General features: G+C 38.7%; 2 protein-coding genes and 1 long non-coding RNA gene across 6 annotated transcripts; 2 read left to right on the top strand and 1 right to left on the bottom strand.

Moving 5' to 3' along the window:
- Nucleotides 1-19,965: 19,965 nt before the first annotated feature.
- LOC135169952 (uncharacterized) lies at nt 19,966-32,052 on the top strand. Of its 2 annotated transcripts, none has more exons than XM_064135380.1 (3): nt 19,966-20,464; nt 20,541-20,804; nt 31,823-32,052. In XM_064135380.1, the coding sequence occupies exons 1-3, from the start codon at nt 20,261-20,263 to the stop codon at nt 31,943-31,945; spliced, it is 591 nt and encodes a 196-aa protein (XP_063991450.1). In that variant the 5' UTR covers nt 19,966-20,260; the 3' UTR covers nt 31,946-32,052. The 2 variants fall into 2 exon arrangements, with proteins under 2 accessions (XP_063991450.1, XP_063991451.1); XM_064135381.1 differs by lacking the exon at nt 31,823-32,052 and adding an exon at nt 20,943-21,093 and having other exon boundaries at nt 19,968-20,464.
- Nucleotides 32,053-32,059: 7 nt separating this feature from the next.
- Nucleotides 32,060-50,739, top strand: LOC135169951 (uncharacterized). Of its 3 annotated transcripts, none has more exons than XM_064135377.1 (4): nt 32,060-32,376; nt 32,826-33,029; nt 50,058-50,386; nt 50,479-50,735. In XM_064135377.1, exons 2-4 carry the CDS (start codon nt 32,842-32,844, stop codon nt 50,634-50,636), a joined length of 675 nt encoding a protein of 224 aa, XP_063991447.1. In that variant the 5' UTR covers nt 32,060-32,376; nt 32,826-32,841; the 3' UTR covers nt 50,637-50,735. The 3 variants fall into 3 exon arrangements, with proteins under 3 accessions (XP_063991447.1, XP_063991449.1, XP_063991448.1); XM_064135379.1 differs by having other exon boundaries at nt 32,181-32,320; nt 50,479-50,739; XM_064135378.1 differs by having other exon boundaries at nt 32,238-32,376; nt 32,815-33,029; nt 50,479-50,739.
- A 9,690-nt stretch (nt 50,740-60,429) lies between these two features.
- LOC135169887 (uncharacterized) lies at nt 60,430-61,942 on the bottom strand. Its single transcript, XR_010300264.1, has 3 exons — nt 61,077-61,942; nt 60,724-60,981; nt 60,430-60,564 (listed from the first exon to the last, which is right to left on the bottom strand). It is a non-coding gene; the product is annotated as an uncharacterized LOC135169887 (long non-coding RNA).
- Nucleotides 61,943-72,089: the final 10,147 nt, after the last annotated feature.

Raw genomic sequence — 72,089 nt, 5'->3', positions numbered from 1 at the left:
TCCTGGATCCGGCTCTGTACCTGTCGAGAATAGGCAAAGGGACTGACCTCCTATGCAATAGATACGGGTTGACAGAGAAGGACCCTCATCGCCTATGCACAAGATGCAGCGGACTCGATGAAGTCAGATGGGAGGTTTTCGGGTCCGCATGCACAGAGATACATGTCGACAGGGACGGTATCAAGGGCCTCTACGATTTTGCGCGTAGGGCACAGACACTCGAGACCATGGACGAGACAGCTGCCTAAGGAAGAGTGTAAACTGGCAGAAAGGCTGATTACACTTCTGGACTAATGAATACCGTCTAGCGGCAATAAAAGTCATAAAAAAGTCAATAATAAATAATTAAATGACAATAGTTAAAACAAATACTAAAATGAAATTTCAGAATAGCGTGCCTAATTGTAACCCTACACTGTAAAATCTTTGGGGAACAACTTTCCCATTTCTTTTATACACATTCGTAAAACTTAATTGTCATTGGAAACTCTTCAAACTCGAAAGTTGTAAAAGGCCCTCCGGAAAAAGGCCCTGGGGAGAATCATAAAAGGCGGTCCCTCACTCTCTCTCTCAGTTTTTGCACACATGTGCTACGCTTTGTCCCTGGCCCAAAGAGAGGGTTTGTATTGAAAGTTTCCAAGTAGGGATGAAAAGTCCAACCCCTTAACTAGAACGCTGTGGCTGATTGGTCCCCCAGTTTTTCTCTCTATGCTATGTAGGATCAAGATTATAAAAGACAGGATTTGTTTATTGTGTAAAGGTAACTAAGTTTTTTTCAAATAGTGTGCACTGAGGTTGATATTAATTTGGTAGAAGAAGAGTCTCCTCTCGCGCAACCGGTCAAGTCACAACTGACTTCGTACCGCTTTTCCAAACCCGAAAACGCACTGTTTCTCCTCCTTTGATCTTCTGGGCTTACTCAACCTTGCCTCCGGGGCTACGTAAATTTATCAAAGGGGCCTCACATGTGGATTTTAAAGAGAGAGAAGAAATAGTTGAGTTTCTCTCGGAGAAATTAGACTGTCTCCGAGAAAAGGTTTTATGACTTGAGCGGTTTGATGTGGGACTCAAATTACACATGGCAACTCTACTACAAAAAATTATACACAGACTGTTTTATTTGGGGGGTCTGAGCTACATCAATAAATTTTAAGATTTATTACTTGTATCCGCTCATAAGTTTCTGAAACTGACCATTTCAAAAGGCTGTGTTTTTTCATCTTCCAAAGTCTTCAAAAATATTACAAATGGTTTGAACCTTCTCCCAAAAGTTTAAATTATTAAATAAAATATTTGAATGCCAGAGGCTAAATTTAGTAATAATATTGGAGTCATAGGGACTCTGTATGGTAGGTAGCGGTCTACGTGACAGAACGTAACAATATAATACATGCAACGCGTCAGAATGATGGTAATCAGTCAATCGTTCAAAATTGGAGAGCAAATTTCGTGGATTTGTTCAACTTATAAAACAATATTAAATAATCTATAATTCGCCATAAAAAATAGAATATTATAACAAATGACACACGATATTATCACACATTATAAATAATCAAAAGTATTCTGCCGAATATGTATATGACCAATAAGCTTTACACGAAATTGTTGGAGATTTCGAAAATTTTATCGTTCGCAATTTCCTCCGTCTCGGTATGTTCATCTTTCGTTCCGTACATTTTACTGGATATAAACAGGTTCAGCATCTATTCGCGACACATGAATGTGGTGCAACATAAACCAGTAGCATTAAAATGAACTTTCACCGCCAGAAGGGCCTCCAACATACTCATTCCTATTTCGTTACAAACTCTAGTTTTAGCAAGAATTATTATCAAAAAGGTTCGTTCACATTACTTGTGGGAACCCATAACATCTGTAGGAGAGCCTCAAATAACTATTTAAAAGAGAACCTTCCATGACATTTGATTGGACTCAGTAGTTTATACTTTTTCAAGATTTTCATGCTAGTAGGCTTCATTAATTTTTAAGTGCAAGCAATTTGTGGTTATTGCTTTTTAACGAATAGTATGGAAGCAAAAGAATATATCCGTAACATACCTAAGAATCGTGATTTTTATTGGTAGACATATAGATGAAATGTTGTCTGAGGGAGTAGGATTGACCTTGAATTCTGTATATATGTGTAGGTCTGAAAAATGGCTGCGAAATTAACCCGACAAACTTTATAGCATCCACCTTGATTGTAATTGTCTGCATCATTATTGTCATTTTTCTCAAGCCGTCCTGTTAGAAAGAATACACTGAATAGAAATATGCACTCGTTTGTGAGGGAATGAATTATTCCATGCGGAGACTTTACAACCATTAGCTCTTCCTTCTCCCAATATGGGCTGAATTTGCGTTTTAATATTTTCTTTCAACACTTTTATTCACTTCCCTTGTCTCTCTCATTCGCTTGTCACGGTTGAAAGTATTCTCACGAGATCGACATATTTGGGGAATTTTTCATCAGAGTGACAGGGTGTAGTAGAGACAGTCACCACATTTGGGTTTTCCTATTTCGTTTCGTAGGCTCGACAAATTTCCGAAAAGACCGGCGACCTTCAACAAGGTAGTCCACATCATGGCGTTTCATGATATGGGCTGGAGTACTCGAGAAGCGGGTCGGAGTTACGACAGCATAAATGGCTTTGGGGCCATCATTGGTCATTTCGGTGAGCTGGTGCTGAATCATTCCACTTGCAAATGAAACCCAAAAAAAGCGACGCTTACGGCGATCATCTAGACCACGACTGTCCTCATAATTTTCATGGCTCCACGAAGGCAATGGAGCATCATGTGGGGAAAAAATTATTGTTGAGAGTGAGATTTTGACATCAGCGGGCATCCATTATTTACGTAGGCGCTTTGCGTATGTTCTCAGCCAGATTGTTGGTGACAGTCAAGCTCTGACACTAAGTATCCGCAGTATTCCTCAATATGGGTTTAATGATCACAACACATGTGGAACATGGTGGGTATCTCAACTATCCCGATGATTATGAACATCACACCGAATCTGGTGGGTTTAAAATCTTCTTCTACTCAGAGATCTGCAAAAAGTTTCCCATAAACTCACATATAATACTGGGAAATTCTCCAAAATAAATGCCACCATGGCCAGCACAGACCCCAAATTCCGATGCTTCAGTCTGAGTGTATCGGTAGACTACAGATTTGCATCTACTGTTGGACAGAAGAACCTTGGAGGAGCGTACACACAGGAAATAGCAACGAATATCTAGCTTTCACCTGGGAAATATCACCTTCGGCAAATAGCCAGGATAAATAAGTTACTCCTATGACTAAGAGCCCTTATAAATACAAAGAAGTTTAAAAGATACCATCATCAGAATAAGAAAGTTCGCAGGGCTTTGAGGCATGCGAGGGAGAATAATGAGTGTGCGATCTATCAGAGCAATCGCGGTCTATTAAGTCGGACTGATGTTACTGATGGGATAGAGAATCAAGAGGAGGCTTTTCTATTTAAATCAATTCTGGACAAGCAGTTGCTCCAAGTGCATCAGCAGTGACTGGTCTCATGAATTGCAATGGAACTCTACTCTTCCATGGAAAAAGTCGTGCCATCTGTATTGTGGAAAATTGCATTGGAGAATTTCTTGCAGTGCCTAACAAACTTACGAAAGAGGAGCGTATTGATAGCTCATGCTTTGAGTTTCGAATTTCGTGCACAGATTTTTAAACTTATGACAAATTCTAAATGTTTTTTTCTAAATTTTGTTATGAATTAGTGATGCGATCGCCTTGACAAAATAAAACAGTTGTGGGGCTCATGATTATCTATCTATGTGCGAAGTTTCATCATGTTGGAATTTTTTTTCAGGAATATCCATTAGCTTTTGTGAATTTTCCATTTTTCAACATTGTTATACATTTACAAAAAAATCTAAAACTAATAACGCACTTCCATACTACATTGAAGAAGCTTACGAAAAATCCTCATCAATGTTTTATATTTTCAATACACCCTAAAAATGCATGGGACATTGTTAACCTCTCATCATTAATCTCATCGTTAACCTCTTATGTCCTCATCGTTAACTCGATAGGACATAACACACGTTATGTCCTATTAACGATGAGGACATAAGACAGAAGACATAGGACATAATACACGTGTTATGTCCTATCGAGTCACTAGTAGGACAGTGGCGCCATTAACGAATATTTGCGCCAAGCGTTACAAACGTGGAATTCGTTAGCCGCTAAACCTCTAATGAGGACTCCATTGATGTCAACTCGTTGAAATGAAATAGTTGGATGCAGGTTTTGTAAATAAAATCAATCCAAACAGCAGTGTTTAGGAGAGCACGTAACACACACTTTATTCAATAACTTTTGAAGCTTAACTGGAGTCTTGAAACATTAATAGACATTCAGAAAAACTAATAACACAACTATACTGTGAAATTTGGAGATTAACTAATTGAAGAGAGAAGCGGCATAGACACAAGTTAAAATCGAACTGAACTAAACTTAAGTAATTTTCCGAGGGTTCGGTCCTACAACCCCACTACTCTCAATGTTGCGCCCGCAACTTGGTCAAGAAAAGGGAAGAGGGGTAGAATAAGGAAAGCGGTGAAAAGGAAAACGCGTGACATCGATACTTTCGATACAATGGACAAAGAAGACCTCACACCTGTTGAATCAAAACATGAGCAAAAACAGAACTGGTACTTTATGATTTAGACTGCATTGATTCGAAGATTTATGGTTTCCTTCTCAAGTTTCGGGTTTGGAGAAAATGTTTATCCAATGAATTTTACGGGTAAATAAATAGGAAAGTTAAACTCAAGCGGTTAAGATTTATGCGTAACGGTCTTTCCCACACTGGTGGTATTGTTTTTATTGTCCATTGTATCTACTTATTTTCTGCGTATTTCGACACTGATTGAAAATAAAAATTAAGACAGTCGCACTTGAGACGTTGACGCGTCAACAACTGTGTATAGTGGTCGCGAAATTAATTTAACCGGTCGAGTATACCACTCTAGTGTGTCCTTATGAAGAATAAAACGAAGAAGGGTAAAAAAAAACAAAACCCTACCGCCGGGGTATGTGAAAGCAGTCTTGAATCTCTTCCAAGAAAAAGAAGAAGAACGAGAAAAGATGACAGCCAACTTGCAAGTTCTGCATCCAGCATTGCTGACAGCATGGATACTGATACCTCTCCATCACGCGGATTCCCAGCTCTTCCAATCACCACCAACAACTCACTTTCGTTCACATCCAACAACACTCCAAACAGTTAAAAATCTATCAACTCCTCCAAACGTTCCCAAGAAATCATCCACAAAACATTCAACAACCTATACTACATTAGATCAAACATCACAAGTCGTATTGAATTCGCAAAACTCTGGAACTCAAACCGCAACAACAACAAGGATGTCATCATCCAAACGAGTCAAGGATTCCTACTCAAATCTAACACAAACAAGATCGATCTCATCAACACTCTCAATCTACTAAAAACCAAAGGTACACTGACCGATTTTAAGGAAACACACTTAAACACATCCCAGGCTAATCCTTCTCCCCCTGCTACCTACGCTATGGTAATTGCGACTGTCGAATTCGAAATCGATGATGACACAATGAAGAAACACCTGGTTGACAACAGTATCAATCACCGCTACTGCAAAAGGATTATCGCCAGAGCAACAAGCAAACCCACCTCACTCTTCAGAGTTATTACCGGGTGCGAAAAATCATTCCACAAATTAATGAATGAGGGAGTTTTCTTCTTCAACAAACACTATCCCGTATATCCCAGTTCCCCTCCCCCGCAGCCCCGTCGCCATGCAGCAAATGTGCCCAATTCACGCACACCACCTCTGAGTGCCAAATGTTCCAATAGACCAACAAAGCCTGTAGAAGGAGTTCCCAATGCACCCATTAAATCAATCAATAAAAAATCATCCGAGCTTGATAAAACCATCACCAAAAACAATCCAATTCACGACCCCATCACCACCCATGACTACATAATCAGCACCTACATCAACAAAATAAACAACCCCAAAAATAAAAACAGAAAAGAACTCATCGCCAAACTGAAAAAACGCTTCATCGACACCTTCAGGATCGACACAGCAGCAGTTTTCTCCGGTAACAAAATATACATCTTGATGTTCAACCTCGATGCACCAGAGGCCCCGTCACCCACCGAACCATCAACAAGCAAAAGTGTCATAATCGAAAATGGAAACAATTAATATATTATGTTCCAACATTAACAGTTACTCCAACAAGAAGCCCCTCATAAATCACTTTATGGAAAATCACAATATCAACTGCAGTCTATTCGTTGAAGCCAAGATCAACGAAAACACCAACATCAAATACAGAGACTGGTTCTCAATGGGCAAAATCGGAGTGACACTGAGAGGGAAAACAAGAGGAGGGGCACTAGTCCAAACACATCCGAACCTCCAACTCAAAAAACAAAATGCTCCGTCCATTAATCATCAACTGAATGAAATTCTCCACTTCTCTCTTGCCTTCAGAGATGAACCACTCCATATTTTTCTAATATATTCCCACCACTCGGCAAAACTAGAAAACTCTTTGTTCATCAAGGCATCACTCTGCAAATACGCCATCATAATAGGGGACTTCAATCCTAATAAACACAAAAATCATCAATTCAAAAACTTTCTTTCTACTGGCCAGTACACCCAACTACACACAGACCCAACATTCATCATGCCGCAAAACGATGACACTACACCTGATCTAATCTTCTGTACCAAGAACATTCAAAACAGAATACACGACATTGAACTCTTCCCAGACCTGGGTTCGGATCATCTACCAATCAAATTAAGCATCACCAAAGACCCCAGAATTTTCACCGAAGACCTGCACCCTCCTCTTTATAACTTCGCAAAAACAGATATCGTTAAAGTTAACGCCGAATTACAACAGTTTATCACCAACCACCCGGAAATAAACGAAAGAAATATTACGACATTCAATACATTTTTATCAAAAACCATACTAAATCACACGCCTAAAATCAAACATAATTTCTTCAATTATAAGCTACCACCGTTCATCATACATCTCATCAAAACTAAGAGGAAGAACTACAGGAAATACCAAGAGAACAAACTTCGGAGTCCTGCCGTTAACAAAAAAATCAAAGCAGAAATTAACGCCCTCAACAAAACCATTTTCAGTCTCTCTCAGGAGTTCAGGTCCTATCAATGGCTCAAGGCGTGCAGGGAAATTCAGTGCAAACAGGGTAAAGAATATTGGTCCACCATCAAGAAACTTTCCAGATACAGACCGGAAATGACAATCCCAGAAATAATATACAACACCCGCTCCCTTACTTCTGACACAGACAAAAGTGACGCTTTTGCAGAATACATTGAAAACGCATATAAATTAACGGAATCCGACACCTTTGACGACATAATGCATGACCTTGTAGATGACTGGTACGACGACTTCTCCCATTCTCCTGCACCCCCTCCCGAAAACCCTCCCACCATTGCCTCCAGAGAATATCGAAGATCCCTGACGAGCGGTAAAAATACAGCCCCCGGTCACGATAGCATACGCCGAATTACCTTCAAGAATCTTTCCCAACTTAATTCACCTCCACATCAGGACAATTTTCAATTTCTGCATGAAAAACTCCGACTTTCCACCCGAATGGAAAAAGGGGATTATCATTGTTATTCCTAAAACGAATAAAAATGTCCACCGCATTGACAGTTACAGACCAATACCCTCCTTCCCTCTTTGGGAAAAATGTTCGAAAAATTATAAAGAAGAGGCTGTACACAGCGACCCATGATGATATTCCTGTTTTTCAATTCGAATTCAGGGAACACAAATCCACCCTACATCCCCTTACCATTCTCACATCCAACGTGCAAACCGCTAAACACAACAACCTGAAAACTAACACCTTATTTCTGGACGTACAGAAGGCCTTTCATAGTGTCTGGCACAAAGAATTTCTCTACAAACTTAACAAACTCAACTGTCCCAAATACCTCATAAAGATTATCCAACAATTCCTACTGAACCGTCGCCTCTCTATTAAAATGAAAAATGGGTTCTCCCACGAATTCTCACCCCAGCAAGGTGTCGCTCAAGGCTCCCCCCTGACCCCTCTCCTATACAACCTATTGGGCCACGACATCCTCGATAACTCCTTCTCGATAAACAACCCCGAGAAATATCTTGTACAATTCGCTGATGACACTGCTCTCGTTGGGCACGGCAAAAACTGGGAATCGGCAACGAAAAACCTTCAAGACCTCGCGGATAAAGTGCAGAGATGGTTCAGCCAATGGCGCCTCGAACTCAATCCTTCCAAATCCCAATACATGCAATTTCTTCTCAACCCTCAAAAATCGTCGTCCACCATTACCCTACAGAATACCCCCATTTCTCCCTGTCCCCACACAAGATACCTCGGGGTTGAGGTTGACTACAACCTCAACTTCAGAGCCCACGCCAACATCTTCAAACAAAAGTGCATAGCTAGAGGAATAAAATTCCGAAGCCTCACCTACAAAGACAAGGGGCTCAACACACAACACATAGTTAAAATATATAAAGCCATATGCCGCCCGATCCTAGACTATGCCCATCCTCTCCTCCTCAATTCCAGACGTGGTACCAAAAAAATAATAGGCGTAGCCGAAAGAACCACTCTCCGTAAAATGACCAAAATTCGTCATCCCGACAACCCCCTTCGCAATCCATCCCATACTCTCCTATACGAACACACCAAAATAGAACCCATCATTGACAGACTCCTCAAACTAACATCGAGTTTTGCTATCAATAAATTGGACCATATTCGGGTAAACACCCTCATCATACCTTATTTGAAAATCTTGAATCTGTCAGAATTGAGAATCTGGGATCTGACTCCTAGCGAATTCTTGAATATCTCCAATAATGGACTTAAAAAGAAAAAAAAACAAAAACCCAATCACTTTTTTTTTTTTTTGCTTTTGGTTACAATAATTGTTAACAATAAAATGTAAATATTTGGAAATACTTGGCTGAAAGCCCTCGGGCGATGGCCAAATGCAAGTTCTTGCAAGAACTTGCAACAAATTTCATTAAAAATAAAAAAAATAAAATAATAAAAATTAAGATTAATTTAAATTTCGTGGACTAAGATTAATCATATATAGTGACATCTACTGGCTATGAAGCTCAGGATATGACACGTGCATTGACAGGGAATTTCTCGGAGTTAGTTCTCCTTTCTCCGATTCCACACTGAGAGAAATATTTAGTCAAATGTACTATACCTATTTGTTTGCGATTAAAAATGATTGTTTTTATTAAATTAGATTTAAAACACTCAAACATTTTTTTGAAGTAAACAATTATTTTATTAATTTGATATTTTGATAGATTAGCGTCAATTTACCATTTCTTAACAAATATGTAATAAAAACGAAAGAATTTACTCTTAATCACACAGTTATATAAAATTCAAACAGAAAAATGAATTATTCGATTCTACTACATTAATTTATTGTAAGAATTGAGCAGTTACAAAATATGTTTCTAATCTTAATGGATAAAAAATAATCATTAGTTGAATTTACTAAATATGTTTCTACATTGAATACGTTATCAGCATATTTTGACGAATACAAATTTCAAATTTATCTTCGAGTCATCTTCGGTGAACTCATCACTAGCAAATGTCATTGAAAAATGATATGATAAAATGATGTGCAAAAAAAACAAATAAAATATAGTATTTCTCATGAAACCATTTTTGAATCTAAAGTAATGAATTAATCGATTAGGAATATCCAGAATCAGTGCATTTGGCTGAGATTTTTCAGAGAAATGTCTCATGACGACAATTCAAATAAGTAACAATGAAAGAAGTCATTCTATCAAACCATTTCTTATTAAAATGAGGGCGAAGGCTATTTACGTGAGTGACAAAACAACTTAATCGTATAGCAAATCAAAAGATGGAAACCCCTCAAAAAAAATAACTCCGGAAAAATAAAAGAAAAGCGTCTGCATGAATTTAATAAATGAAGTTGTCAGCTAAAAGATTCAAAATACTAACGCATTGAAATGTTTTATGAATGACATTCAAAAACGACGAGTTTTTAAATTACGAGGACTACGGAATCGAGACTGAGATAGTTATTATATTAACCTCTTCTAGTTAAACTGAAAAAAAAACAAGTCGATTTCGTCAGTAAAATATGACAAGTCTCCAAAATATTTAGCACGTCAAATGACCCAAAAATTCGTAGTTTTTACTAAATATTTAGCAAAATGTGACTAATATTTCGTTCCATTGATTAAATTTGTGGTTGAATTGAATTAAAGTTTTCTGGAAACAATCGGGGATCGACTTTTTATGTTAAAAACTTGAAATTCAGAATCTTCTCTTATTACAAATGAAACACTCGTAAAATAATTTTTGGTTAGTTCAAAGCGAAGAGTAAAAATTTTACGGAAGAACAAACTGTATCAGTCCAGGGTTGATACACTGCAGCTACTAAATTCATATCACTCGAGATATTATGTTTATTTCAAAGTCTCTCCAGGTATTAGAACTCTGGAGAAGAAATTTAATGGTTAAAGGAAATTAAGGGGGGAGCCTGCTTTAGAGGCTTCAAAAAATCTATATTTTCAAGGATTTTTTTGGAAAGGAAAGAAATGTCTGATTGAAATGAAACTTTTAGGGTTTATTCTTATATATTTCAAGAGTTTTCTCAAATTTTTTTATTATTATACATTAGATATTTTTCATGTTTGAAGATATTTACGGAGGCGCCTCGAGTGTGCAATTTCTGTGGGTCGGGCAAGATGCAGGTCGCAATTTTCATGTGAAACAGAAAAACAAAAGAAATTTTTAATTTTCAATAGTGTAATTCCCAGGTTGACCACGAAAATTCAACAAAAAGTGAAAAATTCAACAATTTTTCGCAGATTGAAAAAAAATGCATTTAAAAAAAAAAAAATTTACTTTAAATCGTTTAAAAACCGAATTAATGTTAACTTTCTTAAGATATGTTAGGTTCACCTTGAAGAGAATTTAATTCCAAATTCAACGCATCTTGATTCGTTTAGATAGGACATTTACTTTTTTTCCTATCTTTCCCCGCAATTTGAAAAGATCATAAAAATGAAAATCCGAGAAATCGCGTGTCAAAGGTTTCGTGATGCTCGTATTCCTGCTCAACGCTTGCTCACTATTTCGTCTGTATCTCCGGAAATAATCCGAATTTTGTTCTGAAATTTTGGAGACATATTCTTGGATAGTTTAGGAAGTGATTTACGCAAAAAAAAAAATCGATTTTTTGAAGCCTCTAAAGCAGGCTCCCCCTTAATAATCACTTAACACGGACACTAGGTGTATGAAAACACTATTTGCTGTTTTTTATATACCCGATTTTGCGTACAATGTTACGAACAAGACGTATCACGTCACACTACCTTAAGTCTCAGAAACGCATTGAACTCCCTTCGTTTTTCCTCGTGCCAGAGACCAAGCAAGGGTAGGGAAAATGTCATACCACAATTATTTTTGGTTGGCTCTGATTGGGGGAATCTATTGATGGTGGAAGTAGAGAGGGTGCGAGTTGAAGAACGGCAGAAATTTGACATCTTTGAAGTTATAAATCTGTGGCCAGACTTTTCTCGAAGTGTGTCCAGCATATGGATGCTAGTAAAATTGGGGAGTTCCCCACTATAAATAACGAGTTCGGAGGTTATGGGTCTTCGCGCGATTTTATGGTTCAGAGACAAAAAAAGGTGAACAATTGATGGAGACGAAACACAAACTATGCGTCCTGTTCTTGTGCTAAATTACTTTTTCTTTATTCACGCAATCTGCTTAGGCAATCTTTACTTTTTTTCCGATATGAAGAAAAATAATACAATTATGTTTGATTTTCCTTACGTATTCTAATAGTACAAACGACACAATATCACACCCAAAACAATTTCAACTATTGCGTCAGCAACCTAACAGAATTACCGGCAGATCGGGACTAAGACGATTTCGTCGCAAGGGCTCTCATTAGGAATGGGTAAAATTTTCCCGGCGCATGCGTTCCGCAACTTTGCAAAAACTAACCTATTGTTTAGTGAGAGAACAAACTTATGTGGTTACGTTAAGAAACTATGTAGTAAATCCAGATAAATTTAGGGGTTCAATAGTAATTTTACTTGTCTGCATGAATTCAAATTTAGAATTCGTATTCGTTAAAATATGCCTGACAACGTATTCAATGTAGAAACATATTTAGTAAATTCAACTAATTATTATTTTTTATCCATTAAGATCAGAAACATATTTTGTAACTGCTCAATTCTTACAATAAATTAATGTAGTAGCATCGAATAATTCATTTTTCTGTTTGAATTTTATATAACTGTGTGATTAAGAGTATATTCCTTCGTTTTTACTACATATTTGTTAAGAAATGGTAAATTGACGCTAATCTATCAAAATGTCAAATTAATAAAAGAATTGTGTATTTCAAATAAATGTTTGAGTGTTTTAAATCTAATTCAATAAAAACAATCATTTTTAGTCGCAAGCAAATAGGTTTAGTGCATTTGACTAAATTTTTCTCTCAGTGTATTGAAACACTTGGAAACAAAGAAAATGAAGACAGTCCGGAAGACTTCACCCTGGAAAGACAAGATGCATTTTTCGGGTAGCAATTATTTGCCATGCAGAGTTTTTCAGTGATGAAAGCACTGAAAAATCATTTGGAGGGGAGAGAAGTTTTAAATCACTACAAGGCTGTACGAGTTCTTGATGCAAAATCGAGAAAAATCATCGTGGACGTTATCCTTAAATCAGCCATGAAAGTGTCCAAAAAGATGGCAAACCAATGTCTGAATATTCTGGCCAAAAAAATTGTGGATGTTTTCAAAAATGAACGTTCCGCGACATATTACCAGCCACCAATTCCAAAGAGTCAATCAAGAACGAAGAAGTCTATTCCATCAAAGGGTAAACTTCCCTCGAAGGACAGAAATATAATAAAAAAGTTGAAACGATACAAGGCTGGCAAGCCTACGAAAAAAAATGTTATTGTTACTGCGGACGCTGAGGCTTCTAAAGCTTGGCTTGAAATTCATGTTACCCCTTGGAATGAAGTGTTGCAACACTGGGAACTTTCAAGGCCGTTGCGGCAAAAGGATTTACAAACTGAAACCAGTGCTAATGTGGCGGATTTTGTTGAAAATTGGCCGATTTTGAAGCGACCAGATGGACACAAACTCATTGAAATTGACTTTCGAGTAATGAAAAATTTACCTAATTTTGAGCTAGAGCTCAGTACGTGGCAAAACTTTATGAAAGATTTGAGAGCTCTTCATTCTGGCAACGAACGCCGTCAGGACTTTAAAAAGTTGATGGAAATAATTGATAACAAAGACGTTGACGATGATTCGAAGACTTCTGCAGAGATTCATTTGTTTCCAATGTTGTTTCCTCCCAAAATAAAAGTGTCTTAACATTACCGACCCTCAGCCTTGGACTCACAAAACAGCATGATTCTTCATCTCGAGGTAATAATTTGAGCAATAACGATAAAATAATCACGAAATATTCATGAGAAGTATTTGCTGAGATTTAGAAATGTCTCATTATTTTTTTTTTTTAAATTAAATTATTTTTATTATTTTCAATGCTGACTTTTTTTTTAAAACAAATTTTTTGCGAAAACCGAAAAAATTGAAAGAAAAATTATGAATATAAGGGTAAATCTTTACTTATAGGTATTTGAATTTTGTTTAATTTTGACTGATGAGGTAAAAGAACGAGGTATAAAACGCAGAGCCAAAAAATTAAAGAAACGGTGTCAACCTCTCTAACCATTTGTAATTGTCATAGGAGAGTCCCTTATGAAAATCACCGCTTGCTACGCCTCGATCGACAAAATTTTCTGGAAGGTTCCGAGTGTACTTAAAGGATTGACAATTTGTTTTCAATGTTTTCACGCCCTTGATGCCAGGTATCCAGTGGAAAGTTATCATCTGTGGTGCGTAATTTAAGAGACCTTGATTCATTTGGCACCAGAGGCTGACTCAACAGCATCAGAAATAGTGAGTGAGTTAGAGGCACACATAAAATTAGGAAACGTTGATTGCCCTGACACACTCCAGGAATCCCATCTCATTGAAAATGAAATGACCATGGAAATTATTCCTTTTGGAATTGCCGAAGACGTATCATTCTTCAACGATCTCTCCAACATAGTGGATAAAGATTTCTTCGAAGAATCATAATTGTCCAGTCACAGTTCTTTTTGCACTTTTTCACATATTCTCTTATGTTATTTACATATAAAAAAGATTATGTTTTTTGTGGAATACAGTGAATATTACTCACGACGTATATAGTTCTACACAAAATTGATGTGATATTACTAAGTGTTATTGCGAAACAAAACCGCGTTTATAAAGTGTTATGTTGATATTTTTTTCAGATAATAATATAAAAAAAGTATAAAAATGTATTTATGCCCGTATTCTACACAGAAGTTAAACATGGTTGATAATTCAATTACTCATGTAAGTTTAATTCACAACGCGGTACGTAAAGCGTGCTTTTGTCCGGTACGGGATTGTGATCATTCCTTCAGTAATTTATATAATTATAAAAGTCATTTGAATCATTTTGCTCTTCAATAATTTATGTAAATAAAAGAAATTATGATTTACGTGATTGTAAAAATTTTGAAAATTTCAAACATTGCTTGCCTACAGAGATGCCAGACTAAGTGAGTTTGATTGATTCTGTAGAATGTCAAATCGCTGTGTACAAAACGGGTTCAATAATAGGTTTAAAACAGTTAGATAGCGAATTAGTTCTTTGTCAAGTTCATGTGATTGTTCAAACGCATAAGACTGTTTATTTTGTGATGAAGGAGTTATCCAAACGCAGTATTGATGAACATCTCCAAAGTTACGAGGTAATACGCAGCCAAAAATGGTATTTTGTTCATGATGTTAAGCAAATAAGCCATATGAAGTTGAATGTTTATTCTTTAAGTTCGTCGAGATGTGTAATTCCGATACGAAACCACTGTACGAGCTTCATTGATTTCTTCTAATAAATGAATAACGAAAGCCTAATAAGAATTTGAAAAAATTATTTATGGAACCAAAAATTACTTATATTCCTTATTCATAACTTAATAAACCAACCAAACAAAAACTCAAAACACAAAAAGATTATTCAAAATATAAATTATAAATATTATAATCTGAAAAAAGAATTATTCAAATTTGGAATTGTTTTTCCTTCGTTTTTTTTTTTTTTTTTTTTTATTAAGCATTGAAACCTATATGGCAGGTTTATTAGCTGAATTGTAAATACAATATAGAGTACTACCCGTATGGGCATTTATATTTTCAGATTACATTCTTTCAGAAATTTATCAATGGCATTAATAACTATGGGATTTAAATCATGTACAATATTCAACATTGTGCACGGAAGTTGACAGTATTTCACTATTTTGTTCATCATTTTCCTTCTCTGTTCTTCGGATCTCGGGCATTGCCACACAATGTGGTTGATGTCTGCTTCTGGGTAGCTGCATTCACATGTAGAGTCTTCGATAATTCCAATTCTAACCAACGATGCGTTCAAATTGTAATGATTTGCCCTGATGCGATTTACCCACACAATTGTGTGACGCTGTAGCTTAACAAATTTATGAAACCATGGCTTGGAACAGTCTTTGAAGTAATAGTCAAAATATCATTTGCCCGTATATAGGGCTTGTTCTTTCAAATGTTGGGACGTATTTTTTTTTGATAATTTTTTAAACTCCTCCTTAAAGTATGTAAAAGGGATATTCATGTGTTCCGGTCGATTCTCTCCTGTGGCTGTATCTCCTGTATTAAGAAATTTTTCATATTTTTGTTGCAGAAATTTTTCAAATTCATCCCAGTCCGTTTTGATGGTATACAACCTGAATGTTTTTTTCCTATAGTAGTTTTTTTCTACCTGTACATTAATATGCAAGGGGAAATGGTCAGATCCCATGAGCTCGTCTCCTATTTCGTAGTTTATTTTTCCTGATATTTCTAGATTGGAAATTATAAGATCAATGTTTGAGTGAGATAGAGTACGAATGTCTAGGTGCGAGTGAGTATCAGTATTGTGTATGTAAAGGTCTCGATTTTCAATAGCTTTGTAAAATCTAGCTCCATTGGTAGAAGTTTGCCGGCAGTTACAGATCGTGTGATGGGCATTAAAATCTCCCATCAGCAAAAAATTATTATAATTGTCCATGTTCGATATTAGCTCGTCCTAGCTGGATTGGGAGAGCGTGAAACCTGGAGGTCGATAGCATACAAATAGGGTAAGACTGGGTTGAATATTCGTCAGTTGTAAGGCACACATTTCTATTCTGCTATCTGGAATTTTTAAAGTTTGAATTTCCTTGAATGCTAGGTTTTGCCTGATGAAGATGGGAAGCCATCTTTCTATCTTTTCTTGAAGTTTCTATCTTTTCTGTACACGACAAATCCGGGATATTTACATTCGTGTGCTGCAACTGTCAAAGAATCCAGGCGAGTTTCGAGACAAATGAAAATGTCGATTTCTTCTAATAATTTAGGAATTTCTTCTTTAATTCGTCTTATAGACCTAGCATTCCAAAGAAGAATTCTGAGATCTTTCTCAACATTTTTGGTGTTAGTGTGATTGTTCATTGTGGTTTGTTTATTTTTCTTTTTATTTATTTTTTCTTTTTTTTTTGACCCCCCTTTTTGCGATTGATTATATAATTTAATTTTAATTTTCGTCCTCCATTAGAGTCTCCTCATTATTCTGTATATACCCATTTATCTTTTTAATGATACGCGTTCATCGATTCTTGGAGCCTGAGTTTGGAAGAGTTTGGTAGATATCATCCAACATTTCTTTCAGTCCTTCAACATTTTTAGTATAGTCAAGTACAGTTTCCATTACATCTGGTACTCCTTTAGTGGATTGAAATAAACCTTTAATAGCTTCTGCATCGAGTGGGTATTGTTTATTTGATTCAGCGATGAATTTTTCTGTCTGTTCCCAATTGATCGGTTGAGTAAGGGTATTGTTTTCCTCTTTGTCTACTTTTTTTTTTCTGTGCTGGTTTTTTGACTTTGCTAGATTTAGATGTTTGACTCCAATCGGAATCATAATCGGTGGAGTGATCGGTATTTATTATATTTGACCTGCTTTCTTGAATTGCCTGAGGTGCATTCATCGCGGTGGATTCGGAGGTAGAAGTTGAGAGGGCCCGTTTATTAGTTTGTTTACCAATGGGTGTTTGCGGTACAGAGAAAGGTTGGGCGCTTATTCCTGTTTCGGGACTGGCGTTTTCGTCGACGATAGTTGTTATCACAGGAGGAGGAACCGGGAAATTTTTGTCCAAATCTATTATTCCTTCATCGACCGTATCTTTACCTCAATTACTATCTGCTCCTGACAGTTTTTCGCAATGTGCCCCTCTCCATGGCAAAGGAAACATGAAATTTTCTTCGAGGAAAAATAAACGTAGTATTTAGATCCTTCGTATTCAATGGGCATGACATTCGGAACCTTTTCAACATCATCTGGTTCAATGAATACTTGTCTTCGGAAACTACTTATATGTGAAAAAATAGAATCTGAGGAGCTGGCTCTCAGTTCACTTATCATTGAAGTTAATCGTATTGATGCCTTAATTAAGGCCTCTTCTAAAACGTCATTAGGAATTTCGGGCCTAGCATTAGAGATAATAATTTTCCGACTTTGGGAGACTAGTGGTCTGATGCGAATAACTTTCTCTTTAATTTCGATTGTATCGCAAGTGTTGAGCAAATCTATGACTTGCTGTCTGCTTTGTAAATAGCAACACACTCGATTGTTGGAGATTCGCGAGAGGTAACGTATTTTCTTTTCGTCTTTTAATATTCCTTTTGAATAATCGTTGAATACCATCATACCCTTGGTGGTATAGTGGTTGTAATAAATTTTAGGGAATATTAATGAATAAAATAAGAACACAATATTTTATTTAAGCCTATCGGCATAAAAAACCCAAGTTTATTAACTAGTTTATAAAGATAACTGCGAATGACGCAACAAATCCGACAGTTTATGCGTCAACACACACACACACACACACACACACACACATACGCACACTAGTTTCTATTTCGGAATTAATTCGCGGTTATTTAGAATGATTTTGGTATTTGACTTGATCAGTTGTTCATGTTGATTGTTTGTGATGCACAATTGACTTTCACCGTTCGTGAAGTGTTTATGTGGCTAATCAAGAGGCTACGGACCACTGATCTCGAGATCGCGTTGTTTAAGTTGTGGATGTTAAATAGTTTAAATTATTCGTGATTTATCCGAAATGGCATTCGGGATCACTAGTTCAATCAAGTTTATTGTCTTTGCGGGACAGATCGTTAGTTAAAAGGTGGATATGAATCCTGATCGATATGATCACACAGTGTACACTTTCACAGAGATTTTCTAACTGACGGTTGGGCATTCAAAAAAAAGCTTTTCCGTCGCAAGCGTCTTTTGGGTCCCGCCCCGCAATCGGCGACAGCGACATGTCCACCGGTGCGACGAGGGGCCCACCGTAAGTGCTGCCACCGTAAGTGGCAGCAGTTAAAATGCCCCTATGTGTCGGTAAAGGCGAGTCTATTACCGTACACCTTTCAATGCCCACATGTAATCTTCTATCTGAGATTCCTGTACATAATCCATTACGATTGCGCCTTATTTTGTGGGTCTGGTTTTAGTAATACTAGAGTAAGTTTGACCTTTTCTGGAACTTTGGGAATTTTGGTATTTCGTTGGTGTGGCCATGATGCCCGCCGTAGAATTTTTGCCTCCAAAAATTCACGGATTACACCACTTCAACCCTCAAGAGGGTTTTGGATTGAGTTTTTTCTTTATCCAGATATGAACTGAGTTCACTTGCACCTTTGATAACTGCTCTATCTGAAGTAAAGACTCGTGGCTTAAGTGCCAATAAATCGGCATACTATTCTCCTAAACCTCTCTGTGTACAATCACGTCTGTTCACTTCGAAGGTTCAATCGAAACTCTATATTTTTTTCGTTGATCTTTAATAGTAATTTTAATCATCTAAGCATTTCATATGTTGCTTCTTATAATACATTTTGTTATTTTTAACCATTCATGTTCGTAGAGTATTGCAATATTGACCTGGATTAGTAACAACTGTGTCTGAATTTATCCTGTTTTTTGTTTTAAGTACAAAAATTATCTCAGGATACAAAAATGTCTATTAGTTGTTTCGAACAAATTTATTTAACTAAATATTTAGCAGTCGCAATCACATATGTGTTTGCAACTATTCATTAAATTCATTTGTTAGTTTCAAACTAATTTTTTTTTAAATATACTAAATTTTTCTCTCAGTGCAATAAATTGTTCAGAAGTTCGCTAAAGTTCTTCCGATTCTTTATTTAGAAATTTCTAAATTTTTTTTCATCATTTCTAAGCAATTCTTATACTCCCTTGTATCTATTTGAAAGTCCTCGAATTTTCTCGTAATTTGTGTAATATTTTCAGTGTATTGTTCGTCTCTAGAACTTTCCGGTGCCTGCCTGAAATGTCGAGGAATTTGTTGAATTTTGAAGACTTTTCACGCACGCTGAAAACCCTTAGGATTTTCTGAAGAACCAAAAGGTTAACTCGAATTTTCTATAAAACCTGAGGATGTCGTCACGCTTAGTAACTCTACTTAGTAACCGAAAATCTTTTAAACAATTCTGAATATCTCAAACTTATTCAGAACGTTGTAGAATTTCATTGAAAACTCTAGATTTCTTGCCCATTTTCTGTGCCACATGCCGACATATCCGTGCCTAGACTTCTGAAAAGCTAAAAGGCTAAAATTTAAATCCACTCAGTTCTTGCGTGGAGCGTAATTAAAACAACCCCAAAAGATTTATTATCTTCAGGATGATAAAGCATGGCGTCTAAATCCATAAGAGCAAAAACGAATTACTAAAATTGGATAAACAGAAAAATTACCGACTTCTATATTTGTTACTATGTTTAGGCAACGTTTTTCGGAACAAATGAAAATCAAAAAACGTGAATCATTCATTATATTTAGAAGAAAACTAACATTTAATACGTAACCATAATAAATTTTTGTAAGCCTCGAGAGTAAAATAAGAATGTTTGCCAAATTTATCACTTATGTCTTATTGAACTATTGAAATGAGTCCACCAAATTTACCACAAAGTTCGCGAAAAGGGGCAAATTCGTACGGCGAGAGATTGATCGAAAATTGGCAGGAGGGTCATGGTGTCAAATGTACGCAATGTCACAAATTTCATGAAGGTAATGAAGAGAGGCAAATAGTGGAGGCAAAAACATCAGAGGAAACATTAAGCGAAGCTAATTCTGAAGTGAATACCGAAGTAAATAACTGAAAAACATCATTAAAAGAATAGGAAAAGTTTTTAAAAGTGATGAATAAATGGAAAACTTTTGCAGGAGGAACACTCATCAATGAGGGAGAATCAAGAGGAAGAGTATCGATCAATAGCATACCCTTGCCGAGGCATGAAAACATATGCAGAAGTAGTCCTGGCAGAACTGAAGGAGCTTCAGTGGCGTCGCGATCTTTTGGAACGTCATTATACCAACGGTGTTAAAAAAATAATGAATGAATATTTTTTCTGGAATGGCAGGTATCCCAGTGGTCAGACAATGATTGCACTGGAAAATGAAGATCGCATGAGAGCTGGCGGAATGAAAGTAAATATGATTCATTGTTATGTTCAACTTATAATATTACACCAACTCTCGCCGATCTTTCCATTCACACCTAAATTACTAGAAATTGTCTTTTTTGACGATAAAAATTCATACGGATGATATTTTCATCAATTTTAGGAATAAATGAGAACTAAAAATATTGGAGTTCTTCACATCAAACAATAATAGAGTGTCAATTGAGATTTTTTATCGTGAAGCTTGTTCTACAGTTGATGAGACTTATTTTTCTTAACCATATTCATGAACTGATGCAAATCTTGTGATATAGTCCGACAATCCATTATAAGCCAAAACAAATGTTCTGAATTAAAATATACCCCCTTTTTTCGATTTTGTCATTAAATTAGTTTTACCATAATTCAGAAAAAGTTCTCAATTGAACAAATGATGACTCAAAGAAATTATTTGCGTATCATATCGACTGAGTTTAGAGATAAGCACAATGAAGCTGCAATGGTTATTTTCATTTACTTGAAAATTGGTAAAAGTTTTATAGTCGCTCGAAGTCAGAATTTTTAGCAATCTTCTTGGATATCATGTTCAGATAAATACGATTATAGTTCAAATTATGTTTTTCGGTGACCCCAAATCCATGTTAAGTGATGATTACAATAGCATTATTGCTGAACTTGCTTTTTGAAAACGTCAACTTTTTCGTGAATTTTGCAGAAAATGAACTTTTTGATAATTTTTTAAAAATGTTTTACTTTTATTCAAATATATATCAGTAGTAGCGTGATATACCGAGGTAGTTGACTCCGCTTTAAGAGCAGTTTTTAAGCGGTACTTTGTGATGTAAAGAAGATAGCAGAATTTAGAAAAGCCTTGCTTTTGAAGTGTAACTATTCAAATTAATGAAATGGTTACTGGGGTCTGCGAAACTCTGTAGAAATTTTGAGATTCTTCGGGTTTTTTTTATTAAGATAAAGTATTGTAGCCTGCATAATAGGTTATTTAAACTCTCTCTAACGTTACAGTAATAATTTTACATTTTTCCGTAATAGCCTAATGCGATTTAAATTCGTAAACTATAGTCAGTTCATTTTGGTCGTCAAAAACACTCAGGCACTGATTATCAGTAAGTTTTTTTTTACCTTAGATTCTAAAATTGTAGAAGTTATTGTCTCAGCTGCTGTTAGTCATAGGACCTGCTGATTGAATCAATATCTCTTATCACGGAATTCGTCTAATATCTTAACCAATAGTCTACGCTGCAAGCGTATGCGTAGGTTTCCTCTATACCTACAGATAAGGTCATCCGGGGATGTTATTCGTGAAACCAGCTGGAAGTTTTTTAAGTGGCACCAGTTGATCTATAAGCATGCTACCTTTGCTAGCAAGCAGAGATCATAGGGGAGATGGGCACGGCCAATGACAAGAGATCAACCACTAAATTTCCTAGCGCTTTAACAATCGACATTGCCCCCTCTAATTGAGATCAAGAAATACAACCAACGTCATTCGATTGCTGATGAAATCTTTGATGAAGGACGATGGTTTCGTTTCTTAATCCGAATTAAGAGGGGAGAAATTAATTTTGAAGAATGCAGCTTGACGCGCATCAGTTCTCGGCGGAGTCCTGCGAGAATATCCAATAAACTCCCCACGATTCAAAAAATCATTTCTCCCCCTCTAATTGAGATAAAGAAACAAAACTATCGTCATTCGTCAAAGATTTAATGAGTAATTGAATGCCGTTGGTTTCATCCCTTGATCTCAATTTGAGGGGGCAATATCGATGTTTTAAATTGAGGGCGAATCTGCTGCAATCGGCGCTTGAAGGGAAAAGCTTCCCTTAACGCCGTTGGGATATTCAGAACGCCTGCCCAGCCGTTTGATGTTCCTCACTTACTTGTATTCCCCCACCCCACGCTATCTGCGTAATCGACTTTTCTCTCTGCTTCGATTTTGCAGCCGAAACGTTCGGTACGGTGGGGCGCGCGTGCTCTGCCGCAAAATCAGTTCCGGCGCTACCGCTAGGAAATTTAGTGGCTGATCTCTCGTTATTGGCCCTGCACATCACCCCTATGATCTCTTTAACAAGCGCCTAGGTTGGCTCGCGCAAAGAAATTTTGCACCAAGCTGTATTCAAATTTCAATTCCTATCTGGGATTTGGTATATTTTTCATAAAAGTGATATCTGCAAATTTTTTAGTCGTAAAAGGTCGCGAACGTCGTTGGTCTACATATTTAGGACAATGTTTCAGGACGTGATCAAATGCTTGGCTTGCTGCTCTGCAGGAGCAGCTGACATTATTGATTATTCAAACTCTGATCAGGGAGTCTGCTAAGTGGTAATCGTTGTTCTAATACGATTGATAGTAACTATTCTTTCTCTCGGAAGTTTTCAGTTCTCCCACCACGTCCTAGCCGTGTCTCTGTAGTAGAAGTGAAAGAATTCTAACCCTTTTTTTCTTTTTTTCACTGGTTGCTTGCTCTAGAATTCTAGAGGACAGTTCGCTGTGTTCTCCACATTTAAATTGAGTTCAGAAATCCATGACAAATACAAAAATAATCGCCGAATACAGTTGGGTTACATTCTTGCCATCAAGTATTATTCAAGTATTAAGCATTACGTATTGTTAATCAGTTATTAGTTAACGTTCAATCTTTGTTCTTTAAATGACAGTTCACCGGATATTTATGCAGATTTTTTATTTTATTGATAAAAACTTATATTTTAAATGAACCTTTACATTTTTTCACTATTGTAACGATTTTACGCGGAGAGTCTAAATTTATTAATCCCGAGTTATCTTCACGATTCATGTTACACGACAGATATTTTCCGATAAATGTTAACTGGTTGAATGTTTGAGGATAACTAACTCTCTGCTAAGTCTCAGATGGGAAGTTTTTGGAGGGAGAATTCGGTCAATGCTTGAATTGCAGAATCGAAGACAAATTTTCATTGGCGGGTTAGGAAAATGGTGGAAAATGAGGGTGGCGACTGTGGTTAAGGAGAAGGTCTGTTTTGGGACTCGAGCGCTACAGGAGGAGAGTAAGGTTGACTTCAATTAAATGGGACCCAGAGGAAATTGGTTTATTGAGGACGGGATTTTCTGCGACGATAATGACTCATTTATTTTGAGGACTGGAATGTATTTATTGTTGAGGTAAAAAAGGACAAGGATTAGGGTGGAAGAGACGAGTAATTTTAATGGATCCTGTAGATAGATGAGTTTTAAACAGATACCGAGATGTTTTGTGGATGACAGTAGAAGGCGACTATGGAACGATTACAAAGTTTTAGGACGCAGAAGTATAGAAATGTTTTGAAAAATGAGACCGTAATCAAAGATTCAACTGATGGGGTTTTCCTGAGTAGATGTTCGACAATATTCATTAAGTCATTTGAGAAAAGTCAAACAAATTTTTTCCGTGAAATATAAAATGTTTCGATTCGGAACATCGAATATTAATCTATCTATCGATTGAGTATAGTATGAATGTAACGAGTTAATTAAGTATATCACATCGCCAAAGTACATCATCGTGTTTCATTAAATATAACGTCGAACACAACATTTGCATTTTGTACCTTTTGGATCAAAAAAGTGGCCGGTGAACTAGGTGTTTGGAGAGGATACTGAATTTTAGGGTGGACTAGGAGGTGTGTTGCGATGGGTGGGTTTTTTTGTAAATAAAAGTTCGACTGGGTAAATTAGTTCGCAAGTTTATTTTCTGTGTGTTTAAACACTTGAATCAATCACATTAAAACACTTTAAGTTGATTATCTTGGTCGCGAATTAATCACCCTGATTTTCTTAATTTGCAACGATAAAAAAGGTGAAGGTGGTGTAGCTGGGTTTCCGGAATTTTACGTCCACACTGATGGTGGTGGAGTTGAGAGACCTCAGTGGTGGATCGATACTTCTTAATGCCAAACTCTTAAATTAAGCGAATGCATAGCGTTAGAGGCACGATTATGAACTGTACTCTGTGACCGTTGGGTTTCCGTATTAAATTAGGACCTGACCGTTGACCCGAAGATGTCCGAAATCTGTCGTAGTCGGCCGATTTAATCAGCCGTTGGTCTTCCCGGAAATTAGGCTTAGTTTGAAACACTGGGAATTTAATATTGAGGGATTGTCTAATGAAGTTTCACGTTTGATGTTGAAAAGAATTGGAATTGATGAAAAATATCCGTGCGCTATGTGGGATTTATTGTTAGAAACGATGAAGTACGATAAAGTTTGTTAGATATCAGGTAATCCTATACCAATTGAATTTTCCAATATTACTGAAAATGTTGAGAGGGTGTACAGTAGGATCTTGACTTGTGTTCGCAGGAAGTACACCCGTATTGATTGTCATTATTTGTATTGGAAGAGGGATTGGATATGGTATAGGCAAGATAAAGGTATTCCACTCAGAATCAATAACTATAGAATGATGTCATAACAAAAATTCAATTGATTTCCCAACCAAATACTTCAAACTACCAATGATTAAATGAATTATTTGTCATGACAACGAGTTGACTTGACGGAACGTAAAAGCGTGTACACGGATTATCATCGAAAATTGGAAAAATGGAACTACATCGATAATTTTAAGTGCTACGGTGCATAAATTAGAATCCATTGAAATAGCTGTCATCGAAACGAATGTTTGGGAAAATTAAAACATGACATCGGTCAAACTGTTTTTGTAACATTCGAGAAATTCTTTGTAAATAGAATATTGTATGTTTCCTATACCAATCACAAGTTTCAGCTCACCTTGAAAATGAAACACCATATTAATATAGACACGCTTTTTGAAAATTTTTAAGTTGATAGATTGACTTTTTCAAAAATGAGGGCGCGTACAAGGATTTGCTACAGAACGTTAAAAAATTGAAATATCCCGAATGTATGCTGGAAAGTCATACACATATTCTGATCGATCGAGCAATTCCATTGGCTGAAATTTGGATAGGAAAAATAATCTATGAAAAATGTAAAGTTTGAACACATTGTGAGTATATACGAGTGTCCGACTGGCAATCAACTTTAGGAAATTGAACAAATAAACCTCGAGACTAATTTTAAAAAATACTAAAATCTCTCAGGTTATACGCGGCGAAAAATATTGAATAGAATTCATGGACCTTGCGTTCGCTTACCGATTCCAAAAGTGACTACGAATATTTCGACGACGGAAACACAATTTTTCACCAAAAATGTGGATGAAAATTATTCCTATTCGGCACCGAAAAAATTCAATAAAAGTTCCGTAAAATTCTCCTCCGCTATATGCCGCTTCAAAATTCTAACAAAGATACGTAATTTTTATTGATTATTTTTCCCATCCAAATCTTGGCCAATAGGATTGCACCATTCGACGTTATTTTGTATAGCCAACACGGTATTTCAGCGGAAATTCTTGGAAATTTCACTGGAAATTTTGCATGTTGTCTATATAAAAAAAAACAAATGATGAAGTAACCCTCAATTGTATCTGACAGATTAAATGGCAATTCGTGGAAAAGTATGTCTCATGGTGCAATTCTATCGGCCAACATTTGGATGGAAAAAATAATCCCCCGAATACCACTCGAACTTCGAAATTATCTAATATTTCCCTCAAGGTTCCCTACAAACAAATAAGCTTGTCAAGTTTTCCAAAAAAATCACTCGCGCTTCGCGCTCGTGATTTTTAAACTCGAAAACTTGACACGTTCATTTGTTTGCAACGAACCTATCGGGAAATATTCGATAATTTTGAAGCTCTTGTGATATTATACGTGGGAAAAACTGATCCTAAAATACGAGATTTAGACCGCAATTTACATGATTTTTAAACACGTCGGTTACGGTTTTGAGAACATTGATTACGTCTTAAAAAATGTGAATTACGATTTCAGGAAACGACAATTACCATTTTGAAAACGTAAATTACGAGACACTTCTTCATCCATTACGTTTTGTGTGGACGTGAAATACAAGCTCCAACCTCATTAGTTACGTTTCTTCCATATTTAATTACAAGATCTCAATCACGTAAAATCCTTGATTGATGAAATCGCAAATGTAATTTTAAGAAAATTTTTCGCTAATATGACATATTAACGTTTCAAATGAGTCTGAATAATCTGGGCCCAATTTTCCGAGAAATAGGAAAAAAAATTTGCAAGGACATTTCGAAAATATTGCAAAACACGCCCATTAAACCAAGTTGCAGTTGTTAAGGTAGTCTGAATCTTTGCAGTTAAGGAATACTAACGGAAACTTCAAACAATATTTTTTTATTGGCTTAACGAGCGGCTTTAGCAACATTTTCGAGGTTGCCTTGAAAAATTTGTGAAAAAATGACTCCCAAAGTCGGGTCCAAAAGATTCAGAATCCTCTCAAACGTAACGATTTCATATTATCAAGAAACGTTTTTCTTTTCGATTGCATTTACGATTTCATCGATTAAGGATTTTATTTAATTTAAATCTCTCAAGTGAAGGGGGAAAAAACGTAAAACGCGGGATTGGACATCGTAATATACGTTTTTTGGAATCGTAATGTCCGTTTTAAGGATCGTCAATTACGAGTTTAAAAATCTCGTAAATTACGTTTTAGGTCTCGTATTTTAGTGAACTATGTGGAACTATATAGTTTATTAGTGATGTTACGGTTCGTGGTTTGTTTATAAGCATCGATCTTCCAGTCACGCTAAATGTTGCATCAGTTACAAAAAAAAATTTTAAAAAGCTGATACAATTCGGCCCAACTATTTTTTTTATAGAGTTTCTTTATTTGGTCGTTTGAATTTTTACATGGTTGAAAGGCTTAACATTAACTCTGAGTAATAAAATTGCCTTAAATTAGTTTAAATTTCACTGAATAGGTGGTTTGTAGGAGAAGCATCTCGCTATTCATAATTTGCAGCCTTTACGGGGCTTTGGGTAATGTTTTTCGGGGTTTTGTATGAATAACTTCAAGATATCTGTTTTTTGCATTGCGTTGAACGTGTGAAAAAATTACGACCGCGCTGGGCATGAAAAAAATCACGAGACCTGATGTGGTCTTATATAAAAGCTTAAACTACTATGTACAGTATATACAATTAGGCTGACGGGAGCAGGTATCCTTCTGACTTTTTCTGGGGTTGCCTGGAGTTGTGGACGTCATGAATCGGCAGCATCGTTAGCGTGGGTGTCGATTCTTCTCGTAAGCTCAGCGATGTGGCAAATCTGATTGGTTGGTTGAGGAAGGATGTCCTGGAGTGGGATTTTTTATTTGCCGGGTGTTTGGGGGTTTGGTAGAGGTTTGGGATGTGGTCGGCGTCTCGAAGCAGACCGATTCGGTCCAGGTGCGTGAATACTTGGAGCTGAATATGTCCTGTTTGGGCAGCCAGGTTGATCTCCACGGGGTCAACGTGGCTGAGTGTGTTAATGGTGATATTGTTGATTTTTTTAACCCGGCTGAAGTCGTCTCTTGTGAGCTGTAATGAAAAATTGTCAATCCTGGGTATATTGGCTTCGTCATAAAAAACCTGGTAGCTGATCATGTGGCGTGAGTGTGTCGATCTGCATTTGTTTAGAGCTGCTCGAATGCATTGTCGTTCGAGGAGTCCAAGTTTTTCGGCTGTGAAGGCAGCCATATTCCATCAGACTGGGCAGGCACAGGTCAATAGGGGCCTAACCAGTAGGAGGTAACAGATGATGCCAGCTCGGTGAGAGATGTGCTGGTTGTGAAAGAAGCATTTTGGGGAGTCGAACCTGTTTATTGTTTTTCTGAGCTGGATGTTCATATGCTTGGTGCATCGGGCGCTGGGGTCGATGTGGATTCAAAGGTGTTTACCGTTAGTTTAGTGGGTATGGCTACTTCTTCCCTGGATTCTGGCTTAAGGGGTTATTCTCATGTGAGCACTTCAAAAAATCGATTTTTTTTTTTTATATTTTGACAGTAAAACCTATTGAAAACATGCTGTGAAAAATTCAGACCGAAATTCATAGTATTTGATAAGTTACAGTTCATAGTCGCCGATGTGTCGTAAGCGATTGTCTACCAGGCTTTCAACTTTAAACGCGTTTTTCTCGAATCATCATTTTCTGAAACGGTCCAGGTCCTACAAGAAAAAGTATTCAACCGATTGCTTTAAAATTTACATATGTTCTTCTACTCATTTATAGTTATCGTCCCTACCACAATTGTTTATTTTCGACAATATCTTCATATTTTTTTAAACGATTTGTAACGAAAAAGAAGGAGATTTTCGTGATTTTTTTTTTGAAGTTCGATATTTTTTTTGTTTTTAATGAAATTGATTATATTTGGTAGGGACGATAGCCACAGATCTACTGAATAATAATCCATTTGATTTTTTTATGTCAGACAACATGAACAGCCGCTATCACCTTGACCAGTGAACTACCTTTTTTTGGTGGGGACTATTTTGACTTAAAAAAAATATATGTTAAAAAAGTAAAAAACGAAAAAAAAAAATTTTTTCGTATATTTCAAAATACAAATAACAATATATTGAAAAATCAACATGATTGAAGTTTGTTGTCGCATAAAAAAATATTCCGAAAAAGTGGTAAAATATAGGCGTTCACATGAGAATAACCCCTTAAATGTGGTTATTTCAAGCAAATTAATGCCGGTTTTGTGGCATCTGTTGAGTTCTTTGACTCGACGTCGGAGTAGGATGGTTCCACATTCAAGGCGACTCATTTGCAGGTTCCACATTAAATAAAAGTTGTTAATTTTATTAACCAGAGTTTGCAGTGACGGCTGGATGTTTTTGACGCTCCTTTCTATCATGTACCGTACCAATTCGTAGGCAAGGCAATTGGTACGGTACGGACCTAGGGATAAGTCTCTGCTTGCGTTCGCGCCGCTGTTGATGCTGCGTCGGTAAGCCCGCTGATGGGAGCGCAGGTAACGTCGGGTACGCCACAATTATTCAGGGAGTTGTTAATTTTGAGCTTGTAGTCTAAGATGCAGTGATCGAGGTAAGTTTTAGCTGGCCAGTAAGTGGGTGAGTTTGCAAAGAACAACTTGCAGTTGTAAGGGTGGGCGTTGCTCTCATACCATTTGGCTAAGGCTGGTCCATGGACTGCGTTAGTGTTGCCACCAAGTGTGGTGTGCCTGGCATTGAAGTGGCCAGCCAGGAGGAAGTAGCTGTTGGGGAGTTCAACTCTTAATAAAGTGAATATTAGATTGAACTCATTCACCAAGTTTTTATTTATGCGTGAGCGTTGAGAGACGTATATATTTTGTATGAATAGGTGTTTATTATCTGCTATTTGAAGTTTGATGGTAATGAACTGGATAATAGTGTTATTGCGTGCACTTGGGTATATGATTAAGGTGTGCGGGATGCTGTTTCTGATGACAGTTGCAGTTCCTCCGCCTTGATTGGCGTTGGGCCTGTCTGCGCTGTGCAGGGTATGGTCTGAGAATGACCTTTTATGTCTTGAGTTTAGCTGGGCTTCTAAGACCAGCACTATGTCGAGCTGAGGCTTCTGTGCGAAGCTGGAGAGATAATTTCTCCTTTGGTGAGCTACCAGGGACTTCACATTGATATCTTTAATCTTGAGATGAGTGAGTTGTCGGTGTCCTGGGAGACAGGGGGTGTAAGTTGGTCGATGGTGGGGGGCTTTATATCAATTATTGTGTCAAGGTTCCAAAGCCTCCCATGTCGGAGATGACTTGGATTCTTGAGGTGTTGATAGCGATGAATGTAGCCAGTTCGGTGATTTTGGTGAAACTAAAATTTATATCGACTCTCAGGTTTTCGAGCCAGTTGGGCCCTTGATTGGACTCATTCTCGTGGGACTGCAGGATTGTTGCCTTGGTATGGTATTGAGGGAGTTAGGTGTTAGGCCCTTGCCTGGAGGGGGGGGGGAGGTGCGTTGCGTGGGCGAAGGACAGCGGGGGTGACTGGCTTGCTTGCCCGGAGTATTTTCTCTTGGGTTTTATTTTGGGTGACTTGATGGTTTTTTTTATGAGGGTCATTGCACTGTCGTAATACAGGCATCCTCTGTATGAAGCAGGATGTCCATACTGTCCGCACTTGGCGCATTTCAGGTTTTGTCCGTCCGATTCATTGACGATGGAGCACTTGCCAGGCTCATGAGATTCACTGCATTTCATGCATCTGAATAAGAGGTTGCAGTTGAAACTGGCGTTTTGGCCCAGCTATCTCCTAAGCAACCCAAGCAAATTTCTCAATTTTGGAGGTGATATGGTTATCCTTTAATATGAAAGACCAGTGTGGACAACAATCTTCATATGTCTCATATGTCAATAAATTTACCCACAAGGTGACTTTCCGAGACATTAATAATAATAATAATAATAGTAATGACTGATAAAATCACGCTTAATTGTTATTTCACTCACTATTTAACAGCGACTAATATAATGTTTTGTATATCAGAATTGTTAGAAATATGATTTCGAAACAAGCGCACTCAAAGTTTCTGCATTTCCTACAGTAAACACCGTCAATAAGTGGGTGAGGTCTCGATTGTATGAGAAACATGTGGTTGAACAAGTGTCCACGAATATTAAAAAATGAGAAAATAAAAACGTCTGTTAATTTGAATTGTCACATATAAAGAGTTTAGTTACTTCTTCCCTTACCATATTAACAAGAATATTGTAATATTTCAATAGTGAAGTTTAGCATAAGATATTTGTTGGTTTGTGCGTATATTTATTTAAACAAAATTGAAATACATGAATGCATACATTAAGGTTGTGATTGTAAGTTTGCTCATGTACCGAAATTACAATGACACTACAACGAAATTGTCGTAAATTCCAGATAGTTACTTTTCACTTTCTGAAAAAACGAGAAAGTCCTGTATGTATGAATGTTTAAGTGTGAAATAGACCTTATATATATTGCATATTAGAACCGAAGCGTCAACTGGATTGAACTCAACAGGAATTAAGTAGCCAGCTAAGCTTCATTTTCAATTGTTCCAAGATATTGATTCCCGATCAATTGAAATTGTTACATTATTTGATGAGTTTGAATTAATATTCATATTTTCGCAATTCCAGAAAAATCAATCCTATGGAGTACGCCTGGAATGCGGCTGTATTCATAATTGTGATAGAGTCCGACGAAAAGCTTTGAACTTTAAGCATGAAACTCGCCCACATTCTATGAAGATCCATAAATGAAGCCAGTGATTGCAAAGGAAGGTGCCCTGGAGATCCGAAGCTGCGCATTCTTCCTAAAATATTCTGTGATCTTTCTTTGTTATAAAATATAGACAACATTGATGCTTCACCTTTCCTTCATTTTTTTATATCATTGCAAACTTCACGTGTAAATTATTCAGAAGTTTTCCTTGAACCACAAAATTTTATGTGAATAATATAAAATTACTATGGAAATAGATGAAAATGTTTCTCGAATCAGTTTAACACTCGTCAAAGCTGTGGTTCATTATGTTGCATACAGACTGGTAGTATTTTTCCTTATTCTGGCGAAAAACGCATTGGCAAAATATCTGAAGACAGTTTCCAAGCCTGCGCCTGATAAAAGATCAATAGGTACATCAAGCATGCAGCCATACCCCTCCACGATGACTTTTGATTGATTATTTCAAGTAATACTGTATGCCATTGTTTATAGTTAGAGTAATAGTATTTTTTAATCAAATTGAGACATGTGTAAGGTTCGTACGTCAGGTCCTTACCGAGGATACTTTTTGATTTTAGACATTTTTTATATTAAAAGTTTCAAAAACTTACAAATCATAGTAGTTAAAACATTCTTTCATACCTATATCTAATTGAAAGTAACTGAAATACACATTGGGATGGGAAAGGCATATTCAAAATAACCAAATAATCATCAACTATCCGACCTAAATTATTGGTTAATAAAATGATTTGGAATCTGAATTGTACACTTGAGGATTAGTATTTTCAATATTTCATAACTTGCCTATTTCACCATTAATTCTCATTTACGGATATGCCTGTACTTGATGCGTACACAAATGGTCTCGAATTAGTATTTACACAAATTAATCTTAAATAAGAGAAATTTCAGTTTGAGCGCGTTGACCATGGACACCCCAGTGAATTCTTTTACTACCACAAGCGGTGCCGAATTTAGTTGGCCTCATTCATCATTTTCGAAAATTTCTACACCAAGGCCACCACCGAAAAATTCTGATAGAAGATTATATCTACCCAAGATGGATCCAGATGATTGTCGATGTGATGTCCATAAAATTGGAAATCCTCTGACCAGGTAACGAAAACTTTACAACAATAAATTAAGGAGTTTTGTGGGTGACCTCCAAACGAAAGAGGAATTTTATGTCTTAGTCAGGAAGCTCACGGTCATTTGAATCTACTGCTTAGGTGGAACGTTGTAATTGCCCAAAGTCTCAGAATTTCCTAAATGATTTTTTCAACTAACTTTTTTATGGAATATATCAAAATCTGAAACTTGTAGGGGGTTGTACAATAGAACTTGATTAAATTTTCACAAAGTTTATCTCGATAGCTAATTTGTTGGATCCCCCAAAATTTTCGGAACGGATGAAATTTTTGAAGACTGAGATGTAGAACAAAATTCAAAATTCTCTATTGAATAATTCATAATTTTGATATCTTTGAGTTCTTAGAGGAAGAACCTCAACATGCTTCTGCAAAATTTTTGACTTTCATTTAATATAATTCGTTGATTTTCATCATTTTTTTCAGTGCTCCCCTTATATTAATCGCATCCTCAAAATATACCAGACATTTAAGTCGAATAAGACGAAGTTGGAAGGCAATCTTGGCAATTACATTGTTAAGGCGATCTATTTCGGAAATATTACTTCTACACAAAAAAATATTCGAAAAAATGGTGGGACCAACGTATGTGGCGCAGTTTCTAAACACCCCATCAGATGAGAGCTGCTATTCACTGTAGATATAGGTCCTACATTACAGGATTAAGTTCAAGAACTGTCCTTGGGCAAAAACATCATTGGTGCCTTACTGTACCAGATTTATTGATCTGTGGATAGCTGATTATCAGATGGTATAACCTAATAAATCTCTCTGATCCCAGGGCTGCACTATTGGGGAGCTCTGAGTTTAAGCCATGGAGGAATTCGAATTGATTGAAATAAAACACATTATTATCTTATAATCTGCACACACCTCCTGTGGCAACATACTTTGTGATCCTGAAGTATGATTGAGGACACAGAACTTCCTAATCTAAATCCTCGTTAGTCCTGCAGTTTTTATATAACATTTTTTTTCAACCCAATATCAGGCGTTTTTGGAGTAGACGTTGTACTCAGAGTAGTAGCATCATAACTAAAGCAGTGTATTTATACAAGCTTGGGGTTCTTTTTTATTTTTAGCATTTTTTCAAACCTGTGAAGTTGACGAAATTGTGCAAAACACAATGCGCTGAAACGTGGATTTGGCCATTTTTTTCAAAAATTATTTGTGATTTTTATGAGATTTCAATCATTTTTTCAAACCAAGAGGGGTAAACTTCCAGCATCTATACTACGGGACTGAGTTACGTATCATACGACTAATGTCCCAAAAAAAGACTCCAGATATATGAACAAAAATTTCCCCATCTCATATCGATTCAGAGATTCATCCAAAACTAATTTCGAATAGAATGAACTCATCCCGATCCCAATTTCACTCTGAACTTCATACTTACATTAATTCCAACAATTGTTTATTTTATTTCATAAATTGAAGACAGATATGTCATATTTTTTATCATCTTAATACACGATTTCAGACTACACACATAAATCAATCCCCCCAATTATTTGTTTTATAAAAAATATAAAATATCTGTTTTCGATTGATAAAATGAAATAAATAACTGTAGGGATTAGTTTAAGAATAAAGTTCAGTGTGAAATCGTGTATCAGGATGAGTTACTGGTGATTGGGGATCAGATTTTTGAGATTATCTCAGAATATGTGTGGGATATATATTTTAATTTTAAGTGAAGGACTGTTAGTGGGGAAAACCCTTATTGATGGAATATTTTTTCAAAGTCGAGCATTAAGCCATAAAGTATGGTGCGGGCCCGAGGTCCGTCGGGGAAGTGCCCAGTGGAAGTAAGGGACCGGGGTTAGATTATAAAGTAATATAGGGAGGTTTAGGCCTGAGTGAGCAAGACGAGGATAGCAGATGGCACTTTTAGTATTTAAGGACAACCAAATGATTAGGTTAGTTAGGTGTTAGCCGGCGTTCGTAGTGTTGGGTTTATAATTGTATAAAAAATGAATAGAAAAACGTCAGCCTAGAAAGCTAGGCGATAGAAGTGAAACTTCATGGATCTCGATGGGCACTTCAAACGAAAATACACACCCTAGCCAGCACGTTTTATGAGCTGGAAATAGTTCCCCGATAACAGAAGCCACTATTCATTATTCTGGAATTTTTAAGGGTGTTCGGTTAAGGATAAAAGATAGTTGATGTTTTCGTCTCCATTGATAAAAAATCTATTCATTCACTTCCATAATTTCAAGTTCAACAAAAGATAGAATTAGTTTGTGGTATGAAAAATATGATAGGAAAACAGGTGATTATAAATTAGTTGAATATCTTCAGAAAAATGCATCTATTGTCGTGCCTGATGTGGTTGTTGATTCTTTGGGATTATTATTCATTTTTAAACTAAATTCACTTTCCAAAAATTGTACAAGTGGTTGAGCTTCTTCCAAGGCAAAATTGACATTGAAATCGCCGCTTAACATCATTGGCATAGTGTGCAAATCTTCTCCTAATTCTACTGCACCAGAGGGAGTATATGCCAATAATCGCATATGTCGTTCATCGATATTCCGTGCGTACACGTACCTCCATTGTGGTTACCCACCCTACTCTCCCCCTCCTACCCTGGATACTCATGGCTCGTTTCGTCGGAGCTAATGCCCCGCTACGCATGTTACCTCGCTCTCGTTTTTTCTTACGCCGAATCTATCGCGTTTTAGTTTCTCTCCCATGTCTCCTTCCGTCCCACTGCCCCTCCACGCGCTGCATCCCTTCCCTTTTCGTGTCGCTTTTTCGTTTCATACGATATTGGAATTACAGTCCAACGAGCGCAAACAAGTTTCACTTCGAAAGGAATCATCCCCACGCTTGATAAAATTTAATTAACATAAATAAATAAAATTTAATAAACAAATTACCCCCAGAATATAAACTCTTTCACCTCAGTATCGATAACGAGTTACTCAACAATGGCCAATTGCTGGATCCCTGGAGACAATTTACCTCCTCCCAGAACCATCCACCAACAAGTTTCGCCCTGTTGCCCTCGCCTTCTGCTTCCTCAAGCTGTGCGATGCTATTGTATCCCACAGACTCACATGGTGGCTGGAGACCAATACTTCTTTCCCAACACCCAATTTAGTTTCAGAACAATGCGCTCTGGCACTGAGAATCTTTCGATCCTCACCACCGAAATTCTTACAGGCTTCGTCATTAATCACTTTACCTCTTGCGGCTTCCTTGACATCAAGGGAGCATTTGATAACATAGACCCCTACACAGTCTATAAAAATCCAGCACGCAGAGGCATTCCCCTTGGAATCTCTAACTTCATCCTTTTTGTCCTAACATATCGTCAACTGCTCATTGTAATATAGGGCAACCTACAAGATCTTGTCCCAACAAATATAGGTACAGGCCAAGGCTCTGTCCTTAGCCATATCCTTTTCAACATTTACCACCCAAACATCCCATTATACCACGGCAATGATGCCAAGTCACTGTGGTTTGCTGATAAGCTTACCATTTACTCACACAACCGTAAACTCGAACTTGCCATATCATCAGTAGAAAAAGCAGTTAAAAGAATTTCAGAATATCTAACCGAAGAACGCCTCGAAACCTCTCCCGAGTAATCTCAGCTTGTGATCTCCTCCAAAAAACATTTCAGCCCCCCTAAATACCCCACAATCATCGACAACTCCCCGATCACTGCTGATGAATCCACAAATTTCTGCAGATTACCCTTGACTGCAGATTAACCTTATCTAACCACAGAAAATCCATTTCCCAAAAAGGAAGCAGAATCATCTCTCTGATGAAATATGTGAGAGACACTCACTACGGTGCCGATTCGCGGATTCTCCTCATCTTCTACCGACGACTCCTGCGCAGTTGCCCTGAATATGGAAGTCACATCTTACAATACTCCAACCACAGTAACTTTGAGAAACTAAACAACCTTCAATATTTTACTATCAGATTGGTAATTGGCTTCCGTAATTCCGCACCCACAAATGTTGTGCTAGCTGAAACATCTTAACCCCCTCACAGAATCTCCCAACTATCCGACCGTTTCATGGTGAAGATAGTTTCGATTTCTCAAAACATCTCTTTCTCGAAAAACTTCCGTCCCTACCCAATACTATAGAAAGAAACACGAAGGGTTGCACTCCGGGAGTGCCGGCAAAAGTGAAAACTTGAACTTATGGCGCGTTGGGCACTTTTTTGGGTGAGCTTTTTTAGGTGCGCTCGCGACATGAGAAATTGCACATAAAAAAATGAGCCGTCATGGGACGCCTGGCAGATGTGAAACATCGTGTGTGTACAAGTAATATGCATAAAAGATAATATTATTACAGGAATTAAATATAGCCTAATGAAAAAATGAAGTATTACGAGATTCTTACAGTAAATGGTAACTTTATTTAATAAACATTTATTTACATGATATAAAAATTCGATAATAGTATCAAGTTGCCACAATTTAAATATTTTCATCTGTGGCTTCAATAATAGTTATATTCGATTTTTCCTCTGCCGGTATCACTGTGACGATTGGTCGATGATAACTAAAGTACGTTACAAAAGTATTGGATGAAACACCATCAAGATATCTCACAAATACAGCATCTATTGTTGTTCCATATTTGGTAGTAGATTCTTTTGGATCGTGATTGATTTGCCATTGAAATTCTTTTTGAAGAAATGTCATTAACGGCATTGATTCAGCTCTTGCAAAATTTACACTGAAATATGCAGCTAAAAATAATGGTAGTTTATGTTTATTCGTTTTAAGAATTATTGAACCTGTTTGACTATAAGGAAATAACTTTTCATGTAAAAATGAAATGAGATGATCCATTTTGTTATTAGGTGAAATGTATATTACAATCATAATTAATTCACTTCCGTCTTGTAGTTTAACATGTGAAGAACACATATTTCCAATAGATGCAATAGTTTAAAATAGTCTGGTACTATTCGACTAATAAAGTCTTACACAACATTGATAGTATGCCTTGTGTTTAACTGATCAGGGTGACGTCCAGTTTCAATAATAATATTTTGTGATCCTTCTGATGATTGTTGGGAACTGAAATATTTAAAACAATATGATATTGAAATACACAAAAAAAAAAAATTTTAAGTGTGGTTTCAATATACTCATTGAACTCAAATCTTAGTCAATTATTGCAATATATGACTAAAGATTTGCAAATATAAATTTTATTAATAAATTTTTCTATATTAATTCCTTCATGAATAATAAAAGAATACTTAATTGAAGATAATATTAATATAATTTATATAAATTATTAATATGATTAATATGAATATAATTAATTAAATATAAAAATATAATAATTACATTTATGGAGACTTGAAAAATACAATCTACTTACTGATGACTTGGTAGTATACCATAGTGTAGTTTCACTTTCTTTGCACAAGGTTGATCACTTTGATCTTCTGAGTTATCACTGTCACACATATTTTATTGTCAAAAATTAAAATGAAAAATTAAATAAAACGCAGGTTATGTGTACCGTAGTAAACAACAACGTCGAACTGAGTGAGAAGCCACACCGTACACTCTACTACACAGAATATAGATAGGCATACCTTAGTATAGCCTGGCGAATGCTCGCCACGACAAGTATCGCCACGCCAACGATTCAGTTTAGGGGTGCGCCTATAGATGTTTCACATCAAAAATCAAGTTCCCATAATTTTTAGCAATTTTCCGACCATCAAATCACGTCCCTAGTGAAATTCTCTAATAAAATGAGTATATTTTCGATTTTTCAGGTTTTCCTACTTTTCCGGCTTTCCGATAACTTTTAATTCTTAGCTGAAATGAGCATAGAGTTAATTTTCCTAATTCCCCAAAATTTCGAGATTTTCTGTAATTTTGTAAAAATTTATCAACTTTAAACTTTAAATACAGCGCCTTTTTAAACGCTAGCGCCAAACTTGTATTCTTGTAATGTAACTGTTGGTAAAACAGGAAGTTGTCTCCCTAGCCGAAGAAAGAGACAGCTGATATATACCTATGCGTATACTAATAGTATTGTACACTATTATAAACATATATGTACCCCACGTGTTTCTCATTTTTTAGATAATTTTATTTAATAACGTGTTGCATTTGTTTATGTACGTATCATGTACGTAACCAAATTTACCAAATAAAATAATAATTTACGTACGTGATGACGAGCAGCAGTTGTAATAATGTATACAAAATATAGTAACACTATAGTATACAAAAGCACTACAACAATGTTTTTATTAATTCTATTAACACTTTAGATTTGTTTTTTTTTATTTATACCATAGCAGCAACACAAGTCAAATGAAATATTTAAATAAATGAGTTTTCCGCTTAATATTCATTTATAAAATAAATATAAAAAACTCTCAATCTCGTCTGTCGCGAGGGCACGAACGAATGCCCATGCAAAGAGCGCGTATAGTATACATATATTATAAGAATACACGCGCAGTATATCTGTGTAAAATCTCATCTGTCGCGAGAACGGCTGAAAATGCGAACCCACAAAAGCGCCCAACGCGCCATAAGAACTTTTCAATTCAAAAAACATGAATATACACCACATCCGATCCAACTTCCCTGTATACCATTCCTACAGAAGACTGCTTCAAGACCGTCCCCAAATGTAGTCCCACTTCCACTCAGTCCCATACCAATTCCCATTTAGCCTAATTAATATTACTCTCACAATCAACACTTCGCTGAGTAGGGAACTTCCAGTTGGCAAAAACTCTGCTACCATTTTCTCAGAACACCTGTGCTCCAAAAGCCTTGACCTCCATACCCGAATCTATATGGTTGGATGCAAAACCGACGACGGCTCACTCGTCGGTTTTGCAGGATTTATTGCAATACTCCATATTATAATAAAACGGCAATTCTCGACTTACACCTCAATCCTTACAGCCGAAGCCCTTGCAATCCTGACTGCCCTATAGAAGATCCGCCACCGAAACATCTCAAAATCCCTAATGTTAACAGACTCCCTAATCGTCCTCGTAGTGCTCTCGAACTTTTCTCTAATTCACGTCCTACATCATCTACTAAATCCTTGAACTTTGCTTACTACTATCCCTCAATGACATAGAGGTCACATTTATTTGGATTCCTTCCCATATAAGCATTCCTGGGAAAGAGTCAGATGACTCGTTTCCAGAGATTTCTGCTCATCCTAGTATTATCGAATTTCAATGGAAAAAGAAGCATTTCGGTGGTGCAGAGGACTACACCTCCATTGTTAACTAGTCCCTCTGACAATGGGACTGCTACTAAGGAATTGTTGAGCCGGCTGACAGGCAGACACCCCAGCATTGCGTGTGGGCGCCCTGCCACTTCTGGGCTGAGGTACTACGATGCCGCTGGCGTCCCTCAAACCTTCAGAACTGAGCCACTACTTCAGTCTATCCTCTTTGACAACACCAGTCACCGCCATAAAAATTATATCATCATTATTGTAGACTGCAAGAGGGGATTAAATAATAATCTCCCATTCCCCCAGTTTATGTCAGGCCCTATACTCTGGCACACTAATAGGCAAAATAAACTCGTACATATCGTAAATTGGGAAAAATCTGTAGAAATCACTAAAAATAATCCACAAACTGCAATGTCTCTTTTATTGGTATCTTCCCATTGCGGCATTGCGGATAATGAAAAGGCAAATTGACTGGACGGAGATACGACAGATGAGATTCGATATGATTTTTATGTATCATACAGTGACTTTTTTTCTATTGTATAAATTGCTCAAGGGTACGTGGTTCCTTTACATTATGAATTAATTTGTTTTAGGTTTTTGATTGCATTGAATTTGAAATACAATATATATTGTCCTATTTTCATAATATATTTACGTAAGGTTGTGAGTACTTTTGAGTTTGTTGATTTTCACAGAGGCAACATTCAGTTGTTCGGTATTTTCAGTCGCTGTAGTTCTGTCAAGAGTATCATTATTATTGACCTCTCATTGTCCAGGTTGAGGCAGAATGAAAGGATATGATCGTCAATGTCTGGTATTTCGTGTCCGCAAAGACAACTCGGGTCGTCAACTATGTTGATTCTGCGTAGAGAGGCCTTCAAAGTGGTAACGGTTAGCTCTGACTCTATTTAGCCATAAAATCAAAGCCTTCGGGTATTTGTTAGTATCTTTGTACAATGCTTTGAAAGTCTCTCTGTAAAAGATTTAAATATATTCCACTCCTTTACGATTTATTTTCCCTTGGTGTCCAATTTCCGTTATCGTATTTTGTTTTTCATCATTCGTGTATTTGGATCTGAGATCAGTGGGAGGGACCAGACAATTAATGTCATCATATTGTGATGCTTCTTTGGTTAATTTATCAGCTCTCTCATTACCCTAGTACTGCTTCCTCTGTGTATGGCAATCCAATAGAATAATATACAGCGATGGCGGTCGTTATTTTTGAATTTCCTACATGTCGATTTGGTATCTAGAAAATAGGATTTCTTTTTGGGATCGAGTTTTGTTGATTGAAAACTCTAACGAGTACTCAGAGCATCGGAGAGTATGAGGAACCTTAGGCCTCTGGGTTGTAGGGCTAGATTCAGAGCCATGTCGAGTGCGATACATTGTGATATGCAGACTGAGCTGTTATGGTCACATTGTGTCATCCGGCTATGTATAAGGTTGGTACAATAGTAGGTGGTACCAACGTGATCAGAATCCGGGTGTATACTTCCGTCCGTGTACACGCAACATAATCCGGGGTTCGTTTGGATCCATTTTTGATTGGTGAAAATTATAGCCCGAGTGGTTCGGCTCCTAACTTGGGCCGGGTAAGAGGCGGGGGGGGGGGAATCTATCTGTAGGTTCATTAGTTTTAACAATATTTGATTGAGTAAGAGGGGTTCATCACCCGGTATATGACACTACCTCAATAATAAGTGCATACACTGGTGTACTGAAACCGCTTCTTGCTGATTTTATTGTAGGATCAATGTGGTGGGCAAGAAATAAATGTGAAAAAATCTATTTCAAAAAGAACTATAATAATAATAAAGTATCAACTTGGTACAATAATGTTGATTAAAAGGTAAAAATATGCCGCGATTAAAATAAGTATGTTCTCTCCAAAAACTCAAAACGAACTAACTTGTCTACAACTCCGAATCTTACTTATTCTCATCTATAGTTTTCCCCTTCTTCAATGCACTAGAACAAACCATCCATTGTTGTTCTATCGGCACACTGTCTCCAATGGACCTCACACAAAAGCCCCAAAAAAGGCATGCATGCCAAAAAACTATCACTCAATTATAATAAACACTTCAAGCTAAATTATTACCACTAGGAAAAACTATAAAAGATACAAAATAAACATATAGGCTAAACTCTACATTCCACAATGAACTAACTCAAGTGACAGAAAATCCTTGTCGCAATTTCTAAGTCTTTTGTTAATATTAAAAGTTATTGTCCCATTTATCAAAAAATCTTAAAACCCTCACTATACTATTGATTTCCGTGATGGTGAAATGAGTCTGAATGTTAATGAAATATTATGGAATATTCGAGTGTAACTTGAAAATGATGAAAAAAACAATTTTTATAGATTTCAGGAAATGTCAGATCAATCCACTTCAGGAAGACACTGCAATTTTTTTCTATTATCATACGGTTTTTAAATCAACTCAAAAGGTAAGAAAAAGTCTCTTGCAAAAATTTGAAAAAGAAAAGAAATTTTGGCAGTAATAACAAATGTGTCAATCCTGATCTGAAGATCGAAAAACTGTTTTCTGGCATGCCAAAATGGAATCCGAAGATGGTTTTCCGTATCATGATTTATGGCCTTTCGAATCAGTTGTGCATCAGGAGGGTTGGAGATGTCGAATAAACGGTTACATACAAAAGATTCCTCGATAAAATTTGCCCTAATGTTGTTTCATTACTTCTTTTCATATCTCGATTATTTCAGAAGATATCTCATGATTTTGTAAAAGGGAGGGAATGAAGGGGTTTTGTTCGAATAGTGCTATCGGCTCAGAAAAGAGCTTTTAGGTGAGGATGCGTTGACAGAATATGGACATGTGTTTGAGGAGAAGCCTGGGTTGTGGAGAGTGAGGTGGGTGAGATAGCGATAGAGTGTGAGAGGGGGTGATGAGAAAATGAGGGGGGGTGGTACAATTCACAGCACACAAATTCACGGTTTAGAGTTATAACTGATTTGTCAATTTATTATAAAACTGAGGAGTCTGAAATTGCACAATGGTTTTGCTTGAGTTATGGGCAGTCAATATAATTAATTAGAGAAAACTGTATGAGTTGTATTCCGGAGGTTTTAGATTGTAACAGACATTTGGGGATGTCTGTTGAGAACCCAAAGACGGGAGGGAGAACACCAAATCCCGAAACGACGAGTAGTTTAAAAAGCGTGAGTGAGAGGGAAGAGAGGGAGAAATTTCGATTTATTTTGTACTATTCCACCCCGGTGTGGCTAAACCCGGAAAATACGGATTTTCAGATCTTCCCTTCCACCCTCGGGTGGTCAATTAAGGAATTTGTTCGCCTTTTACCGACCCAAGTATGAGTTTTGTGGGCCCATTAAAATTATCGCGAAGAAGGGCCAAATTACGAGTCGTTCGGTAGTTTTATATGGGATTCACCCTCCGTTAATTCTACGGACATTTGAATAAGCCCGGCTGAAATACCGGCGCTCCAAAAAGCGGATTTGAGGGGGATTAATTGTCTACGTTTTAGTTTCTTTTTTGGTGGAAGGTCGCTCGAAGCAGGTACAGCCCCTGCCTTCGACGAATTGCCAGGCTGTTTAGGGTTTGCGTCATTAGTTTTCGGTTTTTTTTTAATACATTTATTTAACCCCCTTAGATCCCGGAGAGTCAAACCCGCAGGAAGCGCCAAAACCCCAGAAACCCTAGTGAGCAATCACGTCCCTAGAGCCCGGTCGGTTAAAGGGAGAATCAGGACTACGGTTGGACTAATTAGAGTAGAGAGGGTGACACTACGCGGTGCCCCTCGGAAAATTTCGGGAGGACCTCGGGAAAGAGGGCGGAGCCTCCCGGTCCGTCCCCATCAGATCACATCGACGTGATCGATCAGTCGGGATCCGTTAATCGAAGGGATAAGTGAAAAGTTTAACCCGTTTACAATAAAGTTTTGTTGAGTCCAAAATGAAGGGAAAAGGCAGGCGTAGACGCCTAGATTTAAGGGTGAGTTAATTGTATTATTTATTCGCTTTGGGTTAAGCCCAAAGCGCCCTTTCTCCACTTCCGGGTGGTTTACGATCAGGGTTAATAATCATTTCCCCAAGTTGTAACGATTTACCCGTCAATAGGGTACGAGTGTTCTCCAGGTTTTACCTGGCCCAAAAATCCTTTTGGAGAGTTTAATTAGTGTGTCTTTTTGGGTAATTCCAAGCCGTAATGAGTCAATAAAAGAAAGGATGAAATAATGGTTGCGGTATTGTGTAGTAGTGTAAAGGATAGAGCGGGGTGGCGATTGCATCATCCCCCCGTTCGATCTCCCGATCGAAATTCCGCCGGAACTTCTAATGGTTCCCGGTCGGCCAGTAATGATGCGAAATCTCTCACATTTTGTGAGATTGTTCGGGGGAGTATTCTCTTAAAATAGGCTGTTGGATTTCGGAAATCCACTCAGTCGTTTTCGGGATATGTTAAATCGCCGGTTCACCGGTTAATTCCCCCCCTTGGTGTAACGCCTTGGGTGGGCCCATTGAAGAGTGTTCGCGCTTCCGACAGGATTACGGTGATCCTGTACGGCCAGAAATGATTAGACATTGTTGAAATTTTACTGGGAGCATCTACTAGATTATCGCGATTTAATGGGCTAAAGTTTTTGATGTTCGCCTCTACGGATTAGGCGTTTTCGCGAATCTCCGGAAGCGTGTTTTCCGGCCTTTGAAAATGTCCCCCGAGCGTGGTGGGTTTCGCATCCGTCTCTCTCGCTCTCTATCTCTGTCTCTCTCTCGCACGCGTTATATTAGATGCGCTGCAAAATCTCTATTTGTTGATTATTTGCACCTTGTTCGGAGGAGAATTTTTAAGGGATACGTATTTAGGGAATTAGACGAAGTATTTAGTAATATATCCCGAAGCTTTGATAGCAATTGGGAATTTATTAAAGATTATCCAGGGTTGTTAATCCTGGCCAAAATTGAAAGAAATTAAAGGAAATGTCGAAGAGAATTAATGTTAGTAAAGTTTTGCATATTATTTGTAGATAATTAGGAGGGCGGAAAATTTCGAAGAATCTCCGTAATTTGCCTATTCTCGTGACTTTTTTTTTATTTCTCCCCTCCTAGATCCCTTATTTTGTAGCCAATACCTCTGGTTCCACCTGAAACTCACCCCTCTCTCCATAACCAAGCACACTGAGCGACCCGAGGACCGTTACCTTTCCACGAAATCTAATTGCCTCTCTTTTTCTTTTAGATATAGATTTCAGTTACGTTTTCGTTTTTGCGTATTTTAGGACTTAATGATTGAGGTTCAGCCTAAATTCCGGTTTGATACTCCCGGCTTAAAAAGTATCTGGCGCCCATTGATTTAAATTTTTGAGTCTAATTAGATAAAGGGGAAGTAGGGCGAAGGTGATGGGCATTTTCCGACCCCCGTAGAAAATGTCACGTTACAAGATGTAACGATCACTGAGCTGTTCACTGTACACGATCCACACGATGAGAGTGAGAGTGAGTGGGGTCACCGGCGACAATTGGCCTAATTGTTCCCACGTGACATGTCCTTAGCGATTTACCACGCATTTCCGGGGTTGAGGCCTCCGGGACGTGGCGCCCCAAATTGGGAAATATTCCAATGATCCCCCTTGGTAACAGAGGACTGTTTTGATCCAGGGGGTCGAGCGGTCGATGTATCGTCGCGGGGGAAGGGAGGGCCCGGAATTTCGTGGGATTTCCAACAACATGTGAATATGAACCTTTATGTGAGAATCCGTTGAGAGCATATGAACTGAGACGATCGTTTTTGGGTGTCGATATGAGTGCAATGGAAAAGTTGCATGCGTTCCATTATCTCTACTCCAGTCCGGGGAAATGTGTGAATAACCACATACCTTTACAATATAGGTGAAAGAGTTTTTTGTTGAAAACTTTCTCCTGATACCTCTAACCCCTCCAATAAAAAAAATTATCAGCCTAGAAAGCTAGGCGATAGAAGTGAAACTTCATGGATCTCGATGGGCACTTGAAATGAAAATACAGCAAGTTTTATGAGATAGAATTATTTCCCCGATAACCGAAGCCACTATTCATTATTGGGGAATTTCTAAGGGTGTTAGGTTAATGAAAAAAAAAGTTAGTTGACGTTTTCGCCGCCATTTATAAAAAATCTATTCATTCACTTCCATACTTTCATGTTCAAGAAAAGATACAATTGGTTTGTGATCTGACAAATATAAAATGAAAACTCGGAATTGTAAATTATTTAAATATCTTGAGAAAATTGCACCGATTCTAGTGCCTGATCTGGGTGTTGAGTCTTTGGGGTTATTATTCATTTTTAGATTAAATTTACTTTCTAAAAATTGTACAAGTGGTTGAGCTTCTTTCAAGGCAAAATTTACATTAAAATCACCACTTAAAATCATGGGCATAGTGGTTAAATCTTCTTCTAATTCTGCTGCGCCAGAGGGAGTATATGCCAATAATGCTCTATGTATAAATTTTATGATATCGTTAATTCTTTGGTTCGATACTGCAGCCAAGCCTTAATTGTTCTCTTGTTGATGAGACCACTCAAATGACTGGACTTGTGAATTTTCTTTTTCTTAATGTGTACATTGATGCAATGATCGTCATCAAGATGTCGTGGACGATGTTTCACCACTATATCCACTTCAACTGGAACATTCATGATCTGTCCATATATTCCATATTGTCCATGTCCATGCCGTAATCGCCGTATTTGAATGAATGGAATTCTCGGTGATATGAGTCTTTCTCATACCGAATCGAGGGGTGGAAGATGGGCAGGTATTTGTACACATGAGAAGCTATTATATACTGACAATATTGGGATAGAATTAGCGTTGAGTGTTCGAAGGCAGGTGTAGCAAATTTTCATTTCATCTCTATTCATTGTTGGTGCAATTGTGTCTGAAATCTCACTATGTTGATTGGCTGGAGCTCTCGAATCCTCTTGGAACCACAATCGATCACAGATAGAGCAAGGAAAAGCGAAAGAATTATTCTTGAATTTTTTATCAAATTCTTTATGTATATTCTTAAATTGAGTGAAGTCTTTGTAAGGGAGGTTAGGGTTTATGGTTATGCTTCTTACGTCATCCTCTCTTGCTGATGGCCCTGGGATGTCTGCATCAACCCGTGGAACAAACATACAGTGGAAAATTCTATTTGCAGCGTTTAACGTTGCGGAAGGCTCATTACCATCGCCCAAATTATTGGTCTGTTCGATTTCGTCTACCAGTGAAGGGTTCGGAGGTGGTTGTAAATTTATAGCCCTCTTCCTTGCTCGGTATTCCCAGACACGTTCAACACTGGTTTTCGGGATTTTCTTCACTTTATTTAGTTTATTGTTTGAACGCAGTCGATCTCTGTATTTCTTCCACAACTGAGCATCAGATTTAGGTATGATGTGCAGCTCTGATTAATATTTTTTAGACTATTTAATAACACTTCTCACTTCTCTATATAACCTTGAACACTTAGAAACACTATATAACCTCGATAACCAACAAATGCTGCACGACTCTTGAAATATATGTATATCTTAATAAAACAAGGAGTCTCCAACAATATTCGCTATCCGTGTAGTAGAGGCGGAAATTACCATTTGTAATCTCTCGCTATACTCCCGCGCTCAGCTCACGCTCTACGCATGCGCTTCGCTTGCGCATCAGTCCCATTCCTTTGCGTCGGCGCATTCGAATGTCTGCCAGTCCGTGAGCTATGCGCGGTCTGCGCAGGCGCCCCGGAGCACGTGGAGATGGCAGCCGCTACAGTGCGTACACGTCGGTACATTGTGGTGTTACCTACCGCGCTCTCCCCTCCCTTCCCATGATACTCATGGCTCATTTCGTCGGAGCCAATCCCCCCCCCCCCTACACAAGCTACCCCGCTCTCGTCTTTTCCTACTCCGAATCTATCGCATTTTTCTTTCTCTCTCAGGTCTCCTTCAGTTCGACTGCCCCACCACGCGCGCTATCCCCTCCCTTTTCCTGTCGCTTTTTCGTTACATACGATATTCGATTTACACCCGAACGAGCGCAAAGAAGTTTCACTTCAAAATTGATCTGATTAGATATAAAATCAAGAGCCGTGAGAACCAAATTCGGATTCAGATTCTGCTCGCCTAAAACATGAAGAATAAAAAAAATTATTTCTTCAATGCCATAGTAGTGCAATTCATATAAAATCTATCCATTGATTTTTCCATGTTGAGATTAGGGTGGAGAAATTTGTTATATTTTATAAAAATTTTGTAAATATTTTCATATTTTCTGGAAGTGGCTTTTGTTTGCATTTTCCGAAAAAGGACCTACCTATAGAAAATGATAGAAAAAAGCGGGCTAGCACAATCTCAGGAGTGTTTTTCACGTGGTACTGATTAATGCACTAGATCAACTCGTTAACACACCAGCAACACAAGCTGATCACCATGGTCGGGTTGATTAAATTACACGGTCGATAATCCAAATCGCTCTTCACGGCCAGGATTCGAAATCCACTCCTTCCAATCTTTTTCACAAAAGATGGAACGACTAATTAGTCGTGAGTTCGCTATGGCGCGGCTATACTATAACACAACCGGCGAACTCCTACAGCGTCGATTAACTATGTAAAAATTTATCAACCAAATGCATAAGCTTCAAGTCACGAGCTGGCTGAATGGGGATGGAATCCTTCACATAGACGATTATACTATAGGCTAGGGTTCGTCTCAGACGCTAGTATGACATAGAATATAATAGTAATGTCACAGTCGTTTTTTTTTAAGTGAAACTTCTTTGCGCTCGTTGGGCTGTAAATCCAAAATCGTATGTAACGAAAAAGCGACAGGAAAAGAGAGGGGATGGCGCGCATGGTGCGGCAGTCGGACGGAAAGAGACATAGGAGAGAAACGAAAACGCGATAGATTCGGAGTAAGAAAAGGACTCATTTTGTGAATATGATGAACAATACTAATAAAACCTTTTCATTAATATCGGGATAGTTCACGGGGAAATACCAATCCAGTGGCATCAAATGCTTTTTACACATTTGAAAATCATGAAATCTCGGGTTTAACTTATCCTTCAGTAAAATTCCCGAATTTTAAGCGGTCCGAAAATGAGAATCTCGTAATTTATTTAAATATATACTCTAATATCAATATTGGAGATCAATTTCCTAATTTTTTGTCCTAAATGGGCTTCGGTGTCACTGTTCCCCGAGTTCAAAAATGCAGTGACAGCAATTTCCTTGTATTTTGTTAATTTTCAGGGAAATATGGAACAGAAATTGACTATTCTATTTGGTTTCTCCACAAGATTTCCCCGAATTTTCAATGACAAAATGTTCTGAAATCGTCCTGTGTGGCTCAAGACCTTCAAAATTAGCGACGAGAGGGATAAGTTTTGCAGGTTAAAAATCCCGAGCGCGAAGGGCGAGGGTTTTTCTGCGAAACTTATCCCGAGGGAAATATCCGATTAATTTTGAAGGTCGAGGGGTATTTGGTTGGATTATTTTTTTCATTCCAATTTCAAACAATTAAATGTGTGGCATTTCACGTCATATGGTATGGGTTTTCACTCGTAATTATGGCTTCTCCAACGTATATTTTCTGTCTGCACATAATGCAGAGAATTGTTTCCAAATTGTGGCTTTTGCCTTCACTGTATTATTAAGAACATTATTTTTAATTTTTTCACAAAAAATTCAGAGAAAATTTTTTAACAATCTATGGGTGAGAAGTTTCACTTCTGTCGTGCATAAATTTTATACACATATTTTTTTTCAGATACAAAGAATTAACAAAAAAAGAGGCAGATCTCTGTAAAGACATCAAGCACGTAAATCAAGAATTGACAACATTGATGTGTGACATGTTAGAAAATCCCGATATGTCTGAAATGAAAAGTGGTTATCGGGCAGCTTATGACGGTAACACAGAAGTTAGGAACTTCAAATATCGGACCTTAATGGCAGCAGCGGATTCACCCATTAAGTCACCGATTAATTCTGCCGTTTCTCAGCTGCAAAGCGGATATAGGGATCCAATTAGGTTTCGATATAGTTCTGTTGGTGTCCCTGTTATTGAACCTGCTGAACATACTGATTTGAGCCGAGGTAATTGAATTATGATAGATGTTACAGGTGTAATTAATTGATTCACATACAATGAATATCTTCAAGTCAGCTATTCTTTTGCATATTTGTAGACCCCAAATCATTGCACGCATGGTCCCAACTCTACACAGGAAGATCTGAATATATGGACACTTTTTGTAAACTCGGACTCAGTAACCTGAAGAATCAACAGCAATATTTGGAACCCCTGCCATCATCTCGAAGACAGTGGGGCGATTGTAAAATATAGTGAATTTTTGGAAAAAATACATAATTATTAATGGTATCACTACAGGATGGTAATCAGATTATATTTTTTGTTACCTAACATTCTATTTCCGTCATTTTTTATAGTTTTTGAAGTGAAACTTCTTTGCGCTTGTTGGGCTGTAAATCCAATATCTTCTTCTTCTTCTTCTTCTAATTTTTGGTTGACTCTGACTACAAGTCTTGCGACCGTTGTTCCCAATGTAGGAACGTTACATGTGAATGGGTGGGAGGTGGTAAGGTAGGGAGTGAGGTAGTGTAGTTCGGAGGCGGGAAGGATTTGAAATAGTGGTTAGACTGATTTGTGGATAGATTTTAAGTAGTTGTGAATGAGGAAGGCAACTTTGGTGCTTGGGTGAGAGATGAGCTTTAGGATGTTGAATGAGGAAATTTTTAACTTTTTCAAAGCTTTCACAAAGGGGGTACCGTTCATTGGTATATAAGGGGCAGAACCAGAAAATATGTGATAGGGTTACGGGAAGGTGACATTCACAGAGTGGAGAGTTGACTATATTTTTGCGGAAGAGGCTGTCGTTGAGGGTGAAATGGTTGGATCTCATTCTAGAGATTGAGGAGATTTGGCGTCTGTCAATACCTAAGGAGAGGAACCAGGGGGGGGTGAAAACCTTTGTAAAAGTGTTTAAAGTAGAGGGAGCCTTTACGGATGCTTTGGGTTCTGAGCAGTTTGGCGGTTTTGGCTTTCAGGCTCCTCGAGAAAGATTCTCTGAAGTCAGAGTGGGAGATGCAGGTGTTGTGAAAGATGCCGTTGGTAATGGCCTCTTTGGCGTGACGATCAGCTAATTCATTGCCTGGGATTCCCGCGTGGGAGGGAATCCAGATGAGAGAGATGTGGTATCCATTGAGGGAGAGATTTGAGTAGAGTTCGAGGATTTCATAGAATATATGAGAGGAAGATTTTTGGTATGAAAGATGGGATAGAGCTGTCAGAACGCTGAGGGAGTCTGAGAGGATAACGGAGCGTTCGATTTTAAGGGAGTCAATGGTTTGGAGGGAAGTTAGTAAGGCTAGGGCTTCTGCTGTAAATATCGAGGCATAAGAAGATATCTTGTGTTTGATGATGATATCTTTGGAGGGTACAACAACTGCAAAGCCCAAGGAGGAGCCCTCACATGTTTTTGACCCATCAGTGTAAATTTGGGTGTGGAGGTCAAGGTTATTTTTAGATAACTCATCAGACAGGGTGGCAGTTATGTTTTTGGCAATCTTTAGAGAATGGCCAATGGAAGTGTTGATTAGAGGGGGGGAATTGATGAGAGAGAACGGAAATTGGTAAGGGGTAGCTAGGGAGTGGGAGTGAATTCGGTGCATGTGATGTAGGAGTTTGATGTACGAGCGATACATGGGGAAATCGGTTTTGATGTTATGGATGTTGGAGTTTTTCCTAGAAAGGATCAAGTGTTGGGAGGCGAGCTTGTCAAGAGCAGGGTGGAGTGATTGGGAGAAACATTTAGCCATATACCTATTCGAAAGTTGGGAAATACGTAGATTTAGAGGGGGTTCAGCAGCTTCAGCAAGGATAACGTTCGTGGGGGTAGAATTTCTAAGACCAATAGCAAAACGGAGAGCTTTGTATTGAAGCTTGTTGAGCTTGTCGAAATGAGAGAAGTTTGAGTACCGAAGGATGTGACTGCCATATTCTATGGAGCTCCGAATTAGACCTCTGTAGAAGGTGATGAGGTTATTGGGGTGTGCCCCATACCAGGGTTTTCTGAGGGATTTGATGAGTGAAATAACTTTGGTACATTTACTGGTTAAGGCTGAGATGTGAGGGGAGACGGAGAACCGGAAATCTAAGGTGACCCCAAGAAATGTGGTGGTTTCTTTGGCTTGAATGAGGGTGTCGTTGATAGAGATATGGTGGTCGGAAGGGATGAAGTGTTTTTTATAAAAGATGATTAGGTGAGATTTTTCGGGGGAGATTTCAAGGTTTCTGTCAGATAGATGATTGGCTATGGAGTTGGTTGCTTCTTCTACAGATTCCAAACAAGAGGAGAGGTTGGAGTTGCGAGAAAAGATTACGAGGTCGTCGGCGAAGGCGATAGATTCAGCCTGGAACTGGTGGAGTTGGGGTAGGAAAGAAGTATAAATGTTAAATAGGATACGGCTAAGGACTAGTCCTTGGCCTGCACCTTTGTCCATAGGGTAGGGGCCGTTGAGCTCATCTTGCGTCACGAAGTAGAGTTGGCGGAAAGCTAGTAGGAAGTACACGAAGTCAGCTAATTTTTGGGGAATTCCTATACGGGCTAGGTCATTGTATAGGGTGAGGGGGTTGACGTTGTCAAATGCTCCCTTTATTTCGATGAAGACACATGCAGTGAATTGGTTGGATGCGAAACCTGTAAGGATTTCGGTGCTTAAGATAGAGAGGTTGTCAGTGCAGGATCGGAGTTTTCTGAAACCGAACTGATTATTGGGCAGGACATGTTCAGTTTCTAGCCACCACATAAGGCGGTTGGCTATTCGTTTTTCGAGAAGTTTCAGGATGCAGGAAGCAAGGGCTATGGGACGAAATTTGCCCGGGGTATTTTTGGGGAGGAGGAATACTAAGAATTTTCTCCATGAATCTGGAAATTGGCCGGAGTTAAGGAGGGAGTTGAAGATGTCTAGAAGACAGTTTTTGTAGGAGTTAGGGAGTATTTTCAAAACCAAATAGTCGATTTTATCCAGGCTTGGAGAAGAGGTGCGTTTAGTGGCGGAGAGAGCATACTTGAGTTCATGTGGGCTGAACTCTTTTTGAAGAAAGGGGTTGCTTTGGAAAGGGATGGCTGGAGGAAGGGAGGGATGTAGTTGGGCGGGAGTTTGGGACAGAAGTCGGAGATGAAACTCCGCATTTCATCGGCAGATTCATTGTCTTGATTAGGGATATTTGTGGGGGTGTATGCCTTGCGGTTTTTGAACCACGTGCTTTTTTGCCAGACTAGGTTGATGGGGGTGTCTCTACTTAGGGATTCACAAAATGTGGACCAGCCTTTTAATTTTTCTTTTCTGAGAGTGAGTTTGGTAAGGGCAGATTGTTCTTTCATCGCAATGTAGTGGTCTAGACAAATGACCTTTCTGAAAAGGGATGTGGCCGTCCTTATGAGGCCGACGGCGTGTGAGCAGTTTTCGTTCCACCAGGGAGCTGGGGGAGACGATTTGCGGTTACTTTGGTTGAAGTATTTGGACGAGTTTTTGGGTTTTGGAGACGAGGCTTGAATTGCTGACATAATGACGTCAATTAGGGATTCGTATTTGAGTTGGCGGGACATGGAATTTGGGGTATCGTTAATGAGGTTTTCGTTAGCTTCAAGGTAGTCTTGGAAGGCATCCCAATCCACCTTGGAGTGGTTGATTTGATAGGAACAACGTTTGAATTTGTCGGGAGGGACGTTCAGAAAAGTGGCAATGGGGTAATGGTCGCTACCCATATGGTCTTTAAGAACATGCCAAGAAGATTGGAGAGCTATGTTGGAGGATGCAAGAGTGAGGTCAACGCATGAGGGGGGCGAGTTGGGGGGAGTGACTCGGGTGGGAGCGCCGTCGTTCAGGGGTAAGAGGTTTGAGTTCGCAAGAGCATCTAGGAGTTCAGAGCCAGAGGGACAGGAATGGGAACTACCCCAAGCCTCTGAGTGGGAGTTGAAGTCCTCAGCTATGATGGAAGCGTGGGCATTGGCGGATTTGGAGAAAAGTTGAGACCATGCTGAGGAGTGAATTGTGGCGTGGGGGTTTTTGTAAAGAGAGAAGATAGCTAGGGGTCCATCTTTGGAGGAGATATTAATGCCAATGACGTGGAGGTTTGGGGAGATGAGATTAAGGTTAGGAATTCGGGTGAAGCGTATAGATTCTTTGATCGCGATGGCAATGCCACCCCCCTGTTGGTTTAGAAGGTCATCTCTGTAGAGATAAAAGCCGCAGAGGGCCGTGTGAGGATGAGAGGGTTTGAGCCTGGTTTCAGAAAGGAGAATGATATCATAGTTGAAGGCAATATTTTGGAGGTCACCTAGCTTTGGTCTAAGACTGCGGGCATTCCATTGCAAGATTTTGAGTCCAGGGCAGGCAGAATTAGTTGACGTTGTGAAGTTCATAATGAGGTGGATAATGAGCGGCGAGAGGTGTTGAAGGGTGACGCAGGGGCGGACAGGGAAGAGGAAGGAAGGTTTGGAGGGGGGTGGTCTGGGAGGAGGATTGGTATAGGTTGTTGATTAGGTTAGAGATGTGGGCGACTTTGTTGGTGAGGCCAAAGCTTTCAACTAAGGCAGCGAGTTTATGGAGGAAAAGATCGAGGAAGCTTCTAATTTGGTCAAGGACCTGAGAGAGGTCGGACGAGGGTAAGAGAGAGGGTTGGTGGGGAGGGTATCTTATTTCTGGAGAAGGAGGAAGGTTGGAATAGTTAGCACCATTTGGAGAAATCAGGAGATGGGAATGGTTAGGGGAGGAAGAGTTAGAGATATGTGAGGTTCTTGAGGAGGTGCGGGGGACTTTATGCATGAGCTTGTGGGAGTATTGGAGGTGCTTGTCACGAGACGAGTTTGACAAGGGTAGAGGGACGGGGTTTGAGTCTTTGGGCAGTGGAGTTGGATGATGGCAGGAGAGCGATGAGGCACAAGGTCGAAGTTAGGGAGATGACGAGGGGTGGGTTGGAGAGTGGTTGACATTGGTTGTGTGAGCGAGGGGGTGTGTGAGATTGGAGGGAAGTGATGAGGGGAGTTAGCAAAGTTAGAAGGTGAGGGGGCAGGTAAGTGCCCGGGGGGGGCATTTGGGAGATTGGAGGAGATAATGTGTCTAGCTTCAATATAGGAAATACCCTGTTGGGCGGCATATCTGTGTATGAGTCTTTGCCTGGCTAGTTGGGGGCAGTTGTTGTCGGTTGAGGGATGTCTCCCTTTGCAGTTGATGCAGGAAGGGTTCTGGTCAACTTTTGGACAAGGGGAGTTTGCGGGAAGGTTGTTGTGGTCCGCTTTGCCACAATGGTTGCAGGTTCTTTGGCTTCTACAGTGGGCTTTTGAGTGGCCGCAACGAAGGCAATTGGAGCATCTTTTGACTTGGGATGTGTAGGGGGAGACTTGGAGGCGAATGTTGTATAGAGATACATGGGTTGGGAGAGTCTGACCTTCGAACTTGATGAGTATGGAGGTAGAAGGGGACATGTGCCTGGTTCCATCGGAGAGGGATGTGAATCGGTTGCAACGGGAAATTTCTTTGATTGGGATATCGCTGATGAGGTCTGATTGAAGATCAGGGATGGAGATATTGAGGGGCACATCTTTAATTATGCCAGGTCTAGATAGACTGAATTCGGGAATGTAGGCGATTATATTATGAGATTTAAGCGAGTGATGTTCCATGACATCGTTAGCAATTTTGGCGGAACGGAAGGAGACAAGGATGGAGACACCAATTTTTCTGGTGGGGGAGAAGGAGCGGCCGTGGCCTAGGTCGTTCAGAATGTTCATGAGAACTTTGGCTAGGTTGACTCCATGAATGTCAGGGGTGTTTGGGGAGGAGTAGTCGGCTTGGAAGAAGACCTCAAAGGATTGGTTTGAGGACTTGAGAGGGAAACGATTTTTCTGTAGTTCTTGGGATATGATGGGGCGTCGAGGTGTCCTCGTTGGGAGAATGGCAGGAGGGGCAGAGGACGAGGTTGAGGTTTCAGGATGAGGGGAGGAGGCTTTGTGAAGCTTTTTTTTCATGGATTTGGGGAGTTCGAAAGCTGGTTCTTCGTCAGAGGATCTAGCTGTGCGTTTGCCAAGAGCATTTTTTTCTGGGGTGCTCATCTCAGTGTCGTTAACAGGAGGTGATGAGGGATGAACAAGGGGGGAGGTGATCGAATTTGGTGGTGAGAGTGCAGAGAAGTTATCAAGAGTGTTTTGGGAAATGGCGTTAAGAGTGAGGGGGGATATGTTGTTCTGAAGGGCATAATCAAGGTAGGCCGAGCGTTGAGCAGCTTCGATAAGAAGTGAGTCGCTAGGATCATGTGGTGGAGAGGGAGAGGTCAGGTTAGGTTGAGGGGGAGATGGAGAGTTCTGGGGAAGGAATGGGTCGTTGAAGATTATATCGCGTTTTTTCAGTTGATGGCTGATGTCGTAGTTGTGTTCGTTGGTAACGTTGGTTGACTTGGTGTTGATTAACATGGCCTTGGAGGATGGGAGGTCCTCCATCTTGGAGCGGTAGCGTCACCTCGGCGGGGACGCCGTTGAGGTTAGGGCGACACGTGACCAAGCCACGTGCTACTTACGAGTTTAATTAGTATAGGCACTAATCGGTATGCAGATTCGGCGGCTTGATGTGATCTGCAAGACTTCGTCAGGATAGTAAAGTAGGACACGGGAGGAAGCTACTACTGTGGTAGGAAAAACGAAGGTAGAGGCGCGCACTGAGGAATACGTCCATACACGTCGGAGGCTGAAGGCCGAAATCCGTAAATCCAATATCGTATGTAACGAAAAAGCCACAGGAAAAGGGTGGGGATGGCGCGCGTGGTGGGGCAGTCGGACGGAAAGAGACATGGGAGAGAAACGAAAACGCGATAGATTCGGCGTAGGAACCATGGCTCATTTTGTTAATATGTTGAACAATACTAATAAAACCTTTTTATTAATATCGGGATAGTTCACTGGGAATTAGAAATCCAGTGGCATAAAATGCTTTGAAAATCATGAAATCTCTGGTCTAACTTATCCTTCACTAAAAGTCCCGAATTTTAAGCGGTACGAAAATGAGAATTTCGTAATGTATTTAAATACATACACTAACTAGCAGACCCGGCCACGCGTTGCTGTGGTTAAGGTTTTTGTTAGATTATATTGTACTGAACTATTTAGGAGGAACGGTAGGAGAACATCAGTCAGGGTGATCACCATGCTTTTTTACCTAGATGCCATTTGTAAAAATATATGGCGACCTCCATAACAGATTTTCTACTACCGTAGCCCCTTAGTACAATGAAATTAATATTTACGAAGAAAGACGTTAAAGCTGGTATAACAGCTGGTATCCCATCTTTTAAGTTGAATGAAACTGCACACGATGTGCCAATTTCATTAAAATCGGTTAAGGAGTTTAAGAGTCCTTCAGCTCCGGGGAGGTGGCTACTCATTAAGGAAAATTAATTATTTAATTTAGCCAGATCGTTTGACAGTCGTTAGCCGGTGATTGACAGACTACTTTTATCGTTTGCCGGATTAAGTTAATTCCTTAATGGATTTTTTTAATATTGGGAGCCAAAAACACGGAAGTTAGCTACAAAAAAAAAAAAAATTCGACGAATTAAGTTCGACGATAGCTCAATCGATAGGAAATCGTTTGTAGGTGATTGACAGGTGATTGCGAGACTCCATCAAACGAATCCTACACCCAAAAATTGCAAAAAAAAATGAGCCGTCATGGGACGCCTGGCAGATGTGAAACATCGTGTGTGTACCAGTAATATGCATAAAAGATAATATTATTACAGGAATTAAATATAGCCTTATGAACAAATGAAGTATTACAAATTTCTTACAGAAAATGATAACTTTATTTAATAAAAATTTATTTACATGGGATATAAAAATTCGATATTAATATCAAGTGGCTACAATTTAACTATTTTCATCTGTAACTTCAGTAATAGTTATATTCGATTTTTCCTCTGCCGGTATTACCGTGACGATTGGTCGATGATAACTCAAGTACGTTACAAAAGTATTGGATGAAACACCATCAAGATATCTCACAAATACAGCATCTATTGTTGTTCCATATTTGGTAGTAGATTCTCTTGGATTATTAATGATTTGCAATTGAAATTCTTTTTGAAGAAATGTCATTAATGGCATTGATTCAGCTCTTGCAAAATTTACATTAATGTCTCCAGCTAAAATTAATGGCAGTTTAGGTTTATTTGTTTTAAAAATTATTGAACCTGTTTGGCTATAAGGAAATAACCTTTCATGTAAAAATGAAATTATATGATCCATTTTGTTATTAGGTGAAATGTATACTACAATCATAATTAATTCACTTCCCCCTTCTAGTTTAATATGTGAAGCACACATATCACCAATAGATGTTTGGGAAACATGAACTTCTGTAGCATTTTGAACTGCTAGATCCATGTTGAGTGTAGTAACATGTGAAGTGTTATTGTTTTTGTAAATGGCCACTCCAGCGGCTCTAACATTTTGTCGTTTAAATTTTGCAATACAATGAAAGTTACATAAATCAACTGCTTCATCTGCAGGACACCATGTTTCAGTTAGCAACAAAAAGTTACTATTTCTACAAATAGGATCTTGTAAATCAGCAGCATGTTTCCTGAGACTTTGACAGTTTAAAGTGTATATGGTTAATTTATTTCTGGAGTTGATAAAATCAGTGATCAATCGATTAGTAAAGTCTTACACAACATTGATAGTATGCCTTGTGTTCAACTGATCAGGATGGCGTCCAGTTTCAATAATAATATTTTGTGATGCCTGTAAAGATTGTTGAGAACTGAAATATTGTAAAAAATATGATATTAAAATATACAAAAAAAAAATGTTGAGTATGGCTTCAATATACTCATGAACTCAAATCTTAGTTACTTATTGCAATATATGACTAAAGATTTGAGAATATAAATTTAATTAATAAATTTGTCCATATTCATTCCTTTATGAATAATAAAAAAATAATTAATTAAAGATAATATTAATATAATTTATATAATTATTAATCCTAATAAAATTTATAAATTACTGATATGATTAATATCAATATAATTAATTAAATATGGAGCTATAATAATTACAGTTATGGAGACATGAAAAATACGATCTACTTACTGATGACTTGGTAGTATGCCATAGTCTAGTTTCCCTTTCTTTGCACACGGTTGATCACTTTGATCTTCTAAGTTATCACTATCACACATATTTTATTTTCAAAAATTGAAATAAAAAATTAAATAAAACACAGGTTATGTGTACCGTATAAAGAACCACGTGGAACTGTGTGAGAAGCCACACCGTACACTCTATTACACATAATATATATAGGTATACCTCAGTATAGCGTGGCGGCCCATCCCCACACCGTCCACTCTACTACACAGAATATAGATAGGCATACCTTAGTATAGCGTGGCCGTTGCTCGCCACGGCAAGTATCGCCACGCCAACGATTCGGTTTAGGAGTGCGCCTATAGATGTTTCACATCAAAAACTATTTAGAAATATAAAAATGGCGCTGAGTTGAAATTGCCCGGGAGTGGGGGCAACCGTTACATAAGTAGGCTTATCATCAGCTGGTTATTGTGTTTTGCAGCTGAATGAGTAAATTTTGAAATAAATGCAAGGATATTTCAGCTTTGAATCATTTGTTGAATAAATAATTTCACATTCAGTGATTATTTCATTTTGCAGGTCATTGGTCAACCAAAAATTAATCGAATTGAGATTGTAATTTGGACAGTAGAAATTTATTGCTCTTAGATAATCAAGTAATCGAATAGTTGCATTGGAAATTATTTAAATATTGCATAATTTGTCGCTTCACGAATGTTATACGATATTAACATCGTACCACATTATCCCTCATTGATAAATCTTTTATACCTGCAATAGTGCATATTTAACGGAAAATGTTATTTCGGAGCGACAATATTTCTCTTCCAAAATCGATTGAATCTAACTATTTTATCTTCAATAGTGTACAAGCATATGATACCCGAACTTTTGATGAATGTTGGTCTTTTTAGTTAAAAGTGTATGGGAATAGGTAACTGAATAAAAAAAATCAAAATTAGCATAAAAACATTTATTCAACTGGTACATCTCTCCTACGTATCACCCTTAACTTCATTGAATTTGAAAGATGCAGAAAATGTTGCAACGAAGCCAATGCAGCTGGGACCTGGTTCTCTTTGTAGTCGTTCAAATCTCGAATTCCTGTAACACAATCCAAGGTATGTTTAATAGTGAAGAAGAATCATAACGAACTGAGAGAACGGTGAAGATCATGGAGGATTTGCCAGATACATAATTCTCTTGCCAATGAGAATAGTCATTTTCGAACACGGAAAAATATTCTTGGTTGCATAAAGTTACCTGTTACCGATGAAGTTGGTAGTAACCAGACATTGGCAAAGGGGTCGACTGGACCTTTGAGGACTGGTATTGCGATTTTCATACAATTGCGATCTGCCACGTTATGACTCGAGTATGTATATCATACAAAGTAGTCCAATGTCTACGGTGGACGGTGTCTGGATCACGGTGCAGTTGTTATCATACAACGACCATTGTCCGTCTAGTAAACAATAGACAACATATCTATTATTCTTCCGAGTTATTACCCCTGCTAATCTGTGAAAAAATTACAATAGAATGAAAATGTATTCTTTAGTGGGAAAAATATATTTTAGGGATTCATTATTAATAACGATAGATCAGCTACTCACCTGAATGTACATTCAATCACAATTGTTGTTGGTAATTGATGAAGAGAGCACTTTCGTGACTTTTTAAATTCAATGAACCAACAATCGCTACTAAATGTACCAAATTCCTATTTGGTACATTTGCTAAATGCACCAAATTCCTATTTGGTACATTTAGCAGCTCACACGATTCAGGGCATGACTAACGACGACATGTAACATTTTTGAGTAAATTGTGAAATTCGACCGCTTTTTCGAAATTGGTGAATGACTTTGACACTTTTTTTTCATTGACCTCCATCACTCATAGCTTCTCAACGTAACAACCACAAACATTGCACGGAAAATTCTTCCAAATACTGGGATCGTTAGTCATTGTGCAAACTTCTCAGTCAGCAGTGCTATACGGGTCAGCACTGCTCAGGTCAAGTCTCACGGGCGGTTTTTAACGAAAAAAGGAAAGATCGCATATCCAAATAGGCTAGGTCATCAGGACAAACCACGCCAAGTACGTTGATCCTGACCATATGGCTGAATAATTTTTTGATTCACAATGGACTTTTTACCCCTTTCGATTTGAGTCGAGTATTTGATTTGACTGCGATGTCCTTTGTAGAATATGATGGGACTCGTCTTAGTCAAAATATTTATAGAGAACTCAAAACGGTTTATGGACTCCTATTATCACCAGCTTTCTCCACTGGTAAATTCAATCAATGAGCTTGGCGTATTTTGTTATTTCTGTAGTTTTTTCAAATTTCCATAATTGTGGCTTCACTTTTTAAGTAATTGTTGTTCCATAATATTCTCGTTTGATCGCCATTCATTTGTGAAACCATGAACTCTAAATCCACACTTTTGGTGACTTTTTCATCAATGTCTTTGAATTCCTTCATAGCCATTTTACCTTCTTTCGGATCACAACCGACCTTCGTTTCAGGTGATTGTGTAGTCTTCTCATTAGATTTCTCAAGTTCCTCTCGAATTTGTTCTGAAATGTAATCCAATCCTCGTTGGAAGGTTTCCCCCTTTTCGAGATATTCACATGCTTTGGCAAAATACTCTTTTTCAGTTTCAAAAGCTTCTGTGTAGGACAGATGTCCTTCTTTCAACTCAGCTGTATTTCTCCAGGGTTTAAAGAGTAGTAGCAAAGTAAAAAAGTAGTTTTCTGGTTCGGTACTAATATTGTATCTCCAATGATTAATCAAATATCCTCTTCTACGTTTTTTCAAGAATAGAGAGGAACTGAGAGCATAATACGAAACCCCTTCAGTTTTCGGTTCTTTTCTGACAATATCATACCATTTGCAAAATTCATATAGGCTCAAGGATTCAAGGGCATCTGGCCGATTCGGATAATGATCATCTATCAATGACGGGCAGAAAATATCTGTTGATTCTTTTTCTAATTTTTTTATTTCATCATGTTTTTTCACTTTTCGATTTCGAATCATTCTTACATCTAACCACTTAATGGTCGTGTTAGCATCAGTTCCATACAGAGAAATTCCTAATAGTGTATCAGCAGCTTCGAGGGCTCCAAGTTCTCGATTTTGAAGGGCACGCATTCCTATATTCCACAATTTTTGTTTCACAGTCTTTGTTGAAGTTGTTTCTTTAATAACTGTCGATGTCTTTGAAACTTCATATTTTGTTGAATATTTAGTACAGTATTGCGTTAAAAGTGATGATGATTCTCCAATAAACTGTATGTCCATATTACCTTCCCATGCAACGAGAAGAGCGGGATTATAATCGTTAATGCAAGTTTCTCCTTGACTTCGAGGAAGATCATAAAGTCTTGATTTTGTTTTCAACTTTTTACGGCTAGCAATCGATATGGCAGGGTCTCGTAACACAAATTTATCACTGACAGGGCGTGGAAACCCAAATCGACATTTCGTTGTAATTTTGCTAGACTTCTCTTTTTTGGAATGTAAGCAATAACTATTATGCTTATGCTTTTGATGTGTCGTAACTCGACGGTGTAGAGTTGGGGAAATTTTGCTATTGGGAATCGTGCAAGTAACGTAGCGCATGATAAATGCTGCCACTTCCTCATTTGAATTTATACCAGCAATTGGAGTGTTTTCAACCCATATTATCAAATGGAAATCTTCGGTTCCACGTCCTTGATATTCAATCTTGCCAATAGGATGACTTTCAGATAGTAGGAAATCAAGTACCGCATGAATCTTCATGTCAAGAAATCTAGACACAGAAACTGGATCTGCTGCAATGACTTCTCCATCAGATAATTTGTCCAGATACGGAGCATTAATTCTGCGAACATGTAAGATCATTTCTTTCCAATTCCATTCTGCGGGACTCACAGTCAGAAACCATGTGGCTGGCCCATAGTGTCTAGCCATGCACTTCAAATTATTCCGAGGTTTTCGCCAGAATTGTTCTGAATTACGGAGTCGCTCGAAAATTGTGTTCATATTTCCTTCTACGTCTCCCTTGTGTATTTCATCCAAGTACCTTCCGGCTGTATATTTCTGACGTGGATTCGTTACATGCAGTGTGCGATTTTTGAAGTGCAACTTCTTTGCGCTCGTTCGGGTGTAAATTGAATATCGTATGTAACGAAAAAGCGACAGGAAAAGGGAGGGGATAGCGCGCGTGGTGGGGCAGTCGGACTGAAGGAGACCTGAGAGAGAAAGAAAAACGCGATAGATTCGGAGTAGGAAAAGACGAGAGCGGGGAGCTTGTGTAGGGGGGGGGGGATTGGCTCCGACGAAATGAGGCATGAGTGTCATGGGAAGGGAGGGGAGAGCGCGGAAGGTAACACCACAATGTACGTACGTGTACGCACTGTAGCGACTGCCATCTCCACGTGCTCCGGGGCGCCTGCGCAGACCGCGCATAGCTCACTGACTGGCAGGCATTCGAATGCGCCGACGCAAAGGAATGGGACTGATGCGCAGGCGCAAGCGAAGCGCATGCGTAGAGCGTGAGCTGAGCGCGGGAGTATAGCGAGAGATTAGAAATGGTAGTTTCCGCCTATACTACACGTATAGCGAATATTGTTGGAGACTCCTTGGTTTATTAAGATATACGAATATTGCAAGAGTGGGAATAAAAAGATATCGTACCTGACACGCGAGAATCTTCTTTACCCGAGGCTGGGACTCACAATAGCTAAAACACGGAATATCGATGCGCCATCTAGTGTTCAGACTATTGACCCGAGTATGGCAAGTTCTCATAGGAATTTTCATGGGGATTCGCTATCTTGTAAAGTATCCCCAGCACGTGTTGTCAGTCGTGCAGCATTTGTTGTTTATCGAGGTTATATACTGTTTCTAAGTGTTCGAGGTTATATAGTGTTTCTAAGTGTTTGAGGTTATATAGAGAAGTGAGAAATGTCATTAAATAGTCTAAAAAATATTAATCAGAGCTGTACATGCCTAAATCAAATGCTCAGTTGTGTAAGGAATACAGAGATCGACTGCGTTCCAATAATAAACCAAATAAAGTGAAGAAAATCCCGAAAACCAGTGCTGAACGTGTCCGGGAATACCGAGCAAGGAAGAGGGCTATCAATTTCCAACGGCGTCTGAACCCTTCACTGGTAGACGGAATCAAACAGACCAATAATTTAGGCGATGATAATGAGCCTTCTGCAACTTTAAACGCTCCAAATAGAATTTTCCACGGCATGTTCGTTCCACGTGTTGATGCAGACATCTCAGGGCCATCAGCAAGGGAGGATGACGTGAGAAGCATGATCATGAACCCTAACCTCCCTTACAAAGACTTCACTCGATTTCAGAATATTCATCAAGAATTTGATAAAAAATTCAAGAATAATTCTTTCTTTTCTTTAGTTCTGAACAAGAATTATATGATAACAACCAATATAGATATTTCTGATGGTTTGGCGAATGGTGCTGTAGGACAACTAGCACATATTGAATGCGACGGAGCTGGGGATGTGACTCGTGTGTGGTTAACTTTCCCAAATGCTCCGAAAACGGGAGAAAAATTGAAGAAGAAAGCAGCTGCCCATATGCAGGCTCACAATATCTGTAGGACAGCAGTGCCTCTCTCTCGAAGAACGGCCAGCATTCCCCTCAACAATAACAAAACTATCGTTGCGAAGCGTAACAACTTTCCGCTGATTTCTGCTTGCGCGATGACAATTCACAAGTCACAAGGCGGTACCTTTCCGGAAGTGGTTTATGAATATCACAAAAATCATTCGCAGCAGTTGTTATACGTGGCATTATCACGAGTAACCAGTATACAAGGCCTATACATTACCACCCGAAATGATGAGAAAACATTTTATCATGGACGGAAGGTATCAGCATCGACGAGCAGTTTCGCGGAAGAGTTTCGCCGGCTAGCATTGCGCAAGTTGTCCACTATGACCTCCTCGATGACAGATTTTATTAGCAACAGAAGAGGACTCTCATTATTCTCCCTAAACTGCCAAAGTTTGCGGGCTCACGCAGTGGACTTGACGGATACAGTAGCCCAACGAGCCAATATTTTATTATTGTCGGAAACATGGATGAACAATGAAGAAGCTGTGGATGTGCCGAACTTCGATTGTGTCGTCCATTTCAAACGTCCCAATATAAGAGCTGGTGGGGTAGCTGTCTACCATAACTCCAATGACAGAATAAATATTGTCACTCCACATATGGACATGAATTTGCAACAAACTAGCTGGTTGGCTGTGAATGCTGCTGCAGTTGGCGATATTTGGGCGGCTGAATGTGTCACAGAAAGCGGACAGCGTGTGGCAATGATTGTTCTCTACATCACTCCGAACCAAAGAATTACTGATATTATAAAATTTATACATAGAGCATTATTAGCATATACTTCCTCTGGCGCAGCAGAATTAGAAGAAGATTTGAATACTATGCCCATGATTTTAAGTGGTGTGTAACGAGATTTTTCCTCGAGGTTGAGAAAAACCCGTTAACTGCCCTTTCCCCTGGATTCGCAAGCAACATTTGTTGGGCTCCAGCCGTCCTTTTTTACCGGGGGACGACAAACCGGAATCTCAATAAACTAATTCTCTATATAAACCAAAATTTACGAAACGAAAAACATATAGCTTTGCTTACGAATCCATGGGAAGACCTTGAATACCCGCGCTGCTCAGGGGGTAGGTTGTGGAGAGAGGGCGTAGTCCGGATGGAGGTGGTTCGTCGGACTTTCATCCGCAAAAGAAAAGAACAAAACCCCTAAAACTTTGAATAAATAAATTTAATTAATGTCTTTGATAATATTTCAATTAATTCTAATACACTATTTTAATAAATAACCATAACCAGAAACAAAAAAAAACTATTATCTTGTAAAGAATCTTAAATATCCATAAGTGATACATCACAATCTCTTTTAAATACATACGAGTCCGCCGAGAGAGATAACGCAAAAGACGAGACTCGAAATTTCTAATTTTTAGCGTAATTAACCCTTTGAATTGTTTTCTCTCTGAATCGCTCAGAGCAAATCCGTACTTCCAATTAAATAATTGACAAATCCCTATAAACGAAACGGATCTCGCGGACATCTCCTCCACCCATCGGGAGGCAACATAATTCTCTAAATCCCTCTAAATTACCTCAGAGGATTAAAATTCTCGTGGTGATTCCTTATGGGTATCACTCACGCATCGCGATTACCTTCCTAGCTAATCGCCCCGCACTCGATCAACACCGATCACTCTCACTACGATACGTACCCTTCGGTGGTCTAACCGACTCTTCTCTATCAAAACCCTACCGCAAGTTTCGGAGTCCAAAATCGAACTGTCATTATTTCTAAAATCTGTGCCGTCCGGCACCATTGTTTGTGGGCGATTCCCTCTCCGCCTCCCCTCGCCCAGGGAAGTGGCATATTTCTATAAACACAGATCTTATTCTCTAAAAATAACATAAATTAATTTTAGCGGCACCGAGATCAGGAATTAACTAAAATAAAATCACAGTATTCCCCTTACTTCTACCCTAGCTATTGAATGGTACAATCTCACCTGTGGCTCGTTACCCACGTGTTCTATTGTCGACGGGCGACGACCGTCAAATATCCACCGGATAGCCTCTCTCAGCCTATTCCTCGAACCCAATTCGTTACCGGTAGTCTCCAGGGTGTCTCCTTAAACTGATGTCGCGTCGACGAGAGTATTCACCACGTAATTACACTTGAATTTTACTGTTATTCGCACCTCAATCTTTGGCGTCCGTCACACGTGTTTTTCCGTAACGTAATAATCACAATAGGCGAGTTGTGGTCGTGCTCGGTATTAATGGCGCTGGTGTCTCCGTGTCAACCAGAGGCACGCGCGCCAACCGCATTCAAAAATTCAAATGGGGTTATTCTACCCTCCTAGCATCTCTGGATCGGGAGATGATTTTTCATTGTTAAATTTTCTTTATATCCCTAAACGTATTATCCGTGGAACGCGATTAGATCCTTCTGGTTATTTTCTCGAGGATCAGAGGAAAGTGGGAACCCTAATCTTTATCCTAATCTCTAACTCCTTATCATTTATTTAAAATTCAGCCTTTTGCCTCTGCCACCCTAAACCCAAAACGTATCTCCCCCTCCCTCTTGATCCCTAAATCGAGCGGTATTTTTCGTACTCCTACACGTATCCAAAAAAATCTAAACGGGGGGAGTGATCCTCAGGGAATTCCACGTAGCTCGGTAAATTTGGCTCATAACCGGGAATTCCCTTCGGTCCCCGCATCCCTAACTCCTATTACCCTTTTCTCTATAATTCTCGGGTTTTTACCCGCATGAGCTGGGGAGTTATTCTCCCGATTACTCTAATTTCCCTATTTTCTTTATCCTCACTTATACCTAAGCCTCTCTCGCTCTATCTCTCTCTTGGCGCACTCACCCCTTTCTGGATATCCCCTTCGGATCCGGGATGTTTGAAGGAATTCTTGAGAATTCCTTACAGGTGATTTTAATGTAAATTTTGCCTTGGAAGAAGCTTAACCGCTTGTACAATTTCTAGGAAGTAAATTCAATTTAAAAATGAATAATAATCCCAAAGACTCAACAACCACATCAGGCACGACAATAGATGCAATTTTCTCAAGATATTTACATAATTTACAATCACGAGTTTTCATTTCATATTTTTCATATCACAAACCAATTGTATCTTTTCTTGAACATGAAAGTATGGAAGTGAATGAATAGATTTTTTATAAATGGAGGCAAAAACGTCGACTATCGTTTTTTTCATTAACCTAACACCCTTAAAAATTCCCGAATAATGAATAGTGGCTTCGGTTATCGGGGAAAGATTTCTATTCCATATAACTTGCTGACTAGGGTGTGTATTTTCATTTCAAGTGCCCATCGAGATCCATGAAGTTTCACTTCTATCGCCTAGCTTTCTAGGCTCATAATTATTTTCTAAATATTGTCAGACAATAGTCACATACATAATCGCTCGAGAATGATCCACGCATTTCAATGAATTTGAACAAATCGAGCCAATAGACAGTTTGAATTTCTTTCCGCAAATTCGAAATCCTTCTAACACCAGTTTTCGGATGCAATTTTTGACAAAAGATGCAAGGATATTCAGCCATAACCCGTTGGTTCAGAGCTATAAAAGCGTCCTTATACTTGATCTGTATCTTATCTTCATCCAAATCATCAATTCCCATTGAACAGGATTCGAAGGACTGTCCGGTTTTTTTCATGTCATTTGATATTACTCTTAATTTAGCCAAGTTCATGGATTCTAACGCGTCATCTAAATTTGTCATTTTTCCAAATGTCTCGTTCAGTTTATACAAAAGTCTCTTGACATTCCTCACGGTTGGGAAGTGAGATGCTGACATTTCCAGAGCAAAGAATAAAGATTAACACGGATTTTGCTCTATATAACAATGGTGCGGATGATCTAACTTATCTGGTGAATGTTTGACAAAGCAAAGTTTCAGAAATTCTGGAAGAGTACATAATTTTTGCACTGCTAAATCTTCAAGAAACTTTTGATAATCCAGTAATACATTTTCCTTGCGTGGGACTTGACAGTACACGCCACATACCCATTTCATTCGACGTCTTTTATCTTTCACTAACGGTAAAACATTCACCGCATGCCCTTTTAAATTCATAATTATTTTTAAAAGCATCAATCCATCGAAAGCATAGATCATTTCATGGAAATAGGATTCAGTAGATGCTGTATCTCTTGAAGTTCCACATAGAATCGTAGCTCTATGATCATTTTTGTTGCGATGCATTTTGGTGAGATGATGATCTGCGGTTTTGCGGAGTACATTCAGCCAATGGTTCAAATTTTTTAAATAAGTCTTTCGCTGCTCCATAACAATTCATTAATAACAATTCATAATAACAATTCATAATAACAATTTCATTATCTTTTGAGCTTCTAGACTGCTTTTAGCTAAAATAGTGTATTCAATTCCATTGATACCATGCGACAGACGTTCAACATATTGTTCAGGGCGGGATTTGGTCGGAATGTTCTCCTGCTTCACTTTCTGATTTTTGGGAGTCTTTCTCTGAGCTTTTGATGTAGCAGCAGGTTTCTTTACATTCATTTGGTTCTGCACATTCATTGATTGTTTGGTCAATGTGACATTCGTGGTACAATCGTGATTATTATTGCTTCCTTCATTTTTACTTGATTGGGCAGATGTTTTGAGCTCGTTTTCATGAATTGAATGAGTCGTCTCGTCAACTGTGTCATTTTCAACACTGTTATTTAGCAATGTTTCAGTCGTTGTTCTCTCCCTTGTTATGCTCGAATGACCCTGTGGATAAGATTTGTCTAGATTATCTCGTCGGATCATCTCTATTACGGGGGATTACACCGCTATGCTATTTCCAAAGATATGGGCGAAAAACGGTGTGATCCCAAATCCGGGCCTATTTTGCTCTAGGAGGCCCAGGAGCCGAGAAAAACGCGAAAAACGAAAAAATCGACTTTAGAAAATTCCCGGACCTCTAGAAAAATCGGAAATCGTCTCACGAATCCAATGGCGCCAGCCAAATTGTCCTAGCTATGATATTTCCAAAGATATGGGCAAAAAAAGGTTGATACCAAATCCGGGCCCGTTTGGCTGTAGGAGGCCCAGGAGCCGAGAAAGACTAGAAAAATCAACTTTAGAAAATTCCCGGATCCCAAGAAAAATCGGAAATCGTCTCACGAATCCAATGGCGCCTGCCACATTGTCCTAGCTATGATAGTTCCAAAGATATGGACGAAAAACGGTGTGATCCCAAATCCGGCCCCATTTTGCTCTAGGAGGCCCAGGAGCCGAGAAAAACGCAAAAAACGAAAAAATCGACTTTAGAAAATTCCCGGACACCTAGAAAAATCGGAAATCGTCTCACGAATCCAATGGCGCCAGACACATTGTGCTAGCTATGATAGTTTCAAAGATATGGGCAAAAGACTGTGTGATCCAAAATCCGGGCCCGTTTTGCTCTAGGAGGCCCAGGAGCCGAGAAAAACGCGAAAAACGAAAAAATCGACTTTAGAAAATTCCCGGACCCCCAGAAAAATCGGAAATCGTCTCACGAATCCAATGGCGCCTGCCACATTGTCCTAGCTATGATGTTTCCAAAGATATGGGCGACAAACGGTGTGATCCCAAATCCGGGCCCGTTATGCCCTAGGAGGCCCAGGAGCCGAGAAAAACGCGAAAAACGAAAAAATCGACTTTAGAAAATTCCCGGACCCCTAGAAAAATCCGAAATCGTCTCACGAATCCAATGGCGCCAGCCAAATTGTCCTAGCTATGACAGTTCCAAAGATATGGACGAAAAACGGTATGAGCCGAAATCCGGGCCCGTTTTGCTCTAGGAGGCCCAGGAGCCGAGAAAAACGCGAAAAACGAAAAAATCGACTTTAGAAAATTCCCGGACCCCCAGAAAAATCGGAAATCGTCTCACGAATCCAATGGCGCCAGCCAAATTGTCCTAGCTATGATAGCTCCTAAGATATGGACGAAAAACGGTGTGATCCCAAATCCGGGCCCATTTTGCTCTAGGAGGCTCAGGACCCGAGAAAAACGAAAAAATCGACTTTAGAAAATTCCCGGACCCCCAGAAAAATCGGAAATCGTCTCACGAATCCAATGGCGCCAGCCACATTGTCCTAGCTATGATACTTCAAAAGATATGGCCAAAACACGGTGTGATCCCAAATCCGGGCCCATTTTGCTCTAGGAGGCCCAGGACCCGAGAAAAACGAAAAAATCGACTTTAGAAAATTCCGGGACCCCCAGAAAAATCGGAAATCGTCTCACGAATCCAATGGCGCCTGCCACATTGTCCTAGCTATGATGTTTCCAAAGATATGGGCGACAAACGGTGTGATCCCAAATCCGGGCCCGTTATGCCCTAGGAGGCCCAGGAGCCGAGAAAAACGCGAAAAACGAAAAAATCGACTTTAGAAAATTCCCGGACCCCTAGAAAAACCGGAAATCGTCTCACGAATCCAATGGCGCCAGCCAAATTGTCCTAGCTATGACAGTTCCAAAGATATGGACGAAAAACGGTATGAGCCGAAATCCGGGCCCGTTTTGCTCTAGGAGGCCCAGGAGCCGAGAAAAACGCGAAAAACGAAAAAATCGACTTTAGAAAATTCCCGGACCCCCAGAAGGATCGGAAATCGTCTCACGAATCCAATGGCGCCAGCCAAATTGTCCTAGCTATGACAGTTCCAAAGATATGGACGAAAAACGGTATGAGCCGAAATCCGGGCCCGTTTTGCTCTAGGAGGCCCAGGAGCCGAGAAAAACGCGAAAAACGAAAAAATCGACTTTAGAAAATTCCCGGACCCCCAGAAAAATCGGAAATCGTCTCACGAATCCAATGGCGCCAGCCAAATTGTCCTAGCTATGACAGTTCCAAAGATATGGACGAAAAACGGTATGAGCCGAAATCCGGGCCCGTTTTGCTCTAGGAGGCCCAGGAGCCGAGAAAAACGCGAAAAACGAAAAAATCGACTTTAGAAAATTCCCGGACCCCCAGAAAAATCGGAAATCGTCTCACGAATCCAATGGC

The sequence above is a fragment of the Diachasmimorpha longicaudata genome, chromosome 16 (genome assembly GCF_034640455.1).
Source record: "Diachasmimorpha longicaudata isolate KC_UGA_2023 chromosome 16, iyDiaLong2, whole genome shotgun sequence".
Classification (NCBI taxonomy): Eukaryota; Metazoa; Arthropoda; class Insecta; order Hymenoptera; family Braconidae; genus Diachasmimorpha; species Diachasmimorpha longicaudata.
The sequence above is the reverse complement of the archived record's forward strand: the minus strand, read 5'-3'. Positions and strand labels throughout refer to the sequence as shown.

Coding starts and splice junctions, on each gene's coding strand:
- LOC135169951 (XM_064135379.1), top strand. CDS start 32,842: ATGGACACCCCAGTGAATTCTTTTACTACCACAAGCGGTGCCGAATTT. Junction 33,030..50,057: donor ATTGGAAATCCTCTGACCAG/GTAACGAAAACT, acceptor ATTTTTTTTCAG/ATACAAAGAATTAACAAAAA. Junction 50,387..50,478: donor ACATACTGATTTGAGCCGAG/GTAATTGAATTA, acceptor GCATATTTGTAG/ACCCCAAATCATTGCACGCA.
- LOC135169952 (XM_064135380.1), top strand. CDS start 20,261: ATGAGTCCACCAAATTTACCACAAAGTTCGCGAAAAGGGGCAAATTCG. Junction 20,465..20,540: donor ATTCTGAAGTGAATACCGAA/GTAAATAACTGA, acceptor AAACTTTTGCAG/GAGGAACACTCATCAATGAG. Junction 20,805..31,822: donor TGAGAGCTGGCGGAATGAAA/GTAAATATGATT, acceptor TCGCAATTCCAG/AAAAATCAATCCTATGGAGT.